At 39.3% G+C, this 72,089-nt stretch overlaps 1 protein-coding gene across 1 annotated transcript; it reads right to left on the bottom strand.

The window, feature by feature from the left end:
- Window positions 1-14,686: 14,686 nt before the first annotated feature.
- On the bottom strand, window positions 14,687-37,019 carry TRHR (thyrotropin releasing hormone receptor). The gene is made up of 4 exons (XM_087931631.1): window positions 36,831-37,019; window positions 35,205-36,040; window positions 16,926-17,312; window positions 14,687-15,719 (listed from the first exon to the last, which is right to left on the bottom strand). Exons 2-4 carry the CDS (start codon window positions 35,985-35,987, stop codon window positions 15,711-15,713), a joined length of 1,179 nt encoding a protein of 392 aa, XP_087787757.1. The 5' UTR covers window positions 35,988-36,040; window positions 36,831-37,019; the 3' UTR covers window positions 14,687-15,710.
- Window positions 37,020-72,089: the final 35,070 nt, after the last annotated feature.

The following is a 72,089-nucleotide window of genomic DNA, read 5'->3' as shown; positions in this document are numbered from 1 at the left end:
AGGGCAGGCAGTGCAGGGATTTCGTATACTCCTTGGTTTTCTAATTCGACTCTGTCTTTGGGGTTTCTTAGGATGGTGGATATTTTTCTGTTTGTGCAGAATGTTGTTTTAATATTGTGTTTTTGGAGGATCTTGCTGATTCTGTCTGTAGTGCCTTTTATATATGGGAGGAGGGCTTTGCCGTTTTCTTGTTCTCTGTCTTGGATTTTGGTTGGGGTTTCTTTTTGGATTAGGTGGGTAATCTTGTGTTTTGGAATCCATTGGCTGTAAGTACGTTGGTGAGGGTATATAGTTCGGCTTTTTGGTGTTGTTCATCGGCTAAGCATTTTGTTCTGGAGATGAGTGTTTTGGCTACGGAATTGATCTGTGCTGGGTGGTGGTGTGAGAGTGCATGTAGATAGCGGTTTGTATGTGTTTTCTTTTTGGTAGATGGTGTGTCCTAGGGAGCCATTGGATCTTTTGTATACCAAGACATCTAGGAAGGAAGTTGATTGTTGGTTTCTGTTTCCATGGTGAATTGTATCTTGGGGTGTAGGCTGTTGAGGTGTGTGAGGAACTTGTTTAGTTTTTCTTTCCCATGTGGCCAGATTATGAAGGTGTCATCTATTATCTGAGCCAGAGTTTGGGTTTGTGGTCGTATTTTTCTAGAGCTTGTGTTTCAAAGTGTTCCATGTAGAGGTTTGCGATGACAGGTGAGAGGGGTGATCCCATGGGTGCTCCTTCTATTTGTTTGTATTTTTGTCCATTGTAGGTGAAGTATGTATTGGATAGGCAGTGGTTGGTCAGATCTAGGATGTGCTTGGGGGTTGTATTTGTTTTGGATGGCTGTCAAGGCTTCTTTTATTGGTATTTGGGTGAAGAGGGATATGACATCGAAGCTTACTAGTAGGTCGCTGGGTTGTAAGTTTTGTTTCTTTATGATTTCGATGAACTGGAATGAGTTTCTTACATGTGAGTTGATGGATTCTGCATAGGGTTGTAGTTGTTTGGCGAGAAATTTGGCCAGGTTTTGTAGAGGTGAGCCTATGGAGCTGACTATTGGTCTGAGTGGGTTCCTTCTTTGTGTATCTTGGGGAGACCATAAAGCTTGGGGCATCTGGATGATTTTTCTCTGGGTATGATTCTTTGCTGGATTTCTTCACTGATGGGGAGGTTTTATTTTGGATTTGGTAGTTTTTTCTAGGTAGGTGGTGGGGTCTGTCTTTAGGGGTTTGTATGCAGGGTCTTGGAGTAGGTTGGTTAACTTGGTTTGGTAGTCAGATGTGTTCATAACCACTGTCGCGTTGCCTTTGTCTGCTGGTAGGATTATTATGCTGGTGTCTTCTTTCAGGTTAAGTAGTGCAGTTTGTTCTTCTTTGGATAAGTTGCTTTTGGGTGGTTTGCTAGTGCAGAGGATGTTGGTGATTTCAAGTCTGATTTTGTTAGCATCATCAGGGTTGGTTTTGGTCAGGCTGGTTTCAACTCCACATATGATGGTTTCTGTGGGGATGTGTTTGGGGCGACAGCAAAGTTGAATCCTTTTGAAAGGACCTTGGTTTCAGCTTCAGTGAGGATCTTGTCTGAGATGTTGTGCACTGTTTGTTTCATGTGTGGCTGTGGGGGGAGGAGTTGGTTTCTGGCGTTGTTGTAGTTTCTTGAGTTTGTTGGTGTGTGTGTTTGTCTTGAGGGAGGTCTGTGTTTCGGCTCTCCAGACAGCAAGTTGTTTGGATTTGTCCCAAAGTAGGGGTGAATCTTGTTGCTGAGTTTCAGGTGGAGTGTGAGGAGATCTTTGTTGATTTGGTCTAGGAGAAACCTTTTTGTGTGAAGTTCATTTCTGATTAGGGCCAATTCTGTTCTTTTTAGGATGCGTTTGGTGGCTGCTGTGTTGGTGTGGAATTTCAGTTGGAAGCTTGTGGGAATTAAATTTTGATCTCGGCAGTTGCATAGGAATGCAAGGTCACATAAAATGGAAGCTCTTTGGACTTCAAGTTTTTCATAAGTCCTGATCAGATGGTGGGTTTCCTCCCCGTAGAGGTGTAATATTTGTTTTCTGAGGTTTTCGGGTATTTGTATGTGGATCTTTGGTTGTTCGGGTTTTCTCCCGCGTAAGATTCAAAGTGTCTAGGCAACGTTTCGATGAAGTCTCATTCATCATCATCAGGCCTCTGTCCTCTGCACTAGCAAACCACCCAAAAGCAACTTATCCAAAGAAGAACAAACTGCACTACTTAACCTGAAAGAAGACACCAGCATAATAATCCTACCAGCAGACAAAGGCAACGCGACAGTGGTTATGAACACATCTGACTACCAAACCAAGTTAACCAACCTACTCCAAGACCCTGCATACAAACCCTAAAGACAGACCCCACCACCTACCTAGAAAAAACTACCAAATCCAAAATAAAAACCTCCCCCATCAGTGAAGAAATCCAGCAAAGAATCATACCCAGAGAAAATCATCCAGATGCCCCAAGCTTTATGGTCTCCCCAAGATACACAAAGAAGGAACCCTACTCAGACCAATAGTCAGCTCCATAGGCTCACCTCTACAAAACCTGGCCAAATTTCTGCCAAACAACTACAACCCTATGCAGAATCCATCAACTCACATGTAAGAAACTCATTCCAGTTCATCGAAATCATAAAGAAACAAAACTTACAACCCAGCGACCTACTAGTAAGCTTCGATGTCATATCCCTCTTCACCCAAATACCAATAAAAGAAGCCTTGACAGCCATCCAAAACAAATACAACCCCCCAAGCACATCCTAGATCTGACCAACCACTGCCTATCCAATACATACTTCACCTACAATGGACAAAAATACAAACAAATAGAAGGAGCACCCATGGGATCACCCCTCTCACCTGTCATCGCAAAACCTCTACATGGAACACTTTGAAACACAAGCTCTAGAAAAATACGACCACAAACCCAAACTCTGGCTCAGATACGTAGATGACACCTTCATAATCTGGCCACATGGGAAAGAAAAACTAAACAAGTTCCTCACACACCTCAACAGCCTACACCCCAAGATACAATTCACCATGGAAACAGAAACCAACAATCAACTTCCCTTCCTAGATGTCTTGGTATACAAAAGATCCAATGGCTCCCTAGGACACACCATCTACCAAAAGAAAACACATACAAACCGCTATCTACATGCACTCTCACACCACCACCCAGCACAGATCAATTCCGTAGCCAAAACACTCATCTCCAGAACAAAATGCTTAGCCGATGAACAACACCAAAAGCCGAACTATACACCCTCACCAACGTACTTACAGCCAATGGATTCCAAAAACACAAGATTACCCACCTAATCCAAAAAGAAACCCCAACCAAAATCCAAGACAGAGAACAAGAAAACGGCAAAGCCCTCCTCCCATATATAAAAGGCACTACAGACAGAATCAGCAAGATCCTCCAAAAACACAATATTAAAACAACATTCTGCACAAACAGAAAAATATCCACCATCCTAAGAAACCCCAAAGACAGAGTCAATTAGAAAACCAAGGAGTATACGAAATCCCTGCACTGCCTGCCCTGCCACATACATTGGACAGACTAACAGAAGAATTAGTGCACGCATTGAAGAACATAAGAACTCAATCAAAAAGAAGAAACGACCTCTTCCCTGGTCCAACACCTCAAAGCCACAGGACATAAAATTAACTTTAAAAATACCAGAACTATTGCCAAACCGAACACTTCAACAGCAGAATAATCAGAGAAGCCATAGAAATAGAAAAACGCCCACACAGCATGAACAAACGAGATGACACCTCCCCGCCTCCCAGCCATTTGGAAACCCGCCCTCATGAACAGACGAATACCTGCAACCTCACCACTGCCCACTCCAAACCCCTCCGAGCCATACACATGAAGCAAGCCGACACCAACTATGGAGATGCAGCGCAACCTCGAACTCGAAGCCGGGCAGCAAAAAATCCAGCCAATCAGAACACGGCCAACCCCCAACCAATCAAAACACAGCCAGGCCCCCACCAATGAGAAGACACCCCCACCCAATCAGAACACAGCCAAGCCCCCACCCATTCAAATCCCACCCCACTGACAGTTAGAAAGAAAAAAGCAGCTGCAACCTCACATCACTCTGAAAAGCAAGAGCCAAAGACAGAGGCCTGATGATGATGAATGAGACTTCATCGAAACGTTGCCTAGACACTTTGAATCTTACGCGGAGAAAACCCGAACAACCAAAGATCCACATACAAATACCGCGAAAACCTCAGAAAACATATATATATATATATATGGCATGTCTTTGTATTTCATGCCATTTTTCTCTTCTGAAGATCAGCAGGCTTGATGAGAAGTAAAAGCATGTAGTGATTTGGCTTTCTTTGCTGTGATTTATTCTCTCTCTCTCTCTTCTTTCTCTTTTCTCTTTCTCTCTCCACATGTGTATATAATTAAGTCCAGTTAGACATTACCTTGTGGGGTTATCTGGAATTAGTTTAAGCCTGTGAAACCAGATGAGGTGGATACAGTCTTTCAGGCTGTGAGTTCTAGTACTTATTCGTTAGATTCATGCTCTTCCCTTGCCTCACAAATTGTTAGAGATACTAAGGAGGTGACTTTGGGAACTTGGATACCTGTGGTGGTATCTGCTAGACAGAGGTTCTTTCAGCCTTGAAAATGGCAGTGATGTAACCCCTGCTCAAGAAATTATTACTTGATCCACAGATTCTGCACAATTTATTTCCCATCTTAAGCTTTCTTTTGGGGAAAGGCTTTTTACAATGTGATCAAACAATAGTTCCTGAGAATCCTAGAGGAAATAGATTATCTGGACTCAGTCCAGTCAGCTCAGTCTGGGGACAAAAATAATAGAATACCAGAGTTAAAAGACACAGTGGAGGTCTTCTAGTCCAATTCCTTGCTCAAGCAGGAGACCCTATACCATTTCAAACAAATGGCTGCCCAAATTCTTCTTAAAAAGCTCCAGTGTTGGAGTACCTATAACTTATGGAGACAAGTCGGTCCATTGATTAATTTTTCTGTCAGGAAATTTCTCTTAATTCTAGGTTGGTTCTTTCCTTGATTAGTTTCCATCCATTGCTTCTTGTTCTGTCTTCAGTTGCTTGGCAAAGTAGGTTGACCTCTTCTTTGGGACAGCCAGAGATAGCATAGGTTGTGTTTTTTGATAACTTTTGGCAGATATGGGATATATGCCTCCATTCCAGTGCTCTTTGATCTCTAGGCAGTTTTTGATACTGTTCATGCTACCCATCTTTGACCAACTATAATGTTTGGGAGTGGAGGACATTTACTGTGGTGATTCTGTTTTTTCTCTGGTCAGTTCCAGTCAATGGAAACAGGTAAAAAAGATTGAGCCCATGATATATCATTATGGAAGGCAGCAAGTCTCAATACTTTTCCCCCTTCTAGAGTTGCATGAAACTTCAAAAATTGCCAATCTATTTGGATTGTTGACAGCAGAATATTTGGATCTAATGAAATGCTTTGTGGTTGGAACACTTCCAATAGAACAAAGGATTCCCTCCCACCACACTAGCACCAGCACTCAGACTTATGTACTACTTCACAGTGCTTTACAGGCCTCCCTAAGCAGTTTATAGAGTCAGCATATTGCCTCCAACAATTTGGGTCCTCATTTTACTGACCTTGGAAGGATGGAAGGCTGATTCATTTTTGACCTGGTCAGAATTGCTGGCAATCAGCAGAATTAGCCTGCAATACTGCATTCTAAACACTGTGTACCCTTTCTTTTGATCATAAAGTCAATTGCTCCCATTAATTCAATATCAGTGCAACTATTATATACAAATAGATAGATCAAACTTGCTTTCTCATCAGTGGTGTTTCATAACCATGTGTTCTGTAGGCAAGAATGTGGATGATTATCTAAAGGAATCCCGACCTGGGATCTTGGAAGTTACATTAAAGTAAATAAGTATTTATTTAATTACAGGATTTAAATGACCACTTCATTCAAGCAATGACTTTAAAAAGCCCACTACAAACAAACATATATAAATGACATCCAGAAACTACTTTTGATTAAAAACTAGAAAGTTTTACTGCTGTGATTTACAATGTAATTAAATTAAAATATTGTTGGATGGCTCCATATATAGTTGTGTTTAAACAGCTTAAGTTTTACTGATTTCTGTGTATGATTAAGCACAATTAAGATATGCCCAACCCATGTATTTAATTTAACTCTCTTATAAAAGCAGAGGAAAAGATTACAGATTACTTCCCCAGGAAAATGGATAAAGTCAAACAAATTAACATCAAAAGAGATATTCTTGATAATTATCAACTAATTTACAAAAAAAGCCCCATGAAAATATGAGGTTAAACCACTTTAATGGGAATGTGGATTATTGTGTGATTTTTGTAACAATGTATCTTGGGCTTCCTATACAACCCACAACTAAGTTAATAAAACAAGCCATGAAAATATTCCCAATAGTCAGATATCCATATTTTCAGAAAACTATCAAGAAAGGAACTTTTATTTTTCAAATGTTGCCAACCACTTTTAGCAGATTCAGGCAAAGAACATCAAATCTGGACTCTCCTCTATTCTTTTTCTTTTCTGAAAACCCAGCATGAAATAATCAATGAAAAGCAGTTCACAGAAAGGACAGCTTGCTATTAGTTTTGGAACAGGGTGGAGGCAGGGAATAACTCCTTACAGAATATTTCTCCATCAGTAGCTGACAAGTATCATTTCAAAACTCTTTGGGCAAGCAAAGTTTGGATGACAACTGATTTTGCTCTTTCTAAATAAGAAGTAGAGTGAAAAAATATTGTTTACATCTTGATATTGACCACATTAAAAAGATTCATTGGAACTCAAAATGTATCCAAACACAAAAGCAGAATGTTGGAAGTGTAAATAAAAAGAAGGAACATTCTTCCATATGTGGTGGCAGTGTCAAGAGGTTAAAAATATTGGATGAGGGTACAAAGATGGTTATTAGAAATTACAGATCACAAATTAAAACTCAAACCGGGAATATTCTTATTAGGTATAATTAAAAATTGAGCAAGGTCATCCAATACATCATTATACATATCATAACTGAAGTGAGAATAGCCTTCGCACAGGGATGGAAGAAAGAAAAGATACAATCTGAAGAAGACTTGATACAAAAAATAATGTATTGTGCGGAACTGGATAAATTCACAATAAAATTAAGAGGCAAAGATGACTCAGACTATTATGCGTTTTGGGATAGGTGGTACAAATGGGTGGAGGATAGAAATAAGAACTGGTATTTATGTATAAAAGCAGATGTATGTATTAATAATGACATGAACGCTGTTAATTTGAATAGAGATTTGTATTTTTGTTTTTTTAAAAATAAAATAATTAAAGAAAAGATTCATTGGAACGATGGGATGCAGTTATTGCCTATATCCTATATGAGGCAGCAGCACAACTGGCTGTAATAAATTCACTATACAGGTAGTCCTTGACTTACAACTGCAATTGAACAAAATTTCTGTTGCTAAGCAAGACAGTTGTTAGTGAGTATTGATCCATTTTATGACCTTTCTTGCCACAGCTGTTAAGTGAATTTGGCTTCTCCATTGACTTTGCTTGTCAGAAGGTTGCAAAAGGTGATCACATGACCCTGGGACATTGCAATCATCATAAATATGAGACAGTTGTCAAGCATCCAAATTTTCAACACATGACCATAGGGATGTTGTAATAGTCGTAAGTGTGAAAAACGATCATAACTTGCTTTTTTTCAGTGCCATTGTAACTTTTGTAAATCAACAACTACCTGTATATATTAAAAGTATCCAGGCTTCAAAAGGATTCTATTATTTTGAAATAGAAAGTTTGCTCATTTCAATCAGCATGGAAAGTTGCATGGGTCACCTTTAAATTGAATTTCCAAAGTGAATGCACGAAACTTTATTAGACAAAGTTATTTGTTGTTTTAAATATTTCATTGTGTGCATTTTCAAATGGAATTTGCATTATATTTAAAGACAATAACTAAGCATGTGTTTGAAAAAGAGAATAGGTTTGAGGCAAGAATATAAATATTTGTATATTCATGCAAGGATGAATGAATGAATTCAATGAAGCTTAAATTCTTTTACATATTTGCATACATGGTAGTTTATGTTTGTCATAAGAAAAGAGCAATTATTTGACTGTGAATTGTTATACGTGTCTGTCCATTTGACAAAAGAATTGCTGGGTTTAGAATGAATAATATGTATTAAGCCTTTAACTGCAGAATTGAATCCTGCAAGAAAGATTCATAATAAGGACCACTAGTAGGGTTTCCTGTCAAGAAATTAGACTTTTTCCTGCATTTCGAGTTAAGAAGGAATAACAAAGATGATTAGGGGGTTGGAGGCTAAAACATACGAAGAAGGTTGTAAGAATTGGGTATGTCTGTTTTGATGAAAATAAGGACTAAGGTTAATATGATAACAGTATTCCAATACCTAAAGTGCTGCCACAAAGAAAAGGGGGGAAATTTATTCTCCAAAGCACTTGAAGCAGGACAAGAAACAATGGATGGGAGCTAATCAAGAAGAGAACCAATTTAGCACGAAGGAAAAATTTCCTAACAGTTACAACAATTAATCAGTGGAACAACTTGCCTCCAGAAATTGTGGGTGCACCAAATTTGGAAACTTTTAAGAAGAGATTGGACAACCATTTGTCTGAAATGGTATAGGATTTCCTGGTCGAACAGGGGGTTGGACTAGCAAACCTCAAAGGTCCCTTCTAACTCTGTTATTTTGTTAACTGTTTTTCAGGCTTCCACTACAAATTTTTGGTCTAGTTCTGATTTCAAACAGGACAGGAAACTATTCTTTTGATCTTTAATTAGAGGGATATAAATACTGAAAAAAAAATGCATTTTGGGGGAGCTGCTGGCAAGTTTTATGAGAACCAAAACATCAAAAGGAGTTAATCCTGGATAATATTTCAATCACTTAGCCTAAGTAATTTTCCATAGCCAGATAAACTATGCAAATGAAAAGTCATGGTGATACAATCAGAGCTTTTCCAAAAGTGGATTTAATGAGAAAAGAGAACAAGTAGCAGTTGAATTATTAACCGCTGATGGATGCTTGAGAAACAGGGCAGAAAATAGAAGAAAAATGGTGTCAGAGCTGTTACTTCAGTATGTTGATCTAAGCTACAGAGGGTAGAAACTAGGAAGAGAGATTTAATGGTAAAGGAAAAGACGATTTTTACCTTTCTTTATTCATGTAGTATTTAAATACTGGAGAAGTGAAACTTCAAGAATGTAAGGCAGTCACTGTTGGAAGTCCTGAGTGTAAGTGTCACACTTTAAAAAGGATTTAGATAATCTGGAACATTCATAGAAGAGCAAAGAGGATGATCAGAAGGCTAGAAAATTTTATAAGGAGAGATTAAAGAAACTTGGAATGTAAACTAAGAATATAATATCCCTTCTTAAAATCATGAAAAGACATCAACATATTTGAGGTCTGTGGTTTACTGTTGACAGACACACACACACACACACACACACACACACAGAGGGAGGGAGAGAGAGAGAGAGAGAGCAGTTCAAGAGTTACTCAAAAATGTAGTGATTCTGCCTTGCCGAGTAACCTCATGTATAGTCCAAATTAAAAAGATTTTAATTTGGACTATACATGAAGCAGATGGCAGAATTTCATAGTCTAAGTAGCTAAGATGCTAAGATTCTATGTGGCAGAAAGATGCAATCATATTAATAATTTTTAAATAATCATATTAATGTTAATGATAATGAATGTTAATATAAACAAAATATAGTTTATTTTTATCTTGTTTCACTCAATATATCATGCTGTTTAGAGATCAAATTGTATATCTCAATTTAATATGAGAAGTGCAAGAAAGTGGGTAGGGGGACTAAAAGAAAAAGAAAAAATAAAAATAGATAAAGAAGTAATTTCTAATTTTCTTTACAGTGATTATAAATACAATTATAAGTTTTACTCTCTGGGTACAAAACAACTTTCTTTGTACTATTATCTAGTCTGACTAATCATAAAACCATAAGTTTATTTTTTGATGTTTCACATGGAAAGTCCATAAGGAACTTCAGTCAGCAATAAACATAGATACTATGTTTTCTCTGATCAAAGAAGTCAATTTAGCCATTTCAGCAAGTTCCATCATCTTCACTAATCATTCCTCCATTGTCGATAATGCCAAATTGACCCAGAAACTCTCATGCATAAACATAATACATAAATAAGCTTACATCTCATGGGTTGAATCAAACTGAGTTTTTGGGAAACCCTCAAGTAGACTCGTTTGAGTTAAGGAAAAATCCTTTTTCCTAGTTAGGGAAGATATTGCTTGTAAGTGTAGACAACGCTGAATTAAATTGAGCTAGTCGAACTTCTCATTTTCATGTCCCCATGAAGAAGTTAATGGACCCAGGTCCTTAATTTATATTGAGGGTTTCCAGAAGTGGTTTCGGAAGTTTCCTGAGAATATGGTGGTTGCTTATTTCAGTAGAAATGTGAATTGTACCAGAGTCGACTCTGCCTTCTCACAATTTAATGCAGCTCCTTGATTCTCTAAAGGACTTAGAAAAATGCCTCTGTGAGACAGAGGAGACACTTAAAGTTGCAGGTGGGGGAAGACCCATTTCAAATCCAACTGGTCAGTGGTAAGAGCTCATATTAGAGCCTATGCCAGTGTTGGCGAATCTTTTTGGCACCCAGTGCCGAAATGGGAGCATGCACGCTGGGTGGGGAATGCCAGAAGGGCAGCTCCCCGGTGTGCATGTATGCACAAAGACCAGCTGGCAGTGTGTATGCACATGCCAGGGAGCTGCTATTCCAGTTTCTGGCACTCCTGTGCAATGCAAAGACTAACTGGCTGGTGCATATGTGTGCGCCGGAACCCAAAAGAGCAACAGGCGACCTCTGGTGTGTCCGGAGAGATGGCTTTGCATACCACTTCCGGCATGTGTGCCATAGGTTCACCATCACAGGCCTACTGTATGGAGTAGTGAGAATGATATATTTGTCACTCTTGTCATATTTATTGAGTGCCAACCAACAGCCCATTTTAACACCATCCATTCTTCCCTTGGGAAGAAGGTTTGCTAAGAACAACCCAACTGGCCACTGTAAGAATTATCATGACATTTAGCATATAAAATGCCCTAATCCAAGCCACTGTGAACTCCAGTTGTGAATGCCAATGGAGTTGTTTAGGGCTTTATCTCATGAAGTTATTTGGGAAATCCAGAAAAAGGAGATGGGACTTTGTCAGCTTTGCTGAATCACTGCCCCTCATGGCTGATTAAGGCTTCTGTGAGGTGATGAGGAATTGCATCTGAGCAGTTATCAACACCTATTTGGATGAGGGTATGGACGTCTCTTAAGAAGCCATCCCTTGACCCAACTACAATCTTCATTTAGAGACTGCCTTGTTTAGTGACTTTTCACAGTTATCATAGTGATGAAAAAGTAACTTTGCAACCAGTCCTTATATTCATGACCTTTGCAGGTCTGCAAAACTAAGGAAAGCTGAAGTAAGATTGTAAAAACATAGTATTTTAACTCCATACTACTTCACTTAAAACTGAGTTGCTGGTACCATCGTGATCACTGAATGAGAACTACCTGTATTTTGGACAACCTTAGACCTCTTTCTAAACATCCTTTTTGGGGGAATATGGTAGTGAAAGTGGTGCACCCCAACTTCAGAGAATTCTTTAAAAAGTAGATTAACAATATTACATAAAGTTCAAGCACTAATTAAGCTTTGAGATGACGTTTGGCAAATCAGGACGAGGAAATGCAACCTTTCTCAGTAAAGAAAATTAAACATCTATCTAAGTGAAAAAGAAAGTAATTTATCAGTAGAATAATTTGAGGTTAAGAAATTTCCCTTTTTCTGACACCGATCATTTAAACTTTCAAGGATTTCCACATTGAAAGTTTATTTTATTTAATTACTATATTCTTAGTGCCATAGAAAATTAATTCACATTATACATCTGCAACCTATTACTGAGCATACTGGTAAACAATTTCACCACAATGTTTTGTCTTGAACTATTTTTTGTATTATCTACTTAAGCCTTTTCCAGACATGTAACATTCAGGTGTACATTCAACCAGAACTGATAAGCCCTAACCAGAATATAGGAGATAAATCCAATACATCTAAGTATATTATATTCAATTAAATAATTCTTTAGACACTACTTCACAATATTTTCCTTGCCACAATAGCAAGCAAGCAAATCAAATATTTTGAGATAGCATTTTCTTTTACACTACAATATATAATTGTATAAATACAAGCAAAAAGCAGACACATAAATACTACAATTTTTCACACTTGGTATGCGTAGTTGTGCATACATAATAAATTGCATTTCCAATTGTTGGCAAAGCACATTCAAACAATACCAAGTCAAACTGATACAATAAAATCAAGTTATGGAATACACATAGCAAATTTACCACTTTCAAAATGGTCCAGTTTAGGGTTTTCATTTATTGATATCCTGATTTTGCCCACATATGTTCCAAAAATGTTAAGGTGAATAGCAATCCATCATAATCACTGCATTTGGGGACCATTCTTCCTCTCATTTCATTTGGTGGATGCTGTGCTCAATTTTATCTGCCAATGGCCTCTTTAGGTCTTAGAAGTTGGAAATTAGATTCAGGTCTCACCATGTAAAGAGAGGTAACATTCCCTTGCCCTCAGTGATGGGTCCAAATCTTAATTTACAAGATATTTTGTTTATATACTGAGAAAAAGTTCTTCCTGATTCAGGAGTAGAATCAATTATAGATCTTTGGATGTTTACCAGCAGAGATTAGCCAGTCACAAGTTAGGGCTGATGAAAGTTTGAATTTCCTGTTTCAAATAGGCAGTTAGACCAGGTAACCCATGAGGTGTCTTCCAACTTTAGGATTTGATCCATGAAACTGATCCCTTCACATATTGAAGCATTAGAAGACATCTGCTATCCTATGATCAACTCAACAATATATCTGTATTTTAGATATCAAATACAAAGTGGCAATGTCAGCTGTAAATTTTAAGTGTACAAATATCAGTTTTGAATAGTCTTCTATGCAGAACCGTAAAATATCATGAAAAGGATTCTAATTCAGCTCATACTGTAATCCATGCCGGGGTTTTTTTCTCTTTGTTGACAACTTAAAATTCCTTTGATTTTAACATACAGGAAAACATCTAGGGCATAGTGCATATTGAGTTGGAAACACGATATTTCAATTAAATGGGAATTATTACCAGGGGTGTGATTGAACCGGTGTAACAACTGGTTCAGTGAGCACACACTTCACATGCATGCATGCCAAATGCACACTTTGTGCACATGCAGAGCATTTGCTACTGACCTTCTCCAGCAATCCCTGTATGTTAAACAGCTGACACGTGGCAATCTGCTATGCTGTGCGAATCAGCTGAGCTTGAAAAACAGGATAATAAAGCACAGCCTAGAGCTGGGCAGTTGGACAGGTGGGTAACAGCTGATGGTCAGAGCAAACTGAACCGATTTGCTCCCAGTGGATCTTCAGAGCTACCAGTTCACTCGAACTGGGCCAAACCACTAGAATCCTACCCCTGATTATTACCCAGTCAGTGTCTGTCTTCATATCCTGCTTGTTTCTTTATCTCCTGCTTGCCACAGCACAATTTTGAGATATGTGTCTTCCTGATGTTACCTGTGTCTAACTTGCTGCTTGGAAAGCCTTTAGTTTTAATTGACTGTGGAAATAGTGTTTTCTTTCTTCTTTTGACCTAAAACATGCTGTTCAGGCAATCTACTGTAGGACACTTTGGGCATGAGGTCAGGATGGTCTTCCTATGTTCTTCTCATTTTTTAAATCCATTATGAAAAACCCCTCCCTCTGCCTGGACATGATCATTTTGCCTTCAGTGACAAGTGTGATGGACACCTAGTGTCTGTAGGTCATTTGTTTTGGGAAAGGATTGACATTTTTATTTTATTTTTATTTTATTTGTTTGTCAAACATGTACAAGATAACAAGTGTAGGTATGAACATAAACATGAACAAAGGTAGGCACGTTGGTGCACTTATGCATGCCCCTTTAAGGACCTCTTAAGAATGGGGTGAGGTCCACGGTAGACATTTTGAGATTGAAGCTGTGAGGGGTTGAAGCTGTAACAACAGAGTCAGGTAGAGCGTTCCAGAGCGGTTAGTGATGCTCAGTAGGAGGAGAAAGTAAAATAAAGAATTCACTAATCACTGCTCTGACAATAGTCTGTGTTATAGTCTACCAGGGCAACACCTTAGAGTTGAATTCTGAAGTTGGGCTGGAGGAAACAATTCAATTGATGCTGATATATTCTCTACACCTCCATTCAAGAACTTGAGGAAAGAATGTTACAGTGGTATTTAATTTTACTGACTGACCCAGAAATGTAACATTGTGAAAAAGAGAAAAAAAATTCTTTATCTCCAGCCATATTTTCCACACTAGTTCAATTTAGTTCTCTAAATTGGAATAAAATCAAAAATAGGGTTTAGGCAGCTTGCAACAAGATAAGAATTAAAATGGAATGGAAACCCTATACCACTTCGGACAAATGGTTATCCAACCTCTTCTTAAAAACTTCCGGTGTCGGAGCATTTACAACTTCTGGAGGCAAGCTGTTCCACTGATTAATTGTTCTAACTGTCAGGAAATTTCTCCTTAGTTCTAGGTTGTTTCTCTCCTTGATTAGTTTCTATCCATTGCTTCTTGTCCTGCCCTCAGGTGCTTTGGAGAATAGCTTGACTCCCTCTTCTTTGTGGCAACCCCTGAATTATTGAACACTGCAATCGTGTCATCCTTATTTTTCCATAAGACTAGACATACCCAGTTCCACCAACCGTTCTTTATATGTTTTAGCCTTCAGTCCCCTAATCATATTTCTTGCTCTTCTCTGCACAATTATTGTAATGTAGATGCAACATGTTATTATTTGTTAATGTTGAAGGAAGGCGGTCTTATGAATTTGGCCTGGATTGGAATTTCTTTCCTGGAATTGTTGTCTTCCATAGTGAGATGGTTCTAATTTTGCCAATATGATTTGTGTCCTTCAGCCTCAACTGGCAGTAATGCAGCAAATAGCTATAGCACAGTGTCCTCATTCAACTGCAGATAATTACATATACCTAGAGGACCTGTGAGAAAATGCTGTGACTTGGGAGCTTAAAATAGGGCCTTTCAAGCAAGCAACTCCCATATTCACACACTGCTTATCTTAAAGTGCAGTATTGCACCAATGTTCTTAATGACTCAGCAATAATCACAAAAATATCACATCTAAAGTTATCTCATGAAAGTGAACTGGGCAACTCACTCCAGAAAATATAGATAGGAAATGAATATTAAGGATACATGCATACATATCTGCAGTTTGCCTCTAGGTTTCCACAAAACAAGCATTAATAATATACAGTATGGTAGCTTCAATAAGTATGAGCATGTTGACGTTTACCACTTTGGATATTTTTAGATTAATAGGCAGGATGACTCAGAAGTGGATCACTCTATGACAGCCTTATCTAACCCAGCATACTCCCACTAAAAATTCTGGGAATCGATTTCTCAATACATCCAGACGATATCAGGTTGGCGAAGGTTGCTCTGAGATCAAATAGAACAAAAGCACAATGGAGTAAGAGATGCAGCTTCCTCCAACTTCACATGACCTGAAATGAGAAATTGAAGGATAAGTCACGTTAGATGACCACCATGCATTTAAGTTGATACAGAGGCAGATCAAAGTTGTCTTCTGATATTAGCTTTCACAGTCTTGAAACTGTACTATTCATTGGATGCTCCTGCTTGCAAGTGGCTGTTAAATACTACTATCTACTGCTAGGCAGACATTGCTTTAACAAAAAAAAAAAACCTTTCAGGAAAATTATGCCAAAAGTCATTTCTATCCACCCAGTGGTGGTATTCAAATTGTTTTACCACTGGTTCAATGGGTGTGGCTTGGTGGGCGTGCTTTGCCTAATGCCAGCACACAGTTTTCCCCACACCAGCTGAGACCTGAAGCATTGATCAGCTGAGAGGATAAAGAACAGAAAAGCGCAAGGAGGGTGGAAAGGCCGATCCTGGCTTTTCTCTTCTTTCTCCTCTCAGCTGATTGTCAGAAGATTTTTTCCCCTCCTCTTAGCTGATCATGGAAGGCTTTTTTTTACTACCGGTCTACTTTTTTTTTTACTACCGGTTTGGGAGAACCAGTCCAAACCGGAAGCATAGCATCACTGTATCTATCCAAATATAGGTAAAATCCCCAACATTGTAGGAAATTAAGACAGAATATTCTTAATCTCACATTCTCAGACAGATTTTCCCTGCAAAAAATGTTGTTCGTTTGCCATATTTCCATTCAGTTTGATAATTTCTTAGGAACCGAGGTGCTGTTTTGAAGTATATTGGGTAAAAACTGTTATGTTCATATTGTTTTTAATTGCACCTCTTGTCTCATATTTAATCATATTTCTAGATGTTTACACTTTCCAACCTGAGAAAGCCCAATGAGGGCGTAATCCTTTGTCATGTTTTCCTTAAGTTTTAAAGTGAACTGTGAGAATCCAGAGAGGTTCCTTAACCTTGGAGAGAAGATTCTACACTGAGAGGTCAAACCCTATGTCAACTTTTGGTGGATTTCACTTTTGATAATTTCGCCCAACTACATCTTTACTTTTATTAAATTAGAAATGCAGAAATGCAAACAAATAGTTTTGTATAGGAGTAGTAGAGATGACTTTTCATACTTTGATATACTAAACAGTATAGGACACACACTTGTCCACAATGTTCAAAATTGTCCGGCTATACCAATGTTCTCTTTTGTGGCTATTGATTGAAATGGCACTAAATCAAGCTGTTATTCTGGTTCTTACCTCGGAGGCCACACAGTTATCATCAAAGGATACCTTTGTGGATGACAGATAAGCCTCTGTAACCGTGATGTCCTCTAGTTCAGTGTTGAAATGTTCAGTTTCCTTAATGATGCTGTAGTTAAGGGCTACACTGTAGTTGGTAGGTTTCTCCAGCTGTTTCTGTTGGCACTTGCAAAGTTTTTTGAAGGCTGCTCGGAATTTTTGGGACATGAGGTTATAAATAACAGGGTTGATGGCACTATTAAGGTAAATGCAAATCCTACAGAACAGCAGGAACCAATGTTCTTGAAAAGGTTGAGATAAGAAGGAGTTAATGACCACCAAGGTCCTGTAGGGCATCCACAAGAAGGCAAATAGGATTACAACCACGGCCAGCATCTTTGTAACCTGTGGGAAGTGAATGGACATATCTGATGAGCAAAAGTAGAGTGACATAAACTTTTTCAATGATCTAATGCAGAGAAAGAGAACTTTTACTGTAGTTTTACTGTAGTTGTGTACTGCTGTACATAACTCCATCAATCTGACTATCATTATACAGGGTGGGATATATGGGAGTAGAGTCCTATAAAATAACAGAATAATAGAGTTGGAAGGGACCCCGGAGGTCTTCTAGTCCAAACCCCTGCCCAAGCAGGAAACCTTATACCATTTCAGATAAATGGCTGTCCAGTCTCTTTTAAAAAGCCTCCAGTAATGGAGGACTCACAACTTTTGAAGGGAAGTCATTCCACTGATTAATTGTTCTAACTGTCAGAACATTTTTCCTTAATTCTGGGTTGGTTCTGTTTTTGATTAATTTCTATCCATTGCTTCTTGTTCTGCCTTAAGATGCTTTGAAGAATAGACTGATCCCCCCTTTTTTGAGACAGTCCTTAAACATTGGAATATTGCTATTTGTGCTATTTAGGTACCCAGGAATCCGTACAGATCTTTCAGTGTATGTGTTGGTTTATCTCTGTTCTGTTCACATCTTAAGAGCCATGATGACATATTTTATTCAAGGGCAATTTCTGGATGCTTTTAAAGAAAGTATCATCTAAAATATGTTAAAATAATCACCTGCTCATGAAGAAGTTGGTGCAGTACCAATGGATGTGCAAATGGAATACCTATCATCAGCAAATCCAATGACATCTAGAGATTCTAAACTGTGATACATGGGTTTCAAAGGGAATGCAGCCCCATCTAGAGTATAATCACCCCAATCCCTGAATTCACTTGCTCCTTACCAACAACTCAACTCTTATCTGGATTTAATTTCAGTGTATTATCTCTCATCCAGTCCATAAGAGATAATAATTTTCAGAGCTACTGAGTGCTTCTTTGGATGGTAGCATATCAATGTCTTCCCATTCCAAAGTAATAAATGAATACCACCTGTGGGATTTTGTTTTGGCTGATGTTTAATAGAATAGGGGACAAGACAGAATCTTGTGGCATATCATGGATCAGCAGGAGCTGAAATGGACTTGAGAGACACTTTAAATTTTTATCTTTTCACAGTGAAGTCAAGGAACTTGAGATGAGTGTTAAACAATTGTTCCTTTTTCAAGAACGTTTTCAAGAACTTTTGGTTCTGCAACCCAACAGGACAGACACAGACTTCAGAGAGTAATTAGGACTGCAGAAAAAACAATTACTACCAACATGCCTTCAGTCGAGGACCTGTATACTGCACAAGGCAAAAAGAGGGCTGTGAAAATATTTATAGACCCCTCACATCCTGGACATAAACTGTTTCAACTCCTTCCCTCAAAACGATGCTATAGAGCACTGCACACCAGAACAACTAGACACAAGAACAGTTTTTCCCCGAAAGCCATCACTCTGCTAAACAAATAATTCCCTCAACCCTGTGCAACTATTACAAAGTCTGCACTACTATTACTGTTAATCTTCTCATCACTCCTTATCACCCATCCCCTCCCACTTGTGACTGTATGACTGTAAGTTTGTAGCTTGTATACTTATGATTTATATTGACTGTTTCCAAGTATGATTTGATTGCTGATTGTACCCTATGACTATCATTAAGTGTCCTACATTATGATTCTCGACTCTTGATGAATGTATCTTTTCTTTTATGTATGCTGAGAGTATTTACACCAAGACAAATTCCTTGTGTGTCCAATCACACTTGGCCAATAAAGTACTCTATTCTATTCTATTCTTGTCTCCCAACCAATCTTGAAATTGGATATTAATGATCTTAATGAGTATCAATATTTAATCAGGAGAATAATAGTACTGCCTTCATGTTGTTACCTTTCTAGAACAAGTAATGAAAACCTTTTTCAAAAAGCACAAAGTCCTCTTCTTTTTGGTTCATGGGGGTGTTTTATGAACCTAAACCTGGTCATCTGCAGTGACTCAGACTTTTAAAAAAGCCAATAGCTATAATTGCAAATGGAATCTACTTTTGCACAATTGAGATTCAAGTTTCACTAGTCAAGTAGCACCAATCAATTTTAAGCAATTTATCCCTGTGTTGATAGTGATTCCTCTGCTGAAGGATTCAGAGAATAAGTGAAAATTGTTTAATCTGGCAGAGAATTTAGCAATCTTCAATCCTATTGCATTTAATTAAGAATGCTGTACTTCATTGGGAAATAAAGACTAACCATTAATACTGTATAATAACTCTGTTAGTGCTATTACTATGAAATAATGACAGAGAGGATGAAAAGGATTGAAGGAATCTATCTTGCTCTCTGGTCTATAGAAATAAAAGCCCCAAGTACTTACCATAAATCAAGGATGCACAATTTTGAGTATGTGTGTGTGTGTGCAAAGGGCCACCCAAGATGTACGCAGATTGAAGACAGAAACAAAACTGATTTATATAATTCGAATTTCAGTTTGAATAATACAATATCATTACTATGATTACTTATAGAGTAATTTTCTCTTTCTATTGCTGTAAGGAGATGGTAGGGATGACATGCATTCTGATGAAGCTGGCTGGAGTACAGAGGCTGTGAGGACCTGTTTAAATCCAGATGGCCTTGACTTCGTTGTTTGATATGAATTACTAAACCAGCTGGATGAAGAGAAATCTGGACCAATTCCAGAAATGAGAGTTCTAAAAGAGTCTCTTGCATAGTGAGATCAACAGCCTATAAGTTTAATAAATAAATAACGATACATGCTCGGCATTGCAAGAAAAGATAGAAAGACCTGCACATGGATTAGGGAAGAAATGAAAGTGTATGGTATCATCCTAAGAGTTTTAAAAAATGGAAATGGGCTGGTCACATAGCAAGAAGAACTAATGGCAGGTGGACCAAGGTAGTTAAAGAATGGATTCCATTTGATAAAAAGCATCCACGAAAGAGACCTAAAACAAAATGGGTTGATGACATTGGGCAAGTATTACAGGTCCAACTGGCAAAAAAAACCTGCCCAGGACCACATTGGTTGGAAACATGCAGAAGAAAAACCTACAGTAGATAGACAATGGCTAAAATGAAATAATAGGGTAAAAGGCTAGTGAGAAAATTGGACTAGGGGAAAAATTGGGATTGATGTGCATCTGGCAGGAAGAATCTGTTCTTTCTTCTAGTTTGAGAAATAAACCGGCCTACAATGAAGAAGAAACTGGAATGGTGGAAGCATCATATTAGAGCCTTGCAAGTCAAATGGTATGTGTGGGGTGGGGTGGGGGGCTCAGTGATTAAAGTTACTGAACTTGTTAGCTGCCAACCAAGTCTTGAGTCCCAAGCGCTGTGTGACATGGGTTGAACTCTCATTTCTAGCCCCAGCTCCTGCCCACCTAGCAGTTCAAAAGCATGCAAATGTGAGTAGATAAATAAGCATCCCTTCAGTGAGAAGATAAGAGTTTTCCATGAACCTTAGCATATAGTCATGCTGGTTACAGAAATGTCTTCAGACAAATGCTGGCTCCCTCAGTTAAGAAACAGAGATGAGCACTGCCACCTAGAGTTGGACACAACTGGACAGGGGAAATCTTTACCTTTATCTTTGGTCAAATAAAAGGGAGATTAGAAAGAAGTTGGGTTAGAGAGGGAGAGAGAGACAAAGGTTACTATAATCCTATCAATCAGTTTGCACTATTATCTGAATGCCCTGGACTTTCCTAATCACAAAGCTATTCAAAGAGGAAAAGCCAGAAGTCAGAATCGATATTGGTTAAGCATTTGCTTTTTGAATAGTTAGTTGTTCTCCTTATAAATTAGGCCAGATGAAAGCATCTTCCCAGTTCCTCTGCTCTCTGAGGGAGCTGGCAAAATCAAAATCATGCTCAAAATTACAATTTGTTATCACTTTTGGAAGGGAACACCAAAGAGAAGCAGAAAGTCATAGGTTGGCTACCTCAGACTTAATGCAGAGGAAGCCAAGACACCAATAGTGTTTACAAAGCAGTGTACATCCCTATTAGTTCGTAAAGGAAATAATTTGGGTTTAAAATCTTGGGGACCAGTGGTGGTATGCTTCCGGTTCAGCCCGGTTTAAATGAACCAGTAGCAAAAATTGGTAGTAAAGGTAGTAAAAAAAGACTCCCACAATCAGCTGAGAGGAGAAAGAAGAGAAAAGTGCAGGATCAGCCCTTCCACCTGCCCCTGAACTTTTCTCTTCTTTATCCTCTCAGATGATTGGCACTGCAGTCCTCAGCTGGTCTGGGGGAAGCTGTACGCCAGCATTAGGTGCATGCGTGCGCACGATCATAGAACCGGTTAGTGGAACAGGTAGGATCCCACCGCTGTTGGGGAGCTAGGCAAAAGGGCAACATTATACATCACTCTGCTTCTAATTTTATTCATTAAGTTGCTAGCTCATAGCAATATGATCTGAATTGCGAATACCATGGTCAGACAGAGACAAAGATAGAGAAAGCTTGTCAAGGAACTCAACAGTCTTTTGTTTCTTTTTAAAAAGTCTAAAATTTTCTAATATTCACATATACCTGAGCAACATGAAAGTGAAGGAAAGGAGGAAAGAAAAAAAAAATCCCTGGGATGAGCTCCAGCATGAATCCAAATGCTTAGTAGACCCAGGGTGTCAAATGGGGTGCTTAGATCAGGCCCGCTGGGCCAACCTGGAAACAGCAAAAGACTGGCCTGTGGTGCCTCTGCCAGTGAAAATGAAACTCGTGGCCCTCCTGACCTCCATTTTCATTCTCAGAGGGTTGCAGGAGACCATCGCAGCTTAAAATGGATCTCAGGAGCCCATTTTCGCTGGCAGAGTGCTCAGGCCTCCACAGGCACTTATGATACAAGTGACATTGAGCTAGCCACAGCCACCTTGGCCACGCCCATCCTGGCCCCCTGAAGTTAAATACAACCCTGATGCAGCCCTCAATGAAATCAAGTTTGATACTCCTGTGGTGACCAAATCAGATTGGATCCTGCAACATTATCCTGGCACATGTATATTTGCCTTTGTTCGGTAATATTCCTTGTTTTAGGTCTTTCTACTAGGGAACGCCTAAACCATTATTCTCATTGGCTTTGATACATCTCATTTCTTCCTTCTCTTCCTTTGCCTGGCAGAGTATAAATTACTCTTAATAAAGGAAATTGAAAACAAAATGAAGTGTTTTGAACTCATCTGTTTTAACCGTCATTCTAAATGATGATACCATCTATGCAGGTCTGCAGCTTCATTAAAAGCTCTCTGTTATTCAATTATCAAAAGAGCTTTTTGTCAATAAAACATTTTGTTAGGGTCCTTGTTAAGAAAGCTCTTAATTGTTTTATTTAGATCTGATACTTGAAAAAAAGGCTCTTTTTATACTTATCTTTTTGTATTCTTGTTAAGGGACCTTCTTTATATTACAACCATTTTTAATCTTTCAAAATATTCCAGTGAACATACTATTACTAATTAGCTAAATGCAATAATTGCTACTCTGAATTATGATTTCTAAGAAGAAAAGGCTTAATCCTCTTTATTAATGAAAAAACTCAGCAGAAGACAAAGAGTCTATTCATTAAAGAATATTCTTGTTTTGACCAGCCACTTCTATGGACTTACATTATAAATTATGCACAGTTGGGATTTAAAAGGGTAAGTATCTCAATTTATCAGGAAGATACTTGAAATTTTGCAGTGTATGTTTTGTTTTGAACTATTGTGGAAAAATGTAGACCAATGGTGTCACTGGTAGGCAGCTTCAGGTCTGATGGCTCTCATAGTCTGCCAGGATAAAGCAATGCCCATCCCAACCAGGTGTTTTATTCAGAGGTGGTATTCAGCAGGTTCTGACCAGTTCTGGAAAACCTGTAGCGGAAATTTTGAGTAGTTCGGAGAACCGGAAAATACCACCCCTGGCTGGAGATTTTACAGTATCCTTCCCTTGCCACGCCCACCAAGCCACACCCACAGAACCGGTAGTAAAAAAATTTGAATCCCACCACTGCTTTTATTGCTGGAAATAGGCACTACTTTCACCAGGGTTGTCTGCAGGATGTAGTCAAAACAGTCAACATACATTCACAATAGTGTGAAAGGAAGGGACCTCAGCGGTCTTCTAGTCCAGCTCCCTGATTAAGACAAGAGCCTTATATCATCTCAGTCAAATGGTTGCCCAGTCTATTCTTGAAAACCTCCAGTGATGGTGGTGCACCCACCACTCCAGGAGTCAAACTATTGTATTGATTGATTGCTAGTGTTAGAAAATTTCCCCTTACTTATAAGTTGGATCTCTCTTTGACTAGCTTTTACCCATTACTTCTTGTCCTGCCTTCTGGTGCTTTACAGAATAAGTCAATCTCTTCTCCCTCATGCCATCCCCTCAATGGCACAGCTATCATGTACCATCCATTCTATGCTTATGCACTTGTTTTTCCTTCTTATGTGCAGGATCTTATTTTTCTCACGACTGAACTGCATCTTGCTGGCTAGGGTTCAGTGTTCACGTCTATCAAGATCTTTCTGGAGCTTGAGCCTCTAAAGTATTGGTTATCCCTCCCAGCTTGGTGTCATCTATAAATTTTGAATCCTAAATGTGTGCACTTTAGCTCCCAGAATGCTTAGCCAGAAAAGAGCTATAATGGAGTTTATGGGGACTTCACAGAGGCCACATAGAAGAAGGGTAACCTGCTTGAGGAATTCTGACTTTCAGACATGTAAGGCATATCTTTGATAACAAAGAATGCTTAGCCAGAAAAGAGCTATAATGAAGTTTAGGGGGACTTCACATAGGCCACATAGAAGAAGGGAAACCTGCTTCAGAAATTCTATTCTTAATATATTTGATAACAAATTCAGCTGCTCCTCTGTTGAACAAAACAGACCCAGCAGGAGGAGAGATCTGAAAACAGAAAGGCAAAATGTGTTTACAGAAAAACAACAATCTTTTAATGGGGGCAACTGTGCCAGAAATGACCCTGTTCAATTGCATTCTGTACCTATTGTTCTTTACTCACAGAATAGATGTGGAATGAAAAAGAGTCTGTTGGATAGAAGAGAAAACTGAGGCAAAGGGCTGGAATAGGGAATAATAGGGAGGGGGGAACAGGCCTGACTTCCTGCAGATTTGAACAGGATTATTCCATGCTGTAACAAATTAACCCTTGAGTATTAATAATCACTTTTCAGGACAGTGACATAAAGCATGGTATTTTCTTAGCCTGCAGTGTGCTAAACGAGTTCTCTCATTTTTTTTTAAATTATTATTTCCAAAAAGAGGATTTGAAGGTTTTAGAGGAAATTGATTGCGGCCACTTCAGGTGAACATAAGGCTTCCTGTGTTCTCTCTACAGCTGACATGCAGAAAAACACACGTACCCAGGATATGTGATATGCAATTATATGGATACTGATACTGGGGGGGAAAAACAGGCATTTCAGGTGCTTCCGAGGGACTTAAATGCCCTTTAGTTTTAATACCACTTTTCCAGTACTGAACCAATTGGTTATCACACCCAATGTCAAGGGGATGTATTTTGTCTACATTTTAAATTTGAGTGTCTATGGAAAGCATCAGTCATCCAGGTCATAGCTGTCCCAAAGGTGCTTTTTTTCAGTTGTCTGCAAGGAGTATAAATCCTTCCATTCCCCCCCATCCAGTCAGAGCTGAAGAAGCTTCTTGGATGAGAAGTGAAACATCTTCAAAGAAAAACAAGAAAGTCCAGTTGCCTCTTGAAAAAAAGCACCTTTTGGATTTCAAGCTTGAGTGTGCTCTGCTCCAGGGTAAAGCCTTTAAGTTTCTACCTTGTTTTTCTTTCTTCTCTTCTCTGCCTTTTGAATTCTGGAGTAGCAATTCCACACTGTAAATCTAATGAGAAATGCTGATTATCCATTAGTCCACAGGTCACACTGTCATCACAAGACATTTTGCAACGTTTTTCCTCTTCGCGGAGCTGGGGTGGGTGTGGCCTGTGCATGACGCATCCAGCCCATGGGCTGCCAGTTTGACACCCCTGCGTTAGTCCACTAGACTTGGAGATACTGCCATTTTTGTTGGCCTACTTTGTATCTTATCATTTGCTTCCCCAGCTGCTGAAAGGGTGAATTAAGAAAGATTTTGGGACACTAAGACAATAGCAGATACTTTTGTCCCCTAATAGAGATATTATGTCTCTCTCTATATATATATGTATACATTTATTTAATTTAATTTGTGGCCCACTGGCTTCAAATGACTCTTGGGATATATTAGATCATGGGACTTCTTTACAGAAGACTTTATTCTATCTTGGATTATGTATTTACATATATTTACAATGCTTACAACATCCTGATGTCATGTGATCCCCATTTGCAACCTTCCCAGCCAATGTTCAACAAGTAAAATCAATGAAAGAAGCTGGATTCACTTAACAACTGCACAATTCACTTAATGATTATGGCAAAAAAAATAGTAAAATTGGGCACCATCATATCTCACTTAATGACCACATCATTAGCAATGGAAGTTCTGGTCTGAATTGTAGTTATAAGTCAAGGGCTGCATGTATTGCAATGACATTTCATCTATAATGGGCGGTTCTATGGTCTATGGGAGAGCGGCCTTTGCTATTTTAAAATGTTTCAAATTTGAACCTGGTACAATTAAAACTTTTTTTAAAAAAAACGCCTCAGATAAAGCAACCAGATATATGAGCTTTTAAAGGTGTAGAGCTGAGACCATGCATGTTTTTCAAAGCAGGAAAAAAAAATGCCATAATTTAGTAGTCCTACCACTGAAAGGCTTCTGTTTTATATAAATATAAATTCTGAGTATTAGGGTTACAACTGTCAAATTAGCTGATTTAAACAGCCAAATCTGTTAACCAGATGTAGTAAAATTCTCATTTCAAGGTGAGGTAACTAAGCTTCTCTTTCTTCCTTGGATACTGTCCCTAATCAATTTAAAAAGGTATAATAGATTATCTAACATTTCAAATTCAGAAGAAGAAGAGAATGCAAGAAAGTTGGCTTATGTCTCCATAGCATGTTCTTCTAGCCTGAAGTATTACTGTAGTAGTGAGATAACAGACAGTTTGGTTTTTCTTTTTTAATTTTGTTTTTGCTAAAAACCTGGAGCAGAATTTTGGGAAAATAAATATAAACATTATTAATGTTTGTAGTAGAACCTACTGGCGATATCAGTTGGAACAGATTGGACACATTTGGCTATCTGGAGTTATGCTGGAGAACTCCAGACTAATGTAATCTTAATTGTACGATGCAAGGCATTTGGCACAGACTTCCTCCCAAAAAAGGACAATACATCTTCAGGGGAAAAAATGAAAGAAAAAAGGAATAGTTTCATAGGAATGCCATTATGAAAGGAGTTAAGACTCCTTTCTCGGAACACAAGTCTATATATTTTGAAAAGGATAGCATTGATTTCAAAAGCTGTAATGAAATTATGTCCTCTGTTAAGAGCTTTCTGTTCTGGCAGGAGAGATGCTTGAACTCATCTAAGTTCAAGTTGAGTAATGAAGAGAGGCACCTGAAAGGAATTGCTCTTAGTTCTAAGTGAGAGGAATGAAGTAATGAATCACCAAACAACAGCAAACACAGCTTGTGTCATGGCTCCACCACTGGACCTCTCTCCGGAAGTGAGTTCAGAAGAGGAGGGTGAGTTTGAGTCAGCAGAGAAAAGTATTGGTCAGGTTCAGGGCTCAAGGAGTACTACCCTGAGCAAACAGCCTTATCTGGGTCGATCGGACGAGTGCCAGGTTGAGCAAGGGGAGCCATAGCTTCAGCATGATAGCCAGGAAGCAATGAGGAGGAGATGGAGTTTACACCTCCTCCTGATCCAATGACACATAGAGCAGATAGGCACAACACCAGTCAGCTAGACTACTCATGAGGAGGCAACCTCGCCTCTCATGAAGGACTGCACTGATGTCACCTATTTAATCCCACCCTGAAGACTTGAGCATTGCTGGAGCAATGTGCCCAGTTCTGTGCCTTGTGTGCTCATGCCATGTATCCTGATCCATTTGACTCACCGACTGCTTTCCTGGACTTCATATGGGCCCATTGGTCTTGGTTATTCAGTGACCCATGGCGTACTGAGCTCGGAATCCAGATATGTGCAATGGGGGTGCTTTCTGACAACTATTTAGCGGGTTTGAATAAATACCTGTAGAACTCTTGCCATATGTGCAGTTGGCGGTGGGGAAGCACAGCTTGGAGTGAGAGCAAACATCCCTAACTTGGTGCTCTCCAGATATTGGGAAATACAACTTCTGGGAATAAACTGGTCATGTCTTTCATCATACAAACATATCTGGGGCTATTCCAGCTATCCTAATAATAACTCTGTAAGATCAAATCTTGTGATTTGTCTAAAATGGCGAAGGAAGGGCAACTCATGTCTTATAAACTAGATCAGGGGTGTCAAACTCAAGGCCCATGGGCTGGATCTGGTGCATGGAGTGCTGAGATCCGGCCCACGGAACCAGTCTGGAAATAGCAAATGTGCCTCTGCTAGCAGAAATGGGCCATGCGGCCCATTTTCAGCTTGGATGGCCTCCTGCAGCACCTGCCAGCCAAAATGGAGTGTGGGGTGGGCCGCGGGTGGCCCTTGCATGCCCCATTTTGGCCAGCAGGGTGCTGCAGGAGGGCGTCCGTCCTGTCTCCTCCTCCCCTAGCTGGCCTGTGGTGGACATCTACAATGCCGATCTGGCCCTCCAAGAAATCAAATTTGACACCCGTGAACTAGATGTTATCCTTGCATCACTACTTTAGATATTCTATTTTAGAACCACTGGAGTCCTCCCCTATTTTCCAGTTAACATTTGGTGGTTTCCTATCAGGTTTAGGGAGGAGTAACAATAAAATATCATTTCAATGACATTTGCAAGTGGAACATCCCTACTTACCAAAGTTGTGCAAAAGTAGCTTTATTCATTTCCATAACACAACTCCATCTTCTTGTCGCTATCTATCCATGGCCAAACCCTCATTTAACCCACTGCAACCTTAGCACCAAGCAAAAAAACTTGCAGTCTCCAGCCTGTTGCAAATTGCCTACTAACTGCATATATATCATATTAAAATCATAATGTTGAAAGGTATAAGTCAGGGGTGTCCAACCTTGGCAACTTTAAGATTTGTGGACTTCAACTCCCAGAATTCCTCAGCCAGCTTTGCACCCTGGTATAAGTAGTCCTTGCCTTACGGCCACAACAGAGCATCTCTCTGTTGCCAAATAACATTTGTTAAGTGAATTTTGCCCCATTTTATGACCTTTCTTGCCACATTTGTTAGGTGTATCACTGCACTTGTTAAGTTAGTAACATGGTTGTTAAGTGAATCTAGCTTTCTCATTGATTTTGCTTGTCGGGTTTGCAAAAGATGATCACATGACCTGGGACACAGCAACTGTCATAAATATGAGTCATTTACCAAGCACCTGAATTTTGATCACTTAAGCCTGGGGATTCTGCAATGGCCATCAGTGTGAAAAACATTCATAAGGCACTTTTTTCAGGACCATTTTAACTTTGAACAGATGTTAAACAAACTGTTGTAAGTCAAAAACTAATTATACTTCAAAGAATCATCTTGTTCTTCCCCTTCTAATGTTGGAAATCTTCCATTGCTTTGCTGCTGGGAGCTATTTTGTCTTTAAAGCCTTTAGAAATATAGAAACTTTCTGCAGTTTCTCAGCTCTGCTTCCTTTGCCATTTAGCCCTGAGTGCCTGCTAAGACTATCAGCATCAGAAATATGTCTGCTTTAGTTTCAAGGAACAAAACGATACTCTGTGGAATGCAAAGGTGTTCCTGGAGCACTTTTGTGGAGCTTTTTAAAGCTGCTAAGACTTTTCTCAGCTCAGCTGTCATGCAGGCCTGAAAAAAGTCACATTGGGTTTAATGAATTGCTGATAGTTGTTATAATTGTACCCCTGTGTGCTCCAACCCTTCTTTTTGATGCTTCAGAACATCAAACATATCCTGTTAGACCATACAAAGGAGAACCAAAATGAAGAACCAAACTCTCACATTAGTAGAGTTTTGAAGCAATACTGGGCATTATGAGTGTCACTCCTTCCAGTTAACAATCAATTGCAGACTGCCAGAAGACACGGAGGCTCCGTATAGATATCTCTGAAAGAATTGTATTTCCAGTCTTAAGTTTGCGAATTCCATAAATTAATCATGCATCTACCTAAGAAATATCTTGTGCAGCTGTACAAAAGCACTCAGGCAGGCAGGGAGGAAGGATCAAGTGCAGAACTAGTCTAGAGTCACTGCACAATCACAAAAGGGCTAGGACTGGACTTCCCAAATTCCTTGGGGGCCTTGTCTAATTGTTGTCTAATTGCCAGACTTTGTTATAGGCAGAACATAATAAAGTAGTTATCTTGAACTCTGGATGTGTGATTGTTTGTACTGTGAGTAACCTAAATACGGAGCTAATGAATCCTATTTGATCTGAGGTCTGTTTTTGAAAAAAGAGGGAAAATATGCTTAGATAAGTACAGTAAGTTCTATTACTGGCTACAGTATACCTTATTTTGTCATTTTGGTTTCTCTGGTGTGTGTGTGTGTGTGTTTCTCTCTCTCTCTCTCTCTCTCTCTCTCTGTGTGTGTGTGTACATTTATCCGGGATTTATTGGGATAATGGTTTCCAAGATGTATTGGGAAAATGATGTTCTTTGTACATGCACATTTCCCTTCATAAAAACTTAGTGGTATATTTCATTTGCCACTGTGATTCCATGAAACCTACATATTTCAAAATGGAACTATACTTTGACAGAAGCTCAATTCTACCAGATTCTGTCTATCTCAATGTAGATGTGGAAGGCAGAATGTACAAAGGACTAATCTAATATCAGTTTAAGACAAAAGACCTTATTATTTTTCCAAGTGTTTTTCTCTGTAGATTTCATCTACTGTAGTAGGGCAAAGCATGAGACACCAAATACACCAAAGAAGGTCAGAAATAATAACCACCCATATGCTCAGAATGAACCACACATTAAACTATGCAAATACAGAAATAATTGAGCATGAAAGGGCAGAAAGGCTAAAGAATTCCCGGAAACCATGGTCTTCAAATCAAAGATACATCAATAAATCAATGGAACTCGACATGATCCATCAGGCAGTCAGATATCCATTCAAAGCATACAGTATGTAAAGATGACAAGCTAAAATATAAAACATTTACTTAGGCTTTGATCTCCCAAAGTGTGGGAAATCCAAATTTTAAGTACTTCCAATTTAATTCTACACTGAATGTAAAACAAGAGTTTTTATTACACATTATGTCTAGCTGAGAAAGAACATATGCAGTATTTCTCCATGTACTTTTGTTAATATGCAGATTTTGGCAGAGCTATTTCTTTTCTCTTCCAATTTTTTTTCCTTTCTCTAAGTATTATATAAAACTGTAGTGGTATTGACAAGGATATGTTGAATTTGTGGTTGGTCCAAGATAACTCAATACCACCCTTAAATTACCATCTTGGATGGTAATTTCATGGATCCTTAGATAAGTCCAGTCTAAATTTATAACAAAATCCATTGGTCCTGAAACATCTAAAATTCCAAGACTTTATAGACCGATATTCTAACACCTCACTCAACCAGGATCCCACAGCCACTACCACTTCCTCTTCCTGTATCAGCCAGTCTGCCTTTACAATCTCTATGGTTGCAATGCCAAGAATTGGGGGAAGGGGAATTCCACGTTCTGTCAGCTTTGGAAGCCATTTTTCTTTTGAGGCTTCTGGGCTGCCACATTCAGTGCCTGGGAATTTGTGAAGGGGGATTTCAAGGAGCAGTGGAAGAGTAGTAATGACAGCATTCTTTTCTTGGAGAATCAAGAACAGTTCACTCTGCACCTGGAAGGGAGTGACTGGGGGTTGTTTCCAGTTGATGTGAAGACCTGATTGGGCCATGTGATGGACTGTTGGGTACAGGGGATGGATCTTGGCTTTCTTTGGGTTAGGGGAAACCCAGAACTCTCAGATTCAGGTTTTCCCCGGATGTGCCAATATGACCTCTCCAATAGAATGGATCTTTGAGAATGTGATGGTCTTGGAGTCTTTTACTTTGGAGTATATTACTTGGAATACTGACACATTACTTGTTAACTGAAGCAAGGACAACAGATCACAACTTCTGAACCATCGAACTATAGTCTGCTCAACAGGGATCTTCTGCAATTACGAGATCATTACCCAATGCAGTTACACTCAGCAACCAGCCAGGAAAGCATCATGCCAGCTTCCAGGTTTTGATCCACTGCCACCATGCCAGCTGTCTTCACCTCTGCTGCTGCTACCACTTCTCATTCCATTCCTCCTGCTATCTCAAGCAACTGGCATCAATATTACTGGCCATCCACCAAATCAACAAGGACCACCAAATACCTCCACACATCATCCATAGCATCCTCAAACTTCTCACCAAAGCAAGCCTATCAAACAGGCATCTACCTTGGTGCTCCGATGGAGAAAAAACGTTAGGCTGCCTGCACTATATTCTCTATCTACCCAGACAACTTCAGTACTAAGAAGTTAAGAACAGCCTTGCTGAATCAGGCTAAAAACATCCTCTCACATAACATTCTCACAGAGTGACCAACGGGTTACATTTAGAACCATGAAACCTATAATAGGTTAGTCATTTCCACTGTTATTCCCTAATAGTCGCTCTAGAAGTCCTATTGTCTTAAATTCCATCATCCAGTCTGACAAACATTATTTACCATGTCTGCCATGAAGTTTTCAATTGCCTCTTTCCAATTTTCTACACTGGGGATAATCATCACCACCATCATCATCACAGCTGTTGAGAGCTTATCCATAGTTTAGTTTTGTACTGTTTAAAAAACGGTATTCCCTTTATCATTCCCAGTGCCTCAATGAATGTAATGACAGTGGAGGTCTTCACCTTTTCTAAAATTGTGAGAGAGATAATTACAATTGCATTGATATTAAGTCTTGATTATAGATATTAAACCTGTGATGCCAGAGTGAAAGTTCACCAACTTTTCATGTGGTATTAAGATCTGCTATATCCTATACAATCTGTTCTTCATTCCAGAATCTGAAGGTGGGGTGTACACCAAATACCAACTGGAAAGCTTTCTTTTGATCTTCACCACTTGAATGAACAGGTGAAGTGCCTCCATAGAGTCATTCAAGATGAGTAGATATTCCTAGTGGACAAAGACAATGATCCACAGCTGATGCTGAACAAATTCCTCTATGCTTCTCTTCTGTCTGATTGTCAGCCTGAGCAAGACTGAAGTGCTTTACCCATCCAGGCAAAACACCAAGCTCACAGAACCAAAAACCACTGCTGATGACATCCAACCGACAAATGTCAGCTTCAAAGATTTGGGAAGCATCATCTCAAGAGATGAGACATTGGCAAATAAATCATCAAGGCTAGCCAGGTACTGGGACAGTTGCATACTAGAATGCTCCATCAACCTCCATCTTCACAAAGCTGAAAGCCTACAGAGCTGTGGCTGTCCCTTACCTCCTCTATAGATTTGAGTCCTGGACTCTGTACCAAAGGGATATCCAACAATTGGAGAAATTTCACATGTATGCTTCTGCTCCATCCTTGGCATTTGTTGACAAAACTGTACTCCCAACCTAGAAATCCTGGATCACAGAGTCCACCAGAATTGAATCCAGAGGTGATATTCCGTAGGTTCTGACCAGTTCTGGAGAACCAGTAGTGGAAATTTTGAGTAGTTCAGAGAACCAGCAAATACCACCTCTGACTGGCTCCGCCCCATCTATTCTCTGTCTCCCGAATCCCGTCTGATTGGCTCAGTCTTCTTTTGTTGCTCTGCACAGGAGAATGGAGCTGGAAAGCAGGTTAGTGGGGTGGGGAGGGAATGGAGATTTTACAGTATCCTTCCCTTGCCACACACACCAAGCCACACCATGCCCACAGAACCAGTAGTAAAAAAATTTGAATCCCACCACTGATTGAATCCCAGATGAAATGGGTTGGATCAGATGAATGAATGAATGGATAGTGTAAGCCTCACCAGTTGCTCTATAGTGTATGAGAATCTGGGAAGAGAACTTGAAGTCATGCACACAACAATTATACAGATGCTGTGAAAGAAACCTATACCACTGTGATGTGCAGCCAAGGAACTAGATGTTGCAACTGCTGACAAAACCTACTGGCAAGCCCTGTCCTATGAAGCCTCCATTGGTTTTGAAGATAGGCATTGCCAAAAATGATAGACAACCATCAACGTAACCACAGAATAATACACTTAGTTACTACAGCAGTGGATGTTCAGTGTCCCCATTGTGCAAGACTCGGCACTTCCAGTTTGGGGTTGCAGAGCCATCTCTGTGTCTTCTTTGAACTCAAAGGATTACCATATGTATTTAATTGGGCTGAAGTGTTGAGACTGCACCCATGAAGGTTTATTGCATTTTTGCTTGCTATAGAGATATTTGACATTGTAGCTATTCTTTTTCACCTTCTTAATCTAAAAAGCTCTCTAGGCATTGTGTTACCTCAATCCTGTAGCGCAAGTTTCATCATTTTGCATTTCACTGCTGTTTAAATAGTTATGATATGATAATCCTACCAGTTATAAGTTAAAGGTGCTGCATGCTAAGATATCACTATGCTTATCACAGAGTATACTGTAGTTGTATACCCAAAGGACTAAAAAAGAATGCATGTTACATTTGGAACTCATTAGAAAAGCATTAGTATGTTACATTAGAAACTCATTCTTCAAATATAATAACAGGGCTGAAATTACTCTGGAAATCTTTAAAAAAAACAAAAAACCAGGGCATAAATTCTGCAATTCCCCCTCATTCCACTGTTCATCCTCAGCTTATGTCATCCAGATAAAATGGTCTGGTTCACCCATTGCATAAAGCACTTTACTTTAAAAAGAACCTGTAGTTTATAAAATAAACAAGCATTGTCCGGGTTCATACAACATGCTAAACTATAAAACACACTTTACAGATTTCATTTCATACAATCTGCTAAGTTAAAATCCATTAATCACATCAAAATAGTGGTAAATGCATTGGTAACCTGCAAGCTAGATTACTGCAGTGGATTCTTTATAGGGCTGTCTTTGGATCTAGTCCAGATATTTCCTGCAAAAATTCAACAGCCAGGTTCATCTATGAAAAGAGTCAAAGGGATTGTTACATCTACTATATGCAAAAGGCATTATGTCGGCTGTCCATTTGCTTCCAGACAACATACAAAACTTATTATTTTTAAAGCCTTAAATATGTGTGGATCGCTGAAGAAAAGTTCTTCTCTCTTAGCTGAGATCATTCAGGGAAGGTCAACTGCAATAAATGCTTCATGCTCTAAGTTGGGATCACCATTGTCAACAGTTTCTGGTTCTAGAATCAGAAATTATGGGGAATATAGTTTGAATTTGTGGTTGAAATTATGGTGCAGGTATTGACTGGTATTTTGAGAAGACTTTAGTCACCATACTTATGGGCAGTCTTAAAAGTATTGATAGTTTAATTTTTTTTCTAATATCAATTCTGGCTTTATATTTTTGGAACATAAATATTTGATTGTTAATGAGATATTTATTGTTATAGAGATAACCAAATAAATTAAGGAAGTTTTGTATGATGTACAAAGGTATCTGTGAACATGGAAGCCTCATTTTGTCTGGACTTTCCATCGAGAAGACTCTTGCTACAGATGGAACCTCCCAAACCATTTGGAGCAGAGATCTCCAACCTTGGCAACTTTAAGACTTGTGGACTTCAATTCCCGGAGTTCCTCAATCATGCTTTGCTGGCTGAGGAATTCTGGGAGTTGAAGTCCACAAGTCTTAAAGTTGCAAAGGTTGGAGACCCCTGATTTAGAGGGTAGTTTTCTTACCTGTCTTCTTGAAGCCATGGCACTGTTCATGCTCTTATTGGTTGCTTTGGTTTTGCTTGAGAGAATCAAATCATTCTTCCATGTTGCTGAGTTTTCTTTAGAGTCAGACGAAATGGGGTTCAGAAACAAAATCCTAGCAATCAACCCATAGAGGATAGTTGCTAAGACCATTGGCATGACATAGAATATCCCAAAGTCCATCATATAGATTGGAGAGTAGTAACTCCGAGACACTTTATACCCACATGACACTACTGTGGCTTCTTTGTAGACTTCCCTGTTAAGATCCAGTAAGAAAAACCAGAGCATGCAATAGATAGAGGTGAACGCCCAGACAAAAATGATTATTTTTTTGGCTCTGGAGAAAGTGCATAGAAACTGAGCTTTGATGGGATGGCAAATGGCAATGTACCTCTCAATAGTGAAGGCAGTAATAGAGCAAGAAGAAGCATTGATGCCAAGATATTGGAGGTAAGTAATGCAGAGGCATCCAATGTAGCCATAAACCCAGAAACCATAAATGCTTTCAGTAATATTGGGTAGTCCAGCAGCCACAAGAACCATGAGATCAGCTACTGCCAGGCTGACCAGATAACAATTAGTAGGGGTCCTCATGTGCTTTGTCCTAAGTACCACCAATACCACCATGATGTTGCCCACAATGCCTAGCCCACAAATAAGGAGAACCAAAAAGATAGTGACCACTTGGTATTCAGTAGTGACCACCTCCAGATTTGGCAGAAGTTCTGTCTCATTCTGTCCATTGCCTGTGTTGTTCTCCATTGTTGTCTGGATGCTTCTGTCCGTTCTGGTCAATACATTTTCTCATTGCCTTCCTAAGAGGAAAAAAAAATAATCACAGGGAATCTAATGTAAGGTGAAATCCCTGTCCGTAGGCTTTACATCCCTCATATATTAAACCCTTGACTTCCAACAGTGCATTGACCCATTTACAAAAACGCATGCACCGATCTGAGCACCCCACAAGAAGGTCACTCTCTCTGTCTCATTAATCAGCTAGATTTGGGGATTCTTGTTGGTAAACAGTTATGCTGGAACCGCAACTCCTGTGATGATTTATTTTTCTCCTCTGCCAAGTAGTTTGTGATAGAGAGAAAACATAAGCTATCAGAGTTTGCTCTTCTCACCATTCAGAGATATTGCCTAGCACAGATGAATGACAAAAGGTCTGGAGGCAGGTCACCCACACTCCTGCCCCACTGCCAGTCTTGAAAGATAGAGAACAGGTTTCAAAATGGTTTGGGGGGAAATTCCCCACTTCAATGAGGAAAGCAGAAAGACATGCTTTGCCGTTTTCAGCTTTGTTTATGGCTGAACACAAAGATTGAGCAACCCAGCTTCAGCACCCTTTGCCGTGGCTTTGGGGAAACCAGCAAGTTGATGAAAAGGAGATTTACAATTAGACAATTAGAGCTACATGCCATAATTATCCCAGCTTAGTTGCTGCAATGATCAGCTCTGGCTGATAGGCAAAGTGGATTATTCCCTTAGAGACACATCGCATTTGTTAATCTACATAGGAATCTATGCTGCAGGGGGAGAAAAATTAAAACTCTTCCATTTCCCTCTCCGGTTCTTGGATGTAAAATGCCAGGCAAAACTTACCTGCAGCTTCCTTGAGTTCTTTGAAATTAGCATGTTCTGTCTGCATAGAGAGCACGAGCTCTGTTTCAACTTTGAGCAGCCAGAGAAAACCTTCCAAGGGTGATACTTCCCCCTCCCTGGCGAATGGGCTGGAGTAGATCAGTTCTGTGACAGTGGGCTCAAGCTTCACAGCATCAGCATCTTCCAAGCCCTCCCGAAACGGAGCCTCTCCAAGCGGCAAAGCTGTCAAATCACAAAATTACCTATTAATGAGGACAGCCACAAACAGGGTTCCTTGTACACAGCTTTATTCTCCTTGTGGAAGGAAAGAGAGCTGTCCAGTTTTAACTCAAGAGGACTGTTTAAAATAAAACGATAAACCTACCCAGACATAGTCAGGAGTCTAGGCTAGTTCTTAGAGGAGTAAGTGCTAATGAGGAAATCCAAACAGTTGTACATGATAAAATTGATGCTCGTATGAATCTGTAACCTAATTCTTTTTCTGCCTTTTGCTGCTTGGTTTCCTGCTCTGAATTTCCACATTTTATCATATATGAGAAAAAGGATAAGGCTAGCTTCCAAATCAGTGCATCTCTGAATATACGTGGGTGTTTGTGCATCTAAGACATATAATGTCTCTCTCTCTCTCTCTGTGTGTGTGTGTGTGTGTGTGTGTGTGTGTAAAGCCCTTATGTCATGGTACTCTCCACATGGGACATTGAATTCAAAAGATGAAAATCTTTTTTTAAAAAAATTCAATTGTCTTTTTGATATATAGAACGGTTCTTTTGTGTCTCTGGCCTCAAATGCAGCAATTTGGGAAATAATAACTGGCAAGGTGGCATTGATTTCTTAACAAAGCAGGAATATATAACTGTTCAAAGAACAATATTTTATACTTTTTTTTTTTTTACCAAAAATGTATTTTATTCTACTTTTAACTTTTTAAAAAAGCAAAAATCATCAGGTAAATCTGTAAGTGTGTAATTTTGAGAACCAGATTTTCTAACAATATTAATGCATGAACATACATAATTGCCGCAGGAAATTAATCACATTCAATCGAACTACACATGTGTAATGAAATAGCCAACCCATAATCTGAATCTAGCATTAGATTCAGATTGTGAATTAACCTGTCTGTCTGTCTGTCTGTCTGTCCATCATCTATCTCTTCTGTCTGTCAGTCTGTTGGTCTGTCAGTCTGGTGGGCTGTTTGTCTGTTCCTGGAATGTGTAAAGGCATGGCTTAATTCCATTGATGTTGAAAGACACACAGATTACAGATTTCCACAGATTACTGCAGCTTCTCCACCCTGCATAAATTAGAGCAGAGTCGGACTTCTGGCTTGAAGGGCTTCGGCGACAAACAGAAATCCATGATCGTGCACAGTTTCTGTCTGGGCTCGCCACTGGAGCGCCCCAAGCCAGCTGTTTTCGGGGCTAAGCCACCCCGTAGAGGTGGTGAAGAGGGGGGAGACCACCAGCAGGGTTGAAGAGAGCCGCATCTCTCCTCCTCAGCTGGCCATTACTCCCTTTACCGAAGGCGGTTGCAGCGGTGGTCAGAAATGGCCACCACAAAGGAGAACTCGAGCGGAAAAGAATGTGCAGGAGGAAGATAAGAAGTGAAAGTTTTGGCTGACCGGGTTAAATTGTAAAAGCAACAACTAAGGTATCCTGGAATTTAAACTTACAAAAAATAACATCGCTCCCAAAGAAGAGTCGGAAGCAGCGAAGGAAAGTGAAAAGAGAAAGGTTTGGCTTTTCTTTTCTTCTCTCTCCTTCCCTATACTGACAACTAAGAGACTTAAATAAGAAATTGGAAAAATCCGCTTTGACATCAATAGGCAATTAATCTGAAAATAAAACAAAATGCCAAAGGGATAATAAGATTTCTGGACATTAAAATTTTCCTTTTTCATAAGCAGGAAGGGAGAGAAAAAGAATAAGGGCAGGATCTGGAAGAGGGAGGAGACTGCCTGGAATTAAAAAGAATCTACAGTAAAACTTCAACAAGACTTCTAAAAGATACATTTTAACTGAAACTTTGCAACTAAATAGTAACCCCAGGAAGAGAAAGTGAAAAAAAAGAGCAAAAAAGAAACAGCTTGCATGTATTTGGATTATTTGGTGATCTTTGGATTCTTGGTTATCATATTTGAATGACTAAAATCAATCAGGTGGTTGTTTAAAAATTTATACAATGGCACCACTTCTGGATGAATTGAAAATGGAACTTAAAAAGTACAAAGAAGACGCACAAGAAGGGAAGGGTTCTTTTGGCTTCGTTTTTCAATTCTTAGAAATGGAGATTTGGAACTATGAGAAACAAGAAGAAAAGACTGCAAAACAAGAAGACTGGGACAAAGAAGAAGCCATCTTTAATGAACAAGCAATTTTATGTGGGGAGGAAAAAGGAAAGGGGGGAAAGAGAATGGAGAATTTAAGACTTAAAAAAACAACCAAAGAAAAGAAAAATAATTCAAAAAATAAGTATAATACTGGAAAGCAACAGAAAAGGGGAATACAGAAGAGAGAAATAGAGGTACAGAGGCAAGGGGGTAAAAAGGGGAGAGAGAAGAAGAGAGGGAAGAAGGAAAGGAAAAGAACTTACAAAGGGCTGGAGCAAGATATAGAGAAACAGGACCTATTTAGAGATAATGGGTGAAAATCCAACTGAAAAGGGGATTCTGTAAAGGTACATAAGATTGTATTGTTATATTAGTATAGAAATAACTTTAGAAAATTGGAAACAACGTATGATTAAAATGAGGGATAAAATAGTTAGTGTAATTTAGTGAAATATTTGTGACTAAAATAAGTGAAATAAAATAAATGAGAAAATTGAATTAGGAAACGGGAACATTTTAATTAGTTAATGTTTTATAAAATATAAGTGAAGGGGGGGAATTAACTATGGAAAGCTTATAATTGTTCCCATAGAAGTATGATATTTAATTGAAAAGTACTGTTAAAGAAGTTAAGACTTTAATGAATATTAATATTAATGGTAGAATTGAATTGGAATGGAATGTTGTTTTAATTATATTATACATTTATATTTTTTTTCTTTTTTTAAGAATACAGTGTGTATTTTAAGAATGTACCAAGCAGAATCCGAATGGAAGTTATTATATTGAATGTTACAACTTTAGGGAAAAGGTATAAAGGCGTCATACTCCAATCAGTAACTACAGGAGAAATTTTGTTTAATGAGAAAAGATAATAGATAATTGAAACAAGACAGACAAAAAATATAAATACAATGATTTGAATTGAAATGAGATAATTAAAATAAAATTGAGATTGTTTGTGCAAATGCAGAATACATGTGACACAAATTACCTTATCAACTAACAATTTTAGTGTGTTGGAAACCCATTGTGTTTATTGAAACCTTCTGAAATTGTCTGAAACCTTTTGATGTACAGCATATAAGTTCCACAATTTCCCACTGAATGTTGCTATTAAAGCTCTATTTTTCTAAAACAGTCGTTTAGAGGTTTGTTATGGAAGCCCATGATTTGTATAAGGAGCCTCAAAGGAAAAAGACTAACAGGAAATAGGAACATCTAAACATCTAAAAGGGAGCATTTGGCTAGAGATCTACTTTCCTTAAGATTTTCAAACTCAGAGATTTGTATGGAAGCAAATTCTTGCTTAGCAATTTTGTTTTAAAAGTGCTATTATGGCCTGAGAAACATAAAATCAACCAAGTGGTAAATAAACCCTGACTTTTCAATTATTGTTCTTATGAATTCCATTGGAAAATGAATTCACAAATGTTGGATTCACAAAGGTTTCCGAAAAATATATCAGTTGCAGGGTGGACCTCATGAAAATGCATTTCTACAACAATATAGGATAGTAGACATTTTCATCATGTGCTTTTCTGAAGCTCTTTAAGACTTATGTCCTACCATGGAACTGGGAAATTTCATGGCAACGTAAATTCCCAGGGCTGAAGTTTGTGGGTAATGCTGTATGTTCCAGGTGAGAATAATTGAACTTTCTCAGAGAATTTCATTGCAGGTAGATGTTATAGTTCCTGGCAAAGTAACATGCATCAGGCTTTGACAGAAGCAATTGGACTTTTACAGGAGAGCCAGTAGGAGGAGGATAACGGGGTTTTCAGCACTGAGCAACTGCTGAGCAGAGTCGGGAGAAAATAATAATGCAGGTAAAGCATCGGGCGGGGGGGCAACGGCCCTTTTATGATTTGGAGACTTCAACTCCCAGAATTCCTGAGCTAGCCATGACATACAGTGTCATTTTAACTTCAAATGAAAATTAAATGAATGGTCGATAATCCAGGACTACCTGTAAAGATGGCAGCTTTGATTGTGTAGGCAACATTTTGGTTCTCTTGTAACATCCTCTCCCTGGGATTTGCCATAACTAGTTGACAAATGGGATGCAAGGAAGCTGTCATGAGCAGCATGCAGGAAAGATGCCTCAAATGTGAAAGCAGGAGTGAAATAATGTGATTAGATCATAGATTGAGATGAGACACTTCTTAGTAGACAAAGGGGAACACAGATTGCAGATCAACAGAGTTTGAAGGGACCTTGTAGGCAGTGGTGGGATGCAAGGTTTTTTTACTACCGGTTCTGTGGGTGTGGCTTGGTGGGCATGGCAGGGGAAGGATACTGTAAAATCTCCAGTCAGAGGTGGTATTTGCCGGTTCTCCGAACTTGTATTTGTTAGTGTTTGGGGATAAACCCCCGAGCTGAGTGCACAGCAGCAGTCAAGCCAGGCAGCCAAATGAGAGAGAGGCTGGGCCCAAGAGTATACACACACTTGAGACAAAAACACTGTTTGTGGTTTTTAAATAGATATTTAATTCACACAGAGATTAAGAATAGTCATTCAGTCCATATGTCAGTATCCAGTATATCTATCCAGTTACCTAGTCTTTTAAACAGTAAATACAATGTCTTTATCTGCTTGTAAATCTTCTTCTTCTGATACCTTTCTCTCAAAGACAATGCTGAATCCACAGCTCACCAAGCAAACAGTCCTTGTGTTCAGTAGAGAGAAGTATCTTGCACAGTAGACATCTCATACAGGAGTATGCAGTATTAGGCAGACAGACCAGAGACCAGTAACACCAGGAACCACCAGGAATCAGACCAGGGACTCGAAAACAGGATCAGAAACCAGGAAGTGTTACGTCTCTCTCACTGCCTATTATTGCAGCTTACAACCGCACCCATAATTATGCAATGACATTGCAGTTTTTAGCTTAAAGGTGCAAACACTTAAAACTAGGTTTTATATATTCATTCACCCAAACCAGTTGGTGTATTCATATACCCAACATACTCCCCTTTTGGGTGACATGAATGCCTTTACAATCTGAACCCATATTTTTCACAACTCTCTAGGTGCTTATTAACACCTTGGGCTTTAGTAAAATTATCAGCTATATTGTCCTCCGACATACAGTACTCTAGCTGAATCATTTTACTATTTACAGATTGTCTTACATTCAGATATCTCAAATCTGTATGCTTGCTCCTAGTTTTTACTGCAATACTTGTGGCCATTTGAATTGCTGCCTGATTATCCTCATGTACAACTATAGGGTAATTTACAGTTATACCCATATCTTTCAGCATTTGTTTGTACATAATCAACTCAGTACACAATAAAGATAAACAGGAGAATTCTGCCTCCATAGTAGACAAACTTATATGCTGTTGCCTTATTGACTTCCAGCCTATTAACGTCTTACCCAGCATTATGGCTGTTCCTGAAGTCGATTTTCTAGTATCTCTTTCTGCTGCAAAACTAGCATCTGCATAAGCACTCAATATGAGATCACCTTTTGGTTCTAAATACAGTGCATGGTGTAATGTTCCTTTAAGATACCTTAGGATTCTTTTCAATGCTATCCAGTGACATTGAAGCGGATCATTATTGTGTCGTGCCAGCTGATTAATACTATAAGCAATATCTGGCCTTGACCAATTGCTAATATATGATAAGCTACCAATCAAAGATTGATACAGTTCCTTATCAAATTTGGGACTTTGAGTGTCCATTTTGCAAATATCCTGACTCATTGGAGTCTTTGCAGGCTTACAAAGTTCCATTTTATAATCTACTAGCAATTTAGATATCTTATCTTCCTGAGATATCTTAAACCCTTTCTGTGTTCTCAGTATATTCAAACCTAGATATCTCTTTATCTCACCTAATTGCTTGATTTTTACTTTCTTGGCTAATGATGCAATTATTTCATTTGCTTCATCATTAGTCTTAGTTATCAGAGCAATATCATCAGTGAACAACAATAATAATGATATCTTCCCATTCTTTTCTCTCTTAAATAGACATGGGTCAGCTAAACCAGCTTTAAACCCTATATTGGTCAGTTCCTTCACAATATACTGGTTCCATTCATAGCCCGATTGTTTAAGACCATAGAGGCTCTTCTTTAATAACCAACAATCATTATTATTATTATTGTCATCTTTACATCCATTAGGCCTTTTCATATACACAGTATGTCTTAGTGGAGCATGCAAGTAAGCAGTTTCCACATCTAAATGGTTAACTATATATTGCTTGCTTGCTGCCCATACTAATGCTGCTCTTAAAGTTGCTGCTTTCAGACTAGGTGCAAATACTTCATCATAGTCTTTTGCACTTTGTCTAAAGCCTTGGGCTACTAACCTTGCCTTATGGATTGTGTTTCCATCCTTATCTGTTTTTATTTTAAAAATCCATCTGCAGCCAATGGGTTTTTCATTACTAGGTAATCTCACGTTTTCATACACCTTCATATCCTTCAATGATTTCAATTCTTTATTAATAGCTGCATACCATTTTTCTTTCTCTTTAGAAGGATATCTTTTTATCTCATCCACAGTAGATGGAATTCTATTTTCCTGGCACACTGTGTTAGCCTGGTATCTATCAGGCAGTCTAGAAATACGTGTAGTCCTTCTGGGTATTACTGGGCTTGATTGAGTTACAACCTGTTCCTCATCTTCAGCTATTTCTTCCTCTAGGGGCTGTACTTCTTCCTGTACTTCTTGCTTTACTTCTTTCTTAAAGTTACAGGGACACTTAATGGGATTTCTATAGGATTCAATAATCACTTCGTTATTGTTATCCTGTTCTAACTTATCCCATCCTACGTGCTCTAGAAATTGGGCATTAGCACTACATAACACCTTAGATGTGCCTTTCTCCCAAAATCTATATGCCCTATGGTTAGCTTGATAACCAACAAAGAAAAATTGTTTAGCTCTATGTTGCCCTTTACGCCTGAGTTGTGTAGGGATATGCACCCATGCTGGTGCACCAAATGTGTGCAGGTAACTCAGATCAGGCTTCCTGCCATGCCACATGGTGAATGGTATTTCACCAGTGGTTGAGTTAACCACATTATTTAATAAATGATTAGCACACATTGTTGCCTCCCCCCACAAAGAATCAGGTAACCCAGAATCAGTTAACATAGTACGGGTCATTGCCTGCAGAGTTTGGCCTCGCCTTTCAACAAATGCATTGTGCTGTGGTCTGTATGGTGCAGATGTCTTATGAGCTATTCCAGCTGCCTTTAATCTACTCTGGAATTTGCTATTAACAAATTCCGTGCCATTATCTGTCACCAGGGTTATAATTTGCCGTTTACTTTTTCTTTCAGCAAACCTTAACCAATTGAAGAAGTGTTGATATGTTTCAGTTTTGCTTTTCATTAGGTAGCAAAACCCATATCTAGAGTAATGGTCCATAATGCTCAGTATATACCGAGCACCCCCCATACTGGGTTTCTTTGGACCTATAATGTCTGCAAATACTACTTCTAAAGGTTCTTTAGTTTTGAAACCATTTAGCCTATTTGCAGGCATTATTTTACTCTTATCTTCACAACAGACATTACAACGCAAATATTTCTCACAGGGTTTTAACCTTATTCCTTCAGATAACTCTACTGTACGTTTTAGCATTTTAAAATTTACATGCCCCAAACGTCTATGCAATAAATGGATACATTCATCATGAGGCTTGATATTATTAAATACAGTCTGTGCCTCCCCTTTCTTACTATCATGTAAGACATATAATGTTCCATTTAAAGCTGCAGTTACCTTTTTGCCATCTCTTTCCAGTATGCACTTATTATTCTTAAATGTAACCACATATCCTAGTTTATCTAATACTCTTACAGAAAGTAAATTCATCTTTAACTGTGGTACATATAACATTTTTATATTCTGTTTTAAACATGGACAATAAGCAATACCTTCACCCTTGGCCTTGAGATGCCAGCCATTCGCGAGTGATATACGTTGTGAGCTTGTAGACATTTTTATAAACTTTGTCTTATCTCTCGTGATGCAGTGGGATGTACCACTGTCCACCACCCATAAATCATTCTTCATATCACAATTGCCAAGCATGGCCAGTTCAAAGGATTTCTTTGGCTTCTTTAAATTCTGGCTTTTTCCTTTTCTGCAGAATCTTGCCAAATGTCCTCTGCCTCCACAATTAAAACACCTTTTAATTGTGTATGCCGTTGAAGATAACTTCTCTTCCTCTGGGTGCTTTACCTTGCATAGCTGGTTTCTTTCAGGCTTTGAAGATAATTTCTCTTCATTATTAGGCTTATCTGCTCTCAGCTGGTCACGTTCACTCCTTCTCCTGGCTTCCTCTAATAGCCTGCCGGTTATCTCAGTTACTGATAAACTGTCTTTAGGCAATACTTCTAAAGCAGTCACAAAATCATCATAGCTTCGTTCCAAAGAAGACAGTATGATGTATACTTGTTGCAACTCATTAAATATAAGCTCTTTTTCTTGTAGCTCTTGAAAAATGCTTTTCATACAGTTTAAATGAGTTAACATGTCTCCATTTTTCTCAAGATGTGTTCTAAACAGCTTCCGTGTAAGATTTATATGAGCTCCTACACTGTCTCGAACATAAATCTTCTTAAGATTATCCCAGCACTTGGCAGCACTATCCTCTCCACGAATATGTATCAGTTGCTGGTCTGAGAGAGTCAGTCCTATGATGCACAAAGCTTGTTCATTCTTTTGCTTATAGTCCTGTATCTTTTTGGCATCCTCATCAACAGTAGGATCCAAGTTGGATACATCTGGTGGGTTTGTAATTATGTCCCACAAACCTTCTCTTCGTAGCAGTAAACTACACTTCATTGACCATGAAACATAGTTTGTTCCATCTAACCTGGATATCATGGACAGACTTGGCAAATTCACTTGTGCCATTGCTCTGGAGAAAAATAACTATTTAACAAACAGTTTGTCTTTACAGCAATGTGTAACTCTTGACCAAACTCTCACTGGTATATCCTGGTTAGCTAGACTGTGCACGCTGCTGGGCCCATAACCAATGTTAGTGTTTGGGGATAAACCCCCGAGCTGAGTGCACAGCAGCAGTCAAGCCAGGCAGCCAAATGAGAGAGAGGCTGGGCCCAAGAGTATACACACACTTGAGACAAAAACACTGTTTGTGGTTTTTAAATAGATATTTAATTCACACAGAGATTAAGAATAGTCATTCAGTCCATATGTCAGTATCCAGTATATCTATCCAGTTACCTAGTCTTTTAAACAGTAAATACAATGTCTTTATCTGCTTGTAAATCTTCTTCTTCTGATACCTTTCTCTCAAAGACAATGCTGAATCCACAGCTCACCAAGCAAACAGTCCTTGTGTTCAGTAGAGAGAAGTATCTTGCACAGTAGACATCTCATACAGGAGTATGCAGTATTAGGCAGACAGACCAGAGACCAGTAACACCAGGAACCACCAGGAATCAGACCAGGGACTCGAAAACAGGATCAGAAACCAGGAAGTGTTACGTCTCTCTCACTGCCTATTATTGCAGCTTACAACCGCACCCATAATTATGCAATGACATTGCAGTTTTTAGCTTAAAGGTGCAAACACTTAAAACTAGGTTTTATATATTCATTCACCCAAACCAGTTGGTGTATTCATATACCCAACAGTATTAATCAAAATCAGAAATTTCTACTGCTCTGTTGCCAGTAAAGAGACTCAGAGACCGGAGTTGAGTTCAGCTCTTTAATAATAACAGTAACTTCAACTGCAGTCGAACCGCACCAGCCCTCTTTATAGCGGCTGCTCCATGGCTTGCAACCAATGACATTTAGTTAAACTTCCCGCCGCTATTGGCGGCCAATCAGGTACTAACGTTACTAACCAATTGTATCGTTGCTTCTGTTAACCAATAGGAACATCGCCCTAGAAGTCTTTATTTAAATACACTACATCTACTTCCGGTTCTCCAGAACTGGTCAGAAGCTGCTGAATACCACCTCTGCCTGTAGGTCATCTAGTCCAACCCCCGGTCCAAGTAGGAGACCCTACACCCTATCGGACAAATCTCTGTTCTTCATATGGTTCAGCCTCTAGTCCCCTAATCATTTTGGTTGCTCTTCTCTGCACTCTTTCTAGAATCTCAACATCTTTTTTGTAGTCTGGTGATGAAAACTGCATTATTCTAGATGTGGCCTTACTAAGGCTTATATGGTGGCATTAGTACCTCACTTGATCTTGATTGTATCCAGGGGTGGGATCCTACCAGTTCTGCCCAGCTCTACAGAACCAGTAGATCTGAAGAGCAGCAGACACAGAACCAGTTTTGTGTCTGCTGCTCTTTGGCCTGCCACCCTCCCGGGCTCTTATCTGATCTTTATTTTCTGTTTTTTCAACCTCAGCTGCTTTGCGCAGGCAAAACGCAAATACCAAACCGGTAGTAATGCCGGTTGAATCCCACCCCTGATTGTATCCCTCTGTTAATGCATTTTGGGGCTGTATCAGACAGAACAGGGGACTTTCCAAAGCAGTCTGGGCAAGCAATGTATCTTGCAAAGATGTGGGGAGGGAATGAAATTTAAAACTTTGGAAATGATGTAAAAAAAATATGGTGTTGTGGATGCAAAACCACAAACTAATGAACAAGGAGCAAATTTAAGTAGTCTGCTTGATGCAAAGAGATTGATCAACTCTAAAATTAAAACCTTGAGTAGGAAAAGAACAGTGAGAAGAGTTGGTTAACTTAGAAATGCAATTTGAGAAAATAAGATCTAAGTCCCCTTTTTCATAACTGATTTTTTTCCTCAAGATTTGTATTAAAAAATTTTAGAGAAAAAAAAAACTTGTCAGACAGAAAAAAAAATACTTTTAATTGTTCCATGCATTCTTAACCAACCCTATTTGTGAAAGGAGGCAGCTCAAAAGTAGAGAATTAAAACCCATGCCCAGCACGTTTCTCCAAGGTTTCTTAAAGCGGCTGAGGTTAAATCAAAAATCTGCAAAGGAGAATCCCTGTACAAAATTGCTGATTGATCATTTGTTAAGAAGTTCAGTTCAATCACCTGGACCTGAGACCAAATGACATGTTTCTATTCCATGGCATTTGCTAAGTAGATTAGAAATGCCAAGCTTTTGTATTATAATCAATACTGCTTTGTGACTGGTCACTGTGATTTTTTTTTAAAAGGCTTTAAGACTGAACGGTATGGTTAGAGATGTGCAGGCCTTGATTTTCAAAAGGTGCTTTAGAGTAGTGTTGGCCTGCAGTTTTTTAAAACAGGTGGCTGCTTTTATTTTTATAGGTCCTATTTTTTATTATTATTTTTATGAACAAATCAAGGTGGAGAACATACCTAATTCATCTTCTTTCTCCTATTTTTCCCATGACAACAATCCTATGAGGTGAGTTGGGCTAAGAGAGAGAGTGTGACTGACCCATCCAGCTGCCTGTCATGGCTAAAGTGAGAATAGAATGGAATGGAATGGAATGGAATAGAATAGAATAGAATAGAATAGAATAGAATAGAATAGAATAGAATAGAATAGAATAGAATAGAATAGAATAGAATAGAATTCTTTAGTGGCCAACTGTGATTGGACACACAAGGAATTTGTCTTGGTGCAAATGCTCTCAGTATACATAAAAGAAAAGAAAAGAAAAGAAAAGAAAAGAAAAGAAAAGAAAAGAAAAGAAAAGAACTCACAGTCACCCAGTTTCCAACCTGGTGCCTTAACTTCTAAGACCAAACTTATCGCTAAGTATGGGACAGTTCCAGAGGGTAGCACTAGGATTTCAGGAAGAAATGTGGTGTTTTATAAGGGTTTCAGACAGATGCTACATTAACACTTCTTATCAGTGGTGGGATTCAAAAACTTTTTACTACCAGTTCTGTGGGCGTGGCTTGGTGGCATGGTGTGGCTTGGTAGGCGTGCTTGGTGGGCATGGCAGAGAAAGGATACTGCAAAATCCCCTTCCCTCCCCACTCCACTAACCTGCTTTCCAGCTCCGTTCTCCTGTGAAGGGCAACAAAAGAAGACCCAGCCAATCAGTTGGGATTCAAGAGGCAGAGAATAGATGGGGGCGGGGCCAGTCAAAGGTGGTATTTGTCAGTTCTCCGAACTACTCAAAATTTCCACTACCGGTTCTCCAGAACTGGTCAGAACCTGCTGAATGCCACCTCTGCTTCTTATGCTCTGAAGCAGGGGTCCCCAACTGCGCGGCTGCAGCCCACTTCCAGGCCACAGCCCATTCAGAACCAGGCCGTGGATCTGATGGGAGAGCGCTTGTGGGTGCATTTCCAGTTGCTTGCGTAGCGAGTTTATAATGTGCACATGCCTGCCACTTGTGCAAATGGAGCTGTGTGTGCCCTCCCCTTCATCTCCTCTTTCCCACCACCTCGGTGGTCTGCAAAGGCAGAAAGGTTGGAGACTATTGCTCTGAAATGTATTTTCCTGCTTATTTTTGGAGCCCTTGCAATCCACCTAGTTGTCTTTGATTGGTTCTACTTTATAGCTTGCATTGGTTTACCCACCTACACTCGTATGCTGGAGATGCACGCCAGTTTTGGAGAATCTGATAAATTGGGTTCGAGTCCAAAGCAGCCATCATAAATCTGCCATTTTTTTAAAACAAAGGTTATTAAGTTTCTCTTTTCTTTCTTCTTTTACTCAGGATGGTTGGGAAATAAATACAGTATGGAACCTGATTCCCTGAAAAGTGACACTATGTGGAAGGAATTAATGACTGCAGCAAAATTCTGTATAATAATGGATGCGATCATTTATGTACAGGTCGTCATCGAGTTATGACCACAATTGAGCCCAAAGTTTATGCTGCTAAGTGAAACATCTGCTAAGTGAGTTTTCCCCCATTTTATGACCTTTTCTGTCACAGTTGTTAAGTGAATCATTGCCTTGGTTAAGTTACTAACATGGTTGTTAGGTGAATCTGCATTCCCCATTGAGTTTGCTTGTCAAAAGGTCACAAAAGCTGATCGCATGACTCTGGGATGCTGCAATCGTCATAAATATGAGTCAGTTGCTGAGTATTTGAATTTTGATCATGTGACCATGAAATTGCTGCAATGGTCATCCATGTGAAAACTGGACTTAAGTCTCTTTTTCAGTGCCATTGTAACTTTGAATGGTCACTAAATGAACTGTTGTAAGTCGAGGACCATCTTTATTTATTTATTTAATTTCTATGCCAGCCGTTTCACACTAAAAAGCAATTCTACAGCTCTTTTGACATCTTTCTGGGTCCATAAGCAGAATATTCTGCAGAATTAGGCTAAGAACAGAAAAATAGGGAAGACATAGGCTGAAAAGAATCATATCTAAAAGCCCTGCACTCTAATTGGCATTACTCTCTGACCTACCCTGATCTCTTCTGCTTAAAAGCTGTTTCTGTTGCTATGGTTATATTAAACATGTTTTATTTCTTAACCCAGCACCCTTTTCCAAATTCTGAACTTATTGCATTCAGCTATTTATTTAGAAGCTTTGCCAATAGAAGAGATCTAATCACCACAATCTCTCTTTCGTCTTTTTTGAATTTTTTTCTTTTTCTTTTTACAATCCTGTGGAATCACTTAATTCCTAGACTTGGGGTAGCCGAATAGAGATTGACATCATTCACCACCTTAAAGTCTTTTTTGCTTGCATGGAATTTTATCTGGAGATGTGGAGATGTTGAGGGCTGTGAAAATATCTACAGACCCCTCACATCTTGGACATAAATTGTTTCAACTTCTACCCTCAAAACAACATTATAGAGCATTGCACACCAGAACAACTAAACACAAGGGCAGTTTTTTCCTGCATGCCATCACTCTGCAAAACAACTAATTCCCACAACACAGTCAAACTATTTCTAAGGCAGTATTAATATCATTCTTCTTATTCTTCCTATTACCTATCTCCTTGTCTACTTATGACTATAATCTTGTTGCTTGTATCTTTATAATTTATATTATTTAGTTTCCTAGTATGATCTGATTGCTTATTTAGTATCCTATGACTATCACTAAGTGTTGTAACTTGTGATTCTTGATGAATGTATTTTTATGTACACTGAGAGCTTATGCATTAAAGACAAATAACTTGTGCATCCAATCATACTTGGCCAATAAAGAATTCTATTCTATTCTATTCTATTCTATTCTATTCTATTCTATTCTATTCTATTCTATTCTATTCTATTCTATTCCTAGGGCAACCAAAGAAGAGAAGAAACATTATAGTGGTGAAGATACAAAGCAGAACTCATGTTTTCAATATGACCAGCTCAAATTCAATACACAACATCTGATGTCTGGGATAATAAATTAGAGTCAAGACCTGCTGCTGGACAGTTCAGAAGGACAATGTTAGATCAATAACCTGACTTTATATAAAGCAGTTACATAGATATTGATTTAAAAATGCTATGAAAACAAATGCAAAACCTCTTGCATTAGGTATCAAAGAGAGAAAATTATTTTTCATTTGACTCAAGAAGCAACAGAACTGGCTGCTTAATTTTAGTATTTTTCCCAAACTGAACAGACACTGCCAGTTCTCAGTTTATAGAACTAAGCGCAAGCTAAACTGAACATCTCACAGAGAAACTTTGCAAAGGAAAACCAGGTGTAATCAAAAGGACATATGGGAGAAGGGGCATGCTAGTCTATTGCCCTCTAAAATCAGAATGAGCCTGTTTAAGTTGAAATGAGAGTGAAGGTTGGCTGTGTAACCTGCATACAGGTTACAAAAGGTTTCATTTTGTTTCGTATATCAGAGACGTTGCAATTGTTAATGGATGAGATATTTGTAATCTATTTCCCATTAAGCTGCATCTGCTCATCCAACCCATTTCTCCCTTCCTTCCTCTCTTTCTAAACCTGGTTAAATCCTACACAATCTGCTCTATATATCTGAGACTGAGCTGTGGCTCACAAAAAGCTTGTTCCTTTTATTAAAATGTATCAGCTGGAAAAGGGGCTACCAGGCTTCTACCAATATTTGTCTGCCAGAAAGGACAAAGTGTACTCTTGTAGAACAAAATTCATTCATGAAGCATCTATTTAAAAAAGAGATCCATGTAGCAGATAATTAAATACCAGATTAAAAACTATTCCTCCCTGATGATGGTTTTTGGGAGGACATACAAAAGGTTCATTTCCAAAGTTCAAGAAACATCAGCTCTGTTCTAAACCAATGATCAAACTGATTCCACATTGAAAAATGAAGGAAAGGAGGGAGGGAGGGAAGGAGGGAAAAAAGAAGGAAGGAAGGAAGGAAGGAAGGAAGGAAGGAAGGAAGGAAGGAAGGAAGGAAGGAAGGAAGGAAGGAAGGAAGGAAGGAAGGAAGGAAGGAAATGTTGTAAATGATATGTACACCAGGCAAGAACAGGCCACAAGCAGCCTAAAAGTCCCTTATTTTTCTTCAAAATGGAGATTGATATTAAAAATCCAATCTAGACATTAAATTCCTCTGATCTGAATATCCAAATGCAGGAATGGCACTGTAGTCTATTGCATTCATCCATTCCACTTATTGGTTTCAGAGTAGAAATCTTTATTGTCAGTTCATGAAATGGTTTATTGACTAACCCACATGCCCTCTTCTAAAATGATGCAACACAAGACTTTTTTATGTGGAAGAAAAAGTATTTTCTGTTTTAGAATAGAATTCTTTATTGGCCAAGTGTGATTGGACACACAAGGAATGTGTCTTGGTGCATATGCTCTCAATGTACATAAAAGAAAGGATACATTCATCAAAAGTCAAGAATCACAAGGTACAACACTTAATAATAGTCATAGGGTACAATAAGCAATCAAATCATACTAGGAAACAATAAAAATAATTAGGATATAAGCAACAAGATTACAGTCATACATTCATAAGTGGAAGGAGGTGGGTGAAAGGAAGGATGGGAGGATTAATAGTAATAATAATGCAGACTTAGTAAATAAATAGTTTGACAGTGTTGAGGGAATTATTTGTTTAGCAGAGTGATGGCATTCGGGGAAAAAACTGTTCTTATGTCTAGTTGTTCTGGTGTGCAGTGCTTTTATAGCATCGTTTTGAGGGTAGGAGTTGAAACAGTTTATGTCCAGGATGTGAGAGCTCTTAAAAAAAGAAAAATAGCTCAAAGTTTATGTTTATAGATTTGCTTCTTTCTTCCCCTGTTGAGTGTACATAACTCATTTTTAGCACAAAGTAGGCGGTTTCTACTTTATAATTGCTGCAGTCAAGCTGCACATATGTCCTATTTTTCCAAAATAAACTATTTTGTATGGAAGCATTAATATATTTTAGATTTTAAATGTATAAATATTACTACGGTATGAATTAAAACAGTTAATTAAAACAGAAATAGTAACTATAGGACTTAAGTCATTCTGCTAGTATCTTGGAAATCTAATATTCCACTTTCATACACATCCCAATTAGGGTAGGATCAATATACTAGCTCAGACTCCATTACGTATCATACTAATTCTCTATAACTAGCAATTGAACATAGAATACAACATAGAATGCAAGTGATAGCAACAGCAATGGCACTTGGGCATATATACTGCTTCATGGTGCTACACAGTTCTCTTTAAGTGGTTTGCAGAGACAACATATTGCCCCTAACAATCTAGGCCCATTATGGCGAACCTATAGCATGCGTGCCGGAAGTGGCATGCAGAGCCATTTCTGCCAGCACGCAAGAGGTCACCTGGAACAGCCCCACTGCGCATGCACATGCGCCCCCTGCCAGCCAGCTGATTGTTGGGTATCTGCCACACGTGCGCAGGGGGAAACGTGTATGCAGAAGACACATGTGAATGAGCAGGGGGTGAGGCACATATGGGGGGGTCACGCATGCATACACAGCGGTTAGCCATCACTGATCTAGGTTCTCATTTTATCAACCTTGGAAGGATGGAAGGATGAGTCAACCTTGAGCCGCTCAGAATTGAACTCCTGGAGAGTGAGCAGTGAGTTAACCCCGCAGTACTATAACAACAACAGAAACATGGGTAAACAATGTGGCTCATTCAAAGACTGTGAAAACATCTATATTTCTTCTCTTCTATCATACTTAGAGGGTTGGAAACTTAAAACACAGAAAAGCCTATCTGCTTATTTTTTTTTCTCTTCTGAACTATTGATGGAAGAATTTTGAAGCTTGAGAATTCATGTCTTTGGTTGTATGTGACCAGGGTAGCTCTTTATGAATTTCAAGTTCAGAATTAAATCAATATATTTGAAAAAAAAAAAACTGTAGATACTGCCCAAGGCACATCTTTTACTATACCTAAATAGCAGAAAAAATGTTTTTTTGCTCTTACATGAGCTGTCACACAGAGCCAAAAATATTATATTTTAACATGACTATCATATTTAACTTTAACTTTGTTAAAGTTGCCAGCAGCAGAAATAGTCTTGGTGTTAAATGAAGCTATAGTTTTGGGGAGTTATTAATACCCAAATGACAAAACAGGGAAAATTATTATCTGCTGTAATGCCTTCTTTTAAAATATTGCTAACATGAAGCTAATGGCTAAAGTAGCCTGCTAAGTTTGTAGTTTAGCATTTGTACAAATATAAGCCTACGCTAAAAGCAATTGTCTGAAACTCTTTCAAAACTCATTATTAAATATAGTATTCTTTCTGTGAATTTTTTTTTAAATTTTTTTGCATATAATTGCGTACTTTGTAGGGGGAGGGGAGGGACCTGAACTATGGCCCACTATGAAATATCATCGTTAGATTAATAGTTAAGAGTGGTGGCTAATCTTTTTGGGCTCCTATGCTGAAAATTGTGCGCACTTGCATGCCAGCACCCAATGTGCGCGCCCTCTCCCCCACGCCCCTTCACATGCATGCACGATCCCCCTGCCACCACCCTCTTACCTGCACTGGGCATGCAAGCACCTCCCAGCTGATTTTTGGGCTGTTTGAGACAGTGGTGGGATTCAAAAAAATGTACTACCGGTTCTGAGGGTATGGCTTGGTGGGCATGGCAGGGGAAGAATACTGTAAAATCTCCATTCCCATCCCACTCCAGGGGGAAGTTACTGCAAAATCCCCTCCCCTCCCCACCCCACTAACCTGCTTTCCAGCTCTGTTCTCCTGTGCAGAGCACAAAAGAAGATCCAGCCAATCAGCTGGGACTCGGGAAATAAAGAATAGATGGGGGCGAGGGCAGTCAGAAGTGGTATGTGCTGGTTCTCAAAATTTCCACGACCGGTTCTCCAGAACTTGTCATAACCTGCTGAATACCACCTCTAGTTTGAGGCCTTTTTCAAGCTCCCAGAGGCCTAAGGGAAGCCTCTGAAGCCTTTGCAGGTCAAAAAATGGGCCCAATTTGTCACTTCCAGTATTTCTGGAAATACAGGAAGTGACAAAACGGGCTGTTTTTCGCTCTGCAAGGGCTGCAGAGGCTTCCCTTGAGCCTCTGAGAACCCCAAAAAGGCCTCAAACATGCCGAAAATCAACTGGGAGGCGCACGCATGCACAGTGAGGTAAGTTTGTCTGGGGCTCTGTGTGCCACCTGTGGCATCTATGCCATAGGTTTGCCATCATGGGCCTAGAAACTAGTAGACCATAAGTTCTAGTCCTGACAAAGGCATGAAAGTGGTCAGTCGCTCTCTCTCAGGCCAACTCACTTCACAATGTTGTTATTGTTGTTGTTGTTGTGAGGAAAATAGAAGAAAGAAGGTGTATGATACATATGTACCACTTGAGTTATTTATAAAGTAATAAAGTTGGGATAAATATCTAATAAATAAATAAAATAATAAATAAGTAATGTAAGAAGGGAAAATGCCTAAGGGAGGAAACTGCAGTTCTTGTGAAATTATGAACATCTTTAGAAGTCTGAGAACCTGTTATGAGCATTCTCTCAGAACAACCACTACTTTCAAAATAGCCATTTATCAAATGTCAGTCTGACAATATTGGGCCAGACCACTTCCAATAGCAAATAGGCATTTCTTTACCAGACTAGATAATATCGTCAGTGCTAGTAGCGAAGAATATTTGCTCTCATTTTATAGCCCACCAGTATCGCTGAGAGTGGTTTTGGTGGTTCCTTGATTAGGCTATTGGTTACCATTAGCTTGTTTGTCTGAGTGGCAGTTCCTGGATTGGAGTATTGTTTACTTCTTGATCTAATGGTATTCTTTGCATATCTGGTTGTTGACTGCTGGTGTAGAAGTATTTGGATCTTTTTTGTTTCTTTTTTTTTATTTTTTCAGCTATCAACTCAGACAGAGGAGGAGGAGGAGGAGGAGGAGGAGAGGAGGAGGAGGAGGATACTTAGGGCTAGCATTTTGCTTTGCAGCATCATTTCAAAATATTAATTAAAAGAAAAATAAAATGTGAAAAGGCTTAGAAAATGTATTAGAAAATACATTCTTTTATTTGTTTTTTTTTAAATAGTTATGTAACCATCTTCTCAAAGAATGCTGGAGAGCTTACAACCAATACAGTAATATAAAACAATAGCAATAAAAAGCATCATTTAATATTACAGGATGTAGCAAAGCTTGATAATATTCATTTATGTAATTCTGTTTGTGAACATTTTGTATATTTTAGTCTGCTTGGCATGGGCTACAAACTTACATAAAGGTCTTTAGCCTGGTTTCGTTTTGTGTGTGTTTTTGTCTGTTTGTTTTGAGAAAAGACAATATAAGCTGTTCTTGTCAAGAATGGGGACTCATGTTATTCTGTGGTTTCTTGTGTCCTATTCAGCACTAATTAAGATTCAGATATTATTTAACAGCTTGGTGTTCACAGAAATATTTTGTTCTTTGTTGTTTATTTTTGGATGTTATATAAATGTATATGTATACATAAATATTGATGCATGAATATTCCAAACACAACTCAAAGTACCTATTTTTTTAATACAAAGTGGAAATGCAAAGGCATACATAAGATAAGCCATAACTGCTTACAGTTAAAATCTAAAATTTAGGGTGACAATTCACTGATTTTCTTCTCCAGATCTGCCACATTTTCATTTCTTGAATTTGCAGCCTACATATCTTAAAATATCTTAGATTCTGCTATTCTCTAAATTTAAATTGTTGGTCCTGGCTAAGATGATGGCAGGGAGACACATCCAACAATATCAGGAAGAAATACAGCAATAACCGCTACTTGACATTGTCTGATATCTTGATGTCCCAGAGTGGTAATAAGTGTGAACAGTAGAAATATTGGACCTCAAAGCAGAGCAGAAGCCATCATACGGTCCAGGAGTCAGATGGTGGATTGGCAAGTTTGATTCAACTGTTGGTGAGTTTAGTTCCAAGTGGAAATTCTCGATTTAGAAGACAGACATTATTTTCCAATACTGCATAAAGCTTCTGTTACAGGAAATCGTTGGTTTAGGATAGAAGGTTCACTTTGAAATACTGTGCATTACTTCAAGGCAGATATTTGATGATTTCTGAAGAGAGGTTATTTTGAAAGACTGCTTATTATTCTTGACTGCTTATTGATGGATACTCAATGCAGAGGAGCATAGCACACAATATATTCCCTGTTATTTACTTTATGGACTTTCACTGTATTAATATATACATGAACCATGAAAATCATGAACCTGAGTTGGCAGATAAAGTCATCCATCTGTAATGACTTCTTTTTGGGAAGTTTAAATATGATAACCCACTTAGGAAAGGCATAAATATTACTTTGTGAGTTTCATACAATGCACCCCCTTCAAGTGATACTATATTACACAGACATTATACAGTACACAGAACTGATATTTCTTAAATGGATAGTCAACAAAATTTTAAACTACTGTCATCAATTCTGATTAGCAAGCTGGGTATGCTGCTATTTTACTAAAGGCATCTATTATTTGCATTAACATTGGAGTAGCAAGTGAGGTTTTGAAATAAACAGAAGAATGTTATCTGCAAATAAAACCAGTTTATGATCAACTGAACCATGCACTACTCCATAAATTTCTTCATGTTCTCACATTCTCTAATTGCACAAGCCAAGAGTTCCACATAAATATCAAAAAGCAAGGGTGAAAATAGCAGTATGCTTGTCTAGTAATGGGAAAGTAGGAGAAAATATACCATTAAACTTTACTGTAGATGTGGGCAACTCATATAATATCTTGATCCACTTTTTTGAATTTCAAAGAAAGGACATTCAAACCTGTTTCATACAGCAAGCATGTACTGTAAATATATTTTGTTACAGAGTTTTATATTGTTTAATAATAAGATTACAAATTGGTCTTCATTTTTATTCAAATCTATTAAATCTACAACTGTCAAAGAATCAGGACTATACATAAGATCTATTGTTCAAGCCTATACACAAGAATCTAGTGGTCAACACTAAATTGGCACTAAATAAGAGTCAACAGAATTCAAAGGGAGGCTGGACTTGGAGTATTTGTGGACATGTAACGATTCTAGGCTGAGTCCTCTCTTGATGCTGCCCCTGGTCCTGCCTCTTCTTTTTCTTTAAAGAGAATAGAAAAGAAGACACCTCAACACAGAATGTTTGGGACACAATGAAGGCCTATGCTAGAGGCTTGATAATAGACTATACAAGAAAAAGGAATATTAGGAAAAGGCAAACTCTTAAAGCCTTGGATGACGAATATAAGAGACTTGAAAAAGAATTACAGAAAATACCACACAGAAAAGATGTCAAACTGAAACTGGATATAACTAAACATAAAATGGACTTAATAGAGAAAGAAGAACTGGCACAGAAAATTAGGAATGCTAAACAGAATTATTTTGAGGATGCAAATAAGCCAGGTAGATGGCTAGCATACAAATTGAGAAAGGAGAAAGAGTCGAGGAAAATACTGCAGTTAATAGACGACCAAGGTAAAATTTGTTATGGCAGCAAAGAAAAAAAAGAAATTATCTATGATTTTTATAAGCATTTGTATAAGAAAGAAGACATTGATGAGGAGAAAGTTAAACAATACTTGCAGAATGTAAATTTACCTAAGATATCTAAAGAGATTGAAGAAATGCTAGAAAGCAATATAACAATGATGGAGTTAAGCCAAGCACTTAAGAAACAAAATAATGGAAAGGCACCAGGTCCAGATGGACTTCCTGTAGAATTTTATAAAACTTTTCAAGAATTACTTTGTATTCCACTGTTAGAAGTTATGAATGAAGTCATGGTAAAAAAGATAATTCCTAAAACATGGTCAGAGGCTTATATTACACTTATTCCAAAGGAGGAGGCGGACCTACTTCAAATTAAGAATTATAGACCGATTTCCTTATTAAATGCAGACTATAAAATTTTTGCTTCAATATTGGCAGAAAGACTTAAAAAGTATTTGAATAACTTCATCCACCCAGATCAAAATGGGTTTCTGCCAAACGACAAATTAGAGATAATATGAGAGTAATTTTAGACACCTTGGAATATTATGAGGCGCACCCTGAAAAGCAAATGGCTCTGATATTTTTAGATGCTCAAAAGGCATTTGATAATGTAAATTGGAGGTTTATGGTACTCCTAATGGAACAGATGGGTTTTGCTAGAAGATTTATTCAAGCAATAGAAGCAATTTATAATGAACAAACAGCTAAGGTAATGATGGAAGGAGAATATACAGATTCTATTAATATAAGAAAAGGTACAAGACAAGGTTGTCCTCTTTCGCCTTTGTTATTTGTATTGACTTTGGAAGTGTTGAATAGAAACATTAGAGAAGATAAAACTATAAAAGGAATGAAAATCAAAAAGGAGGAATTCAAATTACAAGCTTTTGCAGATGACCTAGTCTTTATTTTGGAAGATCCTATAGAAACAGCCTCGAAGCTGTTGGAAAAGATAGAGGCCTATGGGGAGGTGGCTGGTCTGAAAATAAATAGAGATAAAACAAAGATTTTGTCAAAGAACATGTTGCTGAAACAAAGAGAAGAGCTGGCAGAACTGTTAAAAATCCAAGTTACAAACAAGGTTAAGTATCTGGGGATATATTTGACATCAAGATGTAGTACATTGAAGGAGAATAATTATATTAAACTTAAACAACAGATAGCTCAAGATTTGAAAAAATGGGAGAACTTACAATTGTCATTAATAAGAAGGATCTCAACAATCAAGATGAACATTTTGCCCAGAGTCTTATTCTTGTTTCAAACAATACCAATTAGGCTTGGAAAAGAATACTTTGAGGATTTAAATAAAATTGTTTTGAAGTATATATGGCAAGGCAAGAAAGCAAGAATAAAGTTAAAGCTTTTACAGGATGCTAGATTTAGAGGAGGGTTTGGTCTGCCTAATTGGGAGTTGTACTACCAAGCTGCAAATTTGACATGGGTTAAAGAATGGATAACATTAAGGAAAACCAGATTGTTGACATTAGAAGGTCATGATTTGTTGTTGGGCTGGCATGCTTTTTTATGGTACAAGGGAACCAAAACACAGGGGTATTTTAGAAGACATTATATACGGGAGTCTCTGTGGTTGAATTGGGAGAAGATAAAAAAACAGTGTTATTTGAAAATTCCAGTTTGGTTATCGACGATAGAAGCGTTCTCTTATCCTATAATTTATAAAAAGGAACAAACAGTTAACTATGGGGAATTATTAGATGAAAAGGGTGAACTTAAATCGATACAAAAACTGGAAGAACAAGGTATACAGATGAATTGGTTTTCATATTTGCAAATACATTCAAAGTACTATGAGGATTCCAAAGCAGAGGGATTTTATGATAAGCAAACTGACTTGGATAAGATTTTGATGGGTACTGATGAAAAGGTGATTAAAAAATTGTATGGTTATTTATTGCAAATTAAGCTTGAGGAAGAACAAGTTAAGGAAACTATGATTGCGTGGGGGAGGAATTTTGGATATGGGATTGATTTAGAGAAATGGCAGAAATTATGGTCGCAAAATTATAAAATGACAATGTCTACAGCCTATAAAGAAAACTTGTATAAGATGTTTTACAGGTGGCATTTTCCCCCGACAAGGATAGCAAGAATGTTCAAGAACAAATCCGAAAAATGCTGGAAGTGTCATCAGAAACCTGGTTCATACTATCACATGTGGTGGACTTGTGAGGATGCTAGAAAATATTGGACTAAAATCCACATGTGGCTGGAAAAAATGACGAAAAAGCATATAGACTTGAAACCGGAGTTTTTCTATTGGGAATCCTACCAGATACTTATAGTAAAGAGTTGAAATATTTGATTGTAAATGTATTGACTGCTGCTAGGATTGTATTTGCAAAAAATTGGAAAAATGAGAAAATTCCATTGCAAGAAGAAGTTGTAAAGAAAATTTTGGAATGTGCTGAGATGAGTAGATTGACTTTTGAAATTAGAGAGCAAGAAGATAAACAATTTTATTTAGTTTGGGATCTTTTCTATCAATGGTTGAATGATGAAATATTAAAATATAAAAGTTAGATAATAAGGAATAATAATGACTTTATTTTCCCTTTCTTCTTATTGGTTTTTGATACTATATCTATATAATAGTTTTTCTGTTTTCTTCTTTTTCCTATTTGGGATAGAATTGGTATGATTATAAGATTTGTTTTAGAATAAAATATTTAAAATATAGTCATCTCACAAAGGCATGACCGAATAAAAGTTTAGTCAATTTTTTTTTTTTAATAGCGATACTATGATTTATAAATTTGTATTGATAAGAGTATTATATAAGCTAATTGTAATTGTGACTATGAGGTGAATGCACAAAACCGATGGACCAACCGACTTACTGTGTGTACAAAAATATGGGGGAGCTGATACTTTTATGTTTTGTTGTTGTGTTTTGTATGTTAAAAAACAATAAAAATCTTTATAAAAAAATATATATATATATATATCCAATATTTTACCACTTGCCATTTTCAAAATTATTTGTTTAGTCTCTACCTTAGATAGTAGGGCAAATAAAAATTGTTTTTATATATAATCTAAATATGGTAGGTTTATATTATTTAGAAAGGCTTCTATTGCACCATTCAATACATTCTCTGTTTTTCTAACTAACTGTAAAATAGATTTTAAAAATTGATACTTTACATCATTTGGAGTTTATATATTTGATCACTTTCCCCTCTAATATGAGCCACGGTGGTGCAGTAGTTAGAGTGCAGTCCTGCTACTACTTCTGCTGACTGCCAGCTGTCTGTAATTTCACGGTTCAAATCTCACCAGGCTGAAGGTTGACTCAGCCTTCCATGCTTCCGAGGTGGGTAAAATGAGGACCTAAATTGTTGAGGCAATATGCTGAGTTTGTAAACTGCTTAGAGTGGGCTGTAAAGCACTGTGAAGTGATATATAAGTCCAAGTGCTATTGCTATTGCTAATAATTGATATTAATATTGTACATCATGATGTATGAGGGAAAGATAATTTAATATTTGCTGTGATAAATATCTGGATGGAATGTAGTTCATATTTCCGGGATGGAGGAGGTGTACTTTAGAGGAACAAGAGACCACTTGGTTCAGATAGATTATTTGACAGAAAAGAGGTGAAGACAGCTCCTCCATAATACTTCCCAGGGGATATGCTTTATGTTTGCTTTAGTTTTGCAAGATTCCATCTATGGGTGAAGAACAATTAAAAAAAAATCACTTGGAAGAATCACAATGTGTCTTTCTGGGTCTTAGGATCCTGGCAATATCAGGACACCCCAAAATCACTGAAATTTTTACAATAGAGAACACTTGAAATGTATCACTACTTTCCTCACTTGGCATTAGATGGGAGCTAAAATTGAATATTGACAATTTTCCAGATTGTCAATAACCCATGCAGAAAGCAAACATTTACAGATTGGCTGAAGTCTATAGCTGGCAGTCAGCCAAGATAATCCCTTCACTTCTCAATAAATACTAATTATAGCAATACCTCCTGAAGACAACTGATTTTTTTTGTATTGGCTTTGATCAGTTATAATCATTTTAGTGAGAAAAGAGGGTAAAGGATGTGGGAAGATCAGGATTTTAGCAGACTCACAGGCTGCACCCAAGGGAAACTGATAGCAAAGTACATAATTATTGTTTTTCTTATAATGAAATAAAACTACAGCACAATTTTACCTCCACCCACTTCTCTTTCTCCAAATTAGGAAGAAAAATAGCATTCTGCAATTTACCCTTTATTAAATTAAAAGCCAACAACAAATTAATGAAGTGCAATTTTATGTTGTTGTTATGCATATCATATTTACAGACCAGCAAAGGTAAATCACGCAGTCTAAAATCAAATCGCATAAGACTACAAAATAAATAATTAGTTAGAATTGCCTACTTCTTTCTAGATCAAAGGATATTTCAACATGTTGGAATGTCAAAAGCAAATTTTTATGTCAAAAGCAAATGTTAAAAATATATTAAAAACTTTTGAAAACCTTTTCTATCACATCTAAGTTTTCCAGTTAATTAATGCTAGTTTTATTTGTTTCTTGATATAAAAAAACAATATGGACACTATTTTTCATGATTCCGTAAAGTCCTTTTACAGTTAAAAAAAGTCCAACAATTTTTTTTCAAAAAACATAGCTGTATCTCTGAGCTAAATTTCAGTATGTATTTTCCCGTTTCAAATATCAAAATGTTTTTGGAAGGCAGCTTCGGAATGAAATACAACAATAACAAAAGTCAAGTTTTAGCTGCTTTGTAATTACACAACATACCCCATTGTTGATTTATTTATCAACAATGAAAAATGGAATTTCACAATTAGATAATAAGAAGCTGTAATGACTATTGGACACTATGATGTTTCTACTTCCATAATCTTGGAACAATTGGGTACTTTTTTTAAAAAAATGCTAAAGTCACATACTTGAGAGCAATATTCACTTACTCTCACTTAAAGTTTTTGAGCTATCCTAAAGATATTTCTCCTTCTACTCTCTAGAATCTTAATAGAAGCTATAGGTTAATTTTCTTCTACTTTTCAAAATCAATTGTAAATATGCCATTTATTTCAGAATTTGTGGTAACAAGTGTGGTTTAACCACACAACAATGATGCATAATTTCTATGGACTTCAAAAGACTATCTAAAAAAGATAATGGAAATGACCAAAGCTCAAGAATTAGTGATGATTTAACTATAAATGGTGCCTAGGAATTAAAGCAAGTCTGGACTGTTACAGAAATGCTTGGAAATACCGACCACATTGTTTTTAAATTTTTTATAAGGAAATGGAAAACTGTCAGGAAAGTTCTTCACAGTTGCATTTGACTTGTCCAAAGAAAACTTCAAAAAACAGAAAAGAGAAAGGTGCAATTCAAAAGAAACTTGAAGAAGAGATGACTTAATATCCGTCCAGGATAGTTGAGCATTATCATACATGGAGGGAGGGGTAGGCTTCAAAAATTTTAGCAATGAGTTGTCTGCCTGGTTGCTGGGTGGGTGTGGCCATGGTGGGTGTGGCCTCCTGCACCATGGTGGAGGGGCATTTTTGCCCTTCCTGGGCTGTGGAGGCTCTCTGGAAGCTGGAAATGGGCCCATTTCTGGCCTTCCCAAAGTTCTGGGAGGCCCATTTTCAGGGGTGGGATTCTACCAGTTTGCACCTGTTCACTTGAACCAGTTGTTACAAGAAATTACTGGCCTAATCCTGTAAGGAAGGCAGGAAGGAAACATTCTGGTGTTGCTTACAGAAACTGCCTCTCCATTAACCTTTATTACATTCTTGGCAGGACTAGACTTCCTGTCTCAGGAACATCTCTGGAGTTTTTTTCCCCTCCTTTGCTGGTACTTTGCTTGTGTGAAGTGACCATTCAAAGTTACAATGGCACTGAAAAAAGTGACTTATGACCGTTTTTCACATTACAACTGTTGCAGCGTCCCCACACTCATGAGAGGCCAGGCGAGGAGATGCGTGCCTCAATGTGAGTTATGTTGAGTTGGCCATGCTCAGCCAGTCACATGACCACCAAACCATGCCCACCGACTAAGCCATGCCCACAGAACCAGTTGTTAAAAAATTTGAACCCCACCCCTGCCTGTTTTTCATCCTCCCTGAGCCTCCCATATGCCCTGAACTTACCTGCATACAAAACGGGCCACATGGGGACTCCTGGGAGTGGCGGGATGGGGCAGGGGGGACTAGCCAGCCATTTGGGGGTTCTCCAAACTGTGCAGAATCTTAGCTAGAGGATCTCCCAAACCCCTGCAAGCCCCCACAGGGAACTCCTGCGAACCACTCCTGCATGGAGGTCATCTATTTTTATTGAACGTTGCAAAATGTTCTTTAGAGTTCTTGTCACATATATATGTTGCCTTTCTTTTAAGAAACTATGATATGAGTCAGTCACCATGACTCAGCTGTGTCTTTTTGAAGAAAAGCAGTGGTGAAATTAAAGGCAAGATGAAAGGCTACCCATTTAGTCACTCTCTAGTCTCCAGAATCTTGGATGGTACATATTTTTAATCTAGGGGTAATGCCATTTTAATTGTTGCACAATACTCAGGAATGAAATGATATCCTGTTTTGTTTGAATTATGAAAAAATATCTATTCTTTATCTTCACATTATTTGTTTAGCTATAGCAGCTCTACAGACATAGCCAATGACTACTGTTTACTTGGGACTAAATCTCAATTAATTTCACAAGGCTTTCTTCTGGGTAAGATTGCACTTAAAATAAAACATGTAAAAGATATGTGCTCTTTTCTAGGACCTCCCTGGAAAGACTTCTATTTTAAGAAATCTATTCAGTGAAATTAATGTGACTCTAAAATGGAAATAATTTAGTAGTGAGACCCACCCTACTGGATGATTTGGGGCCAGGAATTCTCTCTTGGCCCAACCTTCTTGCAATGTTGTTGTAAGAAAAAAAATTGGAGGAACAATGAAGAAGACATCACCTGCAAAGTTCTTAAATTGGATCTTTTAAGTAATACACAGTTCCCTGGAGTTCCAAAATGATCCCACAAAATCCCCAGCTTTGTCTTCTTGTGGTACTGAAGGCTCAGAGTCTTCACAACCACAACACAATCCTATCCTGAAAATATATTTGAGTATTTGCTGTGTGAGCAAGAAGGAGACAGCAAGGAGTCTTGGCGTGGCTTAGCTCAATTGTTCTGTACTAAAGCTGCTTGGTGCTGTGAAACTAAAACTGAAACTCCTGTTCTCTGCTTGTGTTTTGCATTTGGAACAGATTTCTTTTCAGGTGGGGAGGGGAGTAGAGCCCCTTAACATCAGAGTGTGTTACTAATAATATACAAAATACTAGGTGTTATGTCCCTGGAACTTGCAAGAGTTCCCACCCAGGTCCGCTCACGCTGCGGGGGCGTTTGCTGTCCCTCATTGGCTGGTTTCCCCCAGCAGCCGGCTATAAAAGCTGGCTGCGGGGTTCAACCAGTAGCTGATCGCTGCGAGCCAGTTCCAGGCTTGGCAAGCACGTTCAGTCCTTTATTATTCTAATAAAGTATTGTTGCATCCATGCCCTGGTTCAGCCTCTCATTGCTCAACTACAACACTGGCGACGAAGGTGGGATGGCTACCAGAGGCAAACCGCAACAGCTGAATCACTAACCCGCCGATCCGCAGCCGCGCAGTCAGAGAGCTCGGTTGGCAGACAAGCGAAAGTGAGAAGCTTCTGTAGCCGCTTTTGGTAGCAAGCTACAAGGAAAGTGTAGCGCTGCGAGCCGCAGCCGCTCAAAACAAAGGGCGCGAAATTCAAACGGCTGTCGTTTGAATTTCTTTACAGAACACAGCGCGGTGCTGTGTTTCTTTTGAAATCACTGACGCCTACGCAGGCGCCAAATTCAAAGCACTGCCAAACAGCCGTTGCCGCTTACCGCGTGTAAACCCAGAGAGAGAACGGGAGGCGCGGAGCCTCCCCAGAGCTGTAATCACTTGCCTGCCTAGGCACAAGAGTTTTTTTCTTTCCTCCATTGTTGTCCCAGAGAGATTCCATAGCAGTTAGCCACTAGATTCTCAACATGAACTCCAACCCAGCCTTCCCATCGTTCAAGCCGGATGAGGAGAAATGGGAGTCATACAAGAATCGTTTTAACCACTACATCGACGCCATTGGGCTGGCTGATGCAGGGGAACACCGAAAGAAAGCATATTTCCTGATCTACTGTGGAGCCATCGTCTTTGATACTGCCACAGCACTCATGGCTCCACATGAGTTAAAAAACGTCCCCTGGACAGAACTGTTAGAAATCCTTACTAACCACTATTCTCCTAGACCCTCACAGATTGCCAGACGGTTCACCTTCCGAATGAGGAAGCAATCAGGCAAAGAGACTATCAACCAGTACATGGCTGCCCTCAGGACTGCAGCACTCCATTGTGGGTTTGGGAGCTACCTGGATGACATGCTCCTCGATCAGCTAGTCTGCGGGGTCAAGGATCTTCACCTCCAAAGGCGCCTACTCGCTAGGAAGGACCTCAACCTCGCTCAAGCCGTCGAGGAAGCCCTGGCAGCGGAGCTGGCAGCACACTCAGCCACCGAGATCCAAGGTCCTGTTTCCAAACAAATTGCAGTTTCCGTCCATTCTGAAGAGGTGGTCATCAAGGAGGACCCCAGTGATGCGGCCGACATCCACCGCCTCGCCCACACCAGACACCCGCAGGTAGGAGCCAAGCAAGAAAGCATCAGTCCACCCAAGCACATCACCCTGTGCCTATCCTGTGGTGGATCTCACCTGAGGGCCACCTGCAAATTCAAGGGAGCCACCTGCAACAATTGCCACAAAAAGGGGCACATCGCCAGAGTCTGTCAAGCCGCTCACAACTCAGCACAAAGGGTCCCTTCCTTTTCACATTCTGGACCCCAAAGGCAAGTATTGAACTGTCGCACTCGCCACCATGCTAAGCACGCTTGCCATGCCATTAGTAAAATCTCTCTCTCCGTTTTATTAGAAGGTAAACCTTGTCGCATGGAGGTTGACACGGGGTCAGCGCTCTCAATTATCTCTTGGAGCACCCTCAAGAAACTACAGCCCAGTCTATCCAGAAACCGGCTCCAGAAGTGCCAGCTTAGCCTGAAGGACTACCAGGGGAAGGACATTCCTGTAATCGGCAGAGGCAAGTTTCTTGTTAATTTTAAAACTTTCAAAGGCCACCTACCTCTAGTGGTAGTTAACGGCAACCTCCCTACACTCTTGGGGCTTGATTGGTTCCCCCACCTCGGCCTAGGGTTAACAGGAGTCCATGCTGTCTCAACCTCTGACACTGACTCCTTATTCGCTGACTACTCAGACGTATTCAGCAATGAGCTGGGGTGTTATAACGGTACCCCTATCTCATTCTCAGTCGACCCCCAAGCAGTCCCAATCCGGTTGAAACCTCGTAGAGTTCCATTCGCTATTCGGCCTAAATTGGATGCGGAACTGGATAAATTATTAAAACAAGGGGTCATTGAGCCAACAGATTTCGCCAAATGGGAGACACCCATTGTCACACCCCTCAAAAAAGACGGTAGCCTGAGAATTTGTTCAGACTACAAAACCACAATTAACCGTTTTTTACAAGTTAGTGCTTACCCAGTACCCGTCATTCAACATTTATTGCACACTTTTGAACCTGGCAACATTTTTGCCAAATTGGACATGTCACAAGTGTATCAACAGTTCCCTGTTGACAATCAAACAGCCGAACTTCAAACCATTGTCACCCACAGGGGTGCTTTCCGGTGCAAGCGTCTCCAATTTGGCGTAAGTGTTGCTCCAGGCATTTTCCAATCCCTCATGGAGCGGATATTGCAGGGCCTCCCTGGTGTAGTACCCTACTTCGACGACATTTTGGTCTCGGCCAGGGACAGACCCCAACTCTTCCAGAGAGTTCGAGCAGTGCTAGAGAGGTTCAGACAGCATGGCCTCAAGTTAAAAAGGGAAAAATGTGCCATTGCCACTAGACAGGTGGACTTTCTGGGTTATAAAATTGACACCTCAGGCATTCACCCCCTGGAGTCCAAGGTTAAGGCAATTCACGAGGCACCCACACCAACCTCCAAAGCAGAACTGCAGGCCTTTTTGGGATTATTGAATTTTTACGCATCATTCCTGCCCCACAAAGCATCAGTGGCAGAACCCCTGCACAGACTTTTGGATAAAAAATCATCTTGGCACTGGGGACACAAGGAAGACACCGCTTTTCGCGCAGTCAAGTCACTACTCACTTCAGATGCAGTCCTTATTCAATTTGACCCTAACCTTCCATTAGTACTGGCAGCTGATGCATCCCCTTTTGGAATTGGGGCAGTGTTAAGCCACAGGCTCCCCAATGGCTCCGAGGCCCCCATCACCTTCTTTTCCAGGACGCTCTCTGCAACAGAGCGCAATTACAGTCAAATCGATAAGGAAGCTTTAGCAGCTGTCGCAGCAGTGAAGAAATTTCATGAATTTCTTTTTGGCCACTTTTTCGAGCTAGTCACGGATCACAAGCCTCTCCTGGGTCTCCTAGCAGGAGACAAACAGAATCCCCAAGTGCTGTCTCCCAGGATGACGAGGTGGACCCTTTTCCTAGCAGCGTACTCGTATAAACTCATACACCGTCCAGGTAAAACATTATCCCACGCAGACGCCCTCAGCCGCTGCCCCCTGCCTGCTCCAGCTGAAGACCCTGCCCCGGTCCACGCTATCTTCGAGGTCACCCAGCTTGACCTTCCCATCACTGCCCTTGACATCGCCTCCAAATCCAAGGCAGACAAAACGATCGCCCAGGTACTGGACTGGGTGGGGAGGGGGTGGCCAGGAAATAACATTGAAACCAAATTCACACCTTTTAAGACCCGTCAACAGGAGTTATTGAGCTTGCAGGGCTGTTTGCTGTGGGGCACCCGAGTGGTCATCCCGACCTCACTTCGCACTCGAGTCTTGGAGGCATTACACGAGGGCCACCCTGGCATCATCAGGATGAAGGCGTTGGCACGCAGCTACGTCTGGTGGCCAGGCCTCGACGATGACATCATCAGATGGGTAAGCTCTTGCCATCCCTGCCAAGAATCCCGACCATCCCCTCCAATCGCCTCCCCCACAAAGTGGGAAAGCGCCAGCGCACCTTGGTCCAGGATTCACATTGACTTGGCGGGCCCGATTCACGGCAAAATGTTCTTGGTGGTCGTGGATTCTTACTCAAAGTGGATTGATGTGGCCCAACTATCCACGACCACCACACAAGCAGTTACTAAGGTGTTGACCCGCCTGTTCGTAACACACGGGTTACCAGACTCTATTGTTTCCGACAATGGCCCCCAGTTTGCCTCAGCCGAGTTCAGTCGTTTCGTCGCTAACCTGGGCATCCGCCACATCTTCACGGCTCCCTTTCATCCTGCCAGCAACGGTTTGGCAGAGAGAGCCGTTAGGACCACTAAAGAAGCATTAGCAAGGTTCAGCAAGGAAGACTGGCACCACAGACTCTCCCGTTTCTTGCTGAGCCAGCACTCAACCCCGTGCACAGTCACCAATAAATCACCGGCTGAACTCCTGATGGGTAGACGCCTGCGAACAGTGCTGGACAGGCTTCACCCTAATTACTGCCCTGACTCTCCCCTTGCTTCAACGTCGGGGGTTAGACATTTTGTCTTACAGGAACCTGTGTTCGCAAGGAACTACGCTGGAGACCCCTTGTGGATCCCAGGAGAGGTCGTGGCCATCACTGGCCCCAGGTCGTACCGAGTCAGACTGGAGGATGGCCGCATCTGGAAAAGACACCTGGACCAGCTACAGAGGCGCCACGGTACCTACACCAACGTTGACGCTTGGGCGCAGATCAGTCCAAGGCCGATGCATCAACCATACATCAACACCAGCACCGGTGACCCGCCACCACCTCCAGCCGAGCCGGGGAGTCTGGACATGGACCGTGTCCGTCTGATGACCGACCAACCCGAATCAGCAGACAAAGACGCATCTCCATCGACCAGCTCTACAACTCCCGAACCAACGCAGACCGATGAGCAAGTTCGCGATTCCCCACTGGTCCAACCTTCCGCTACAGACTCTGAGTTACTTGACAACCCACCTGAATTGCACCGTTCAGGGCGCCAGCACAGACCACCCGCTTATTTAAATGACTATGCGTGTTCGCATCTGGGGGGAAGGGGTGTTATGTCCCTGGAACTTGCAAGAGTTCCCACCCAGGTCCGCTCATGCTGCGGGGGCGTTTGCTCTCCCTCATTGGCTGGTTTCCCCCAGCAGCCGGCTATAAAAGCAGGCTGCAGGGTTCAACCAGTAGCTGATCGCTGTGAGCCAGTTCCAGGCTTGGCAAGCACGTTCAGTCCTTTATTATTCTAATAAAGTATTGTTGCATCCATGCCCTGGTTCAGCCTCTCATTGCTCAACTACAACACTAACACTCTGATGGTCATTTCGAAAAATCCTTTCTTAGTGAGCACCTAGAAGCCAGAAGGAACATACATGTCAAATTTCAAGTTTGTAGGCTTTTCGGTTCTGGAGATTTTGTGATTATGCATGAGTAGTATTTCACTTTTATAGATGAATCTGAGACAGAAAGACTATATATATCTATATCTATATATCTATATCTGTCTATGTCTATATCTATCTATCTACCTACCTACCTACCTACCTACCTCTATCTGTATGAGTGTGTGTGTGTTTTCAGACATTAGCCAGAACTCAAATTTACCAATCTCATGATGACATTGACACTTATCTGGGAGTAAGAGAAGAGAGAAGCAGAGGAATGCACAGGTAGACAAAGAAACATCTGGAGTAGCTGGAATGGATTCATTGAAAGTGGTTTGAATTAAAATTCGGGAATAACTGATGTTATCTGTATTCATCCAGAGGCTGAACATCCTTAAGGACCTATGATACTACAGTAAACCATTTCGGTGCAGCCAGTCATATATACCATGCCTTTGGCTCCTGACTCTGATGTTTTTTTAAACAGTGTGATCACATGAACCTTGGCTGTCATTGGAGTGATCTACCTTCTTTGAACCTGGACAAAGGCCACATCTTTGCTTCATGAATGAACAATGGGGACACCTT

This window comes from Pseudonaja textilis, chromosome 3 (assembly GCF_049901715.1).
Source record: "Pseudonaja textilis isolate UNSWEBS1 chromosome 3, rPseTex1.2, whole genome shotgun sequence".
Classification (NCBI taxonomy): Eukaryota; Metazoa; Chordata; class Lepidosauria; order Squamata; family Elapidae; genus Pseudonaja; species Pseudonaja textilis.
This window is presented reverse-complemented; position numbering and strand designations above follow the sequence as displayed.

Bases quoted from the DNA above. Each gene is read 5' to 3' on its own strand.
- TRHR (XM_087931631.1), bottom strand. From the start codon at position 35,987: ATGGAGAACAACACAGGCAATGGACAGAATGAGACAGAACTTCTGCCA. The intron at 17,313-35,204 runs GTAAGAAAACTA...CACTTCCCACAG, and splicing joins CCATGGCTTCAAGAAGACAG to GTTACAAAGATGCTGGCCGT.